General features: G+C 46.0%; 2 protein-coding genes across 2 annotated transcripts; one reads left to right on the top strand and one right to left on the bottom strand.

The window, feature by feature from the left end:
- The first annotated feature begins 37,323 nt into the window (after nt 1-37,323).
- RIMS4 (regulating synaptic membrane exocytosis 4) lies at nt 37,324-54,663 on the top strand. The gene is made up of 5 exons (XM_010569709.1): nt 37,324-37,460; nt 50,359-50,471; nt 51,132-51,233; nt 51,490-51,629; nt 53,557-54,663. Exons 1-5 carry the CDS (start codon nt 37,384-37,386, stop codon nt 53,773-53,775), a joined length of 651 nt encoding a protein of 216 aa, XP_010568011.1. The 5' UTR covers nt 37,324-37,383; the 3' UTR covers nt 53,776-54,663.
- An 11,308-nt stretch (nt 54,664-65,971) lies between these two features.
- KCNK15 (potassium channel, subfamily K, member 15) lies at nt 65,972-70,526 on the bottom strand. The gene is made up of 2 exons (XM_010569708.1): nt 70,244-70,526; nt 65,972-66,885 (listed from the first exon to the last, which is right to left on the bottom strand). The coding sequence occupies exons 1-2, from the start codon at nt 70,524-70,526 to the stop codon at nt 65,972-65,974; spliced, it is 1,197 nt and encodes a 398-aa protein (XP_010568010.1).
- Between the last annotated feature and the right edge of the window lie 47 nt (nt 70,527-70,573).

The following is a 70,573-nucleotide window of genomic DNA, read 5'->3' as shown; positions in this document are numbered from 1 at the left end:
GCGCTAGCCCTGACCCCGCCGTGGGTTTGGGGTGTAAGGGGTCCCCCCGCGGGTTTTCTGTGTGGGGTTTGTGTGCAGCAGGGTGGCCGGGGCTGGGGTGCTGAAGGGTTTGTGCAGGGAAGCGTGTGCCTGCGGAGATTAAAAGAGAGAATTTATGACGGTGAAACGCGTTCCCTCGTCTAATCGATAGCAAAACTGGGGCATTTGCAAATGGAGTGGCGTACGCTCCAGTCCTCCTCCTGCGCCGAGCGGTGTAAGGTGGTGAAGGGCAGCGCTTGGGGAGAAGGCATCCGTTCTGCTGGGCGTTGTGTCCGGTCTGCCGCTGATTTATACACGATGAACTCTCAGGCTAATTATTCTGAGGAGTCGTTAGCACAATACACCATGCTGCTTTTGGAGAGGGGAGTAAAAGGGATTCTGTTTAAATGAGGGCGAATTAGATCACAAAACATGGACAAAACCTCTTCAGAATGGATGAGGTGATTTTTGCCCGTTTCATAAAGACCTTTCTGGCCTCAAAGAGTTGGCAGTGGTCATAAAATAAGACCAAGCTTCAAAAAGAGGCCCACTGGTAAGGAAAAGTAGGAAAGAAATTGGGTTGAATGGGAAAGGAAGGACACTGGGTGCTGGAGAAGGTGCTGGGAGTAGAGGGCAGCACAGCAGCTGCATGGGTAGGGAGAACGTAGGAGGGAGTGGATGGAGAGCAGTGTATAAGCGCTTTGTCCGTTCCCGGCGGCTCACTTACAAATGAGGGGTGTTTTTCACAGTACACGCTGTACCAGAGACTGAACTTAAAAGTGAACTGTCTGACTGGTAAATAATGAAAGTTGGTAACTAAGGTGTATTTTAACACTGACTGTCATGGTTGCATCCCTCAAAATGCCGGCATGCTCCTTTGTCTAGCAGCTCATCCCAAGATGTGCAGATGCCAGCAGGAATACATGGGCAAATCAGCCTGCTAGCTGCTACACCTGTAACATTGTTGTTTTTAAAGGAGCTGACGTAAGAATAAATTCATCATCTGTGTGATTAACCTAGGATTGTCATCGGCATCGTGAAGGTGTGTCAGGCAGGAGATTGTATCCTCCAACAGATGTACTTTTTAAAACCTTGTTCTCAAAATTTTGCTGATTTATTGGCACTTCATATTTGGTTCAAATGCTGGGGAGTGTACATGGCAATAACAGGAGCTTTGGGAAGTCTCAGCACTGTTCCTTCAGAAATGATTGATAGTGAGACATGCTTGAGTACAAGAACCCAACACAATGCCTTGAACAGTGTTTCATTCCCTAGTGTCCGACCCTTCTTGCTCTGAGCAGGGCGACAGTTTAAGTGAATGCTTTCTCTTCCAGCGCTTAGAAAAATGTTTTTGCACTGAATTGTATTTATTCACACTTACTGAATGTTCATGCATGAATGTTAATAGGCTGCTCTTAATACAGCACCAGTACTTGTCTCTGAATTAAATAAATCTACAATTAAGACCTCATTCCCCAGCAGCTTATTAGTGGATCTCACCTGGCTGAGTTAGTCTCGTTAGTAAAGCTGCTTGGGGTAACATTCAGTACAGTGAGGACATTGCAGTATTGCTCCTGTATTTTGTGCCTATGAGTGTGTATTCAGACACATATGAGCAAACAGCAAGAAAGAACGTGTGCTGCTTTGTATTTTTTGCATTAAAAATACAGGCATATAATTTTCCTCAAGAAAATAAAAGTCATGAAAGAGAAATGATAAAAGAAATGCTGAAATTGTGCCAGACAAGATTCTGTATTATTCATACCCATGCGTGCTCCTGAAATTGAGAGAGATTCTGACCAGTTTTGGTTGCAGCATCATTTGTGTCAAAAAAATAGATCTTGATAGCTCATTCAGGGAGATGAATACTGCACTTGGCAGGATATTCTTCATAGGAGATGGCAGGGGAAAAAAAAAAAATTGATCCCACGAGCATTGACAAAGTAAACAATCCTATTTCAAACAGACACATCATCCATTTTGTCTGAAGCAGAGAACCACATCTTTAAGAGAATAGTCATCCTATGGAAAAAGGAGAGGAGCTGATAAATGGCCAAGCTTAAAAGAAACGTGATGTTTTCCTCTGAAAAGGGAAAACAGCCTAATGAGAGCTTAAATCTGCAAACAAGAAAAATTCTTGAGGTGTTTCATTTAAGTTACTATGGGTGAGTTATATGAAGGGAGTGTAAAAGGAAATTTGCAGGAGTACCTACACTGACAGCCATGGTGATGTGGAAACACAGCCACATTCGGCCAATGCTAGTGATACCTGTGGGTTCTGGTATTTCCCACTTTTGGTCTTGAACAATGGCTTATTTCTTACTTGTAGAATATTTCCTTTTTGAAAGGAAAATATTGGCCTTGGCCTATTTGTTCTTTTTTTACTGTTCACCTTCTGGATGTTAGGTGAGAAGACTCTTCTCATCTTCCACAGCTCTTCTGCCTGCCATACCACCAGGCATGTCTGGACTGAGTTCTCGGCAAAGAAGTGGATGCAGATTGTGCCCGCTTAACATCTCAGTGTGCAGAAGCAGGAGGCCAGCGTAGGTAGGATAGCGACAGGACTTGGAGCAAGAAACTGGATCTCTTTTGAATGCTTCCAGAGCACAAGGGTGATTGAGTTTCAGATGCGTCCTGTGGCAAATAAGGCCACGTGCCTGTCTCCAAAGAGGCAGATGTGGACTTGCGCTCCTATGTTGTAATGCCCTTTTCATTCCTCAGCTGCATATACAAAGAGGATACTCTGAGCAAACACTGGACTCTGTTCACCAGTCAGCTGCAGTGGGGCTTTGAAATAACAGAAATTACTGTCTGTGCTCAATAGTGTAAGGACTTTAGGTTAATAACTCTTTTGAACTTGACATGGTAATGTTGCTGTCCTTCCTGCTAGCTGAGTGCTGCTATCTTCGCTCCATTGAGGTCCCCAGCAATGTCAGTGAAGTTAAGGATTTTGAAACTGCAGTTATTATCATCATAATTGTTGGTTTAACTTATGTAAATGTCTATCCTGAGCTCTTTTTTTCAGTTATGGAGTAGTAGGCTAAAAAGAGATAAAATAATTCATGCGCTCTTTGTGTGTGCATTTCTAGAAATGTAAGCCTTAAATCGGTGCCTATTTCTAACAGTTTGAACACAAGTCTTAGCTGTCCTGAGGATATGCCATACGCTTGGTTTTGGTCTTGGCTGGAATCAGCCATTCAGTGTGGTGGTATTAGTGTGACAACATGTCGGAAGGGACCAAACTGCCAAGTGGTAAGTGCATGGGGGTTAAAAATAGGGTGTTGAGGATTCATGATGACTGTGGGGACCTGCTTTGTAGGCAGCTTGTGAGTCCTGGGTGCAGTTCGCAATTAAAACTGCAGGACTGTGCAGTGAGGGTGTATGAAATCCATCTTTGACAGCGGCCTTAGCACAGCCATGCCCAGACCAGGATGAGGTATGTCCTTAAGGTTAAAGGGGGGGTGTTTGCTTGCATGGAGGAGAACCAGCTTGCTCCAGGTGTGGAGGACAGAGTTTGGAGAACTGGCTAAAGCAGAACAGAAAGAGAGGTTTTGGTAGAGAGCAACAGCAACTGACTTGGAGCTGCACATGCAAAGCCCAGAGAGCTTTGGGCAGGAGAGAGGAGGTGGTTTCAGGAGCAGGGACAGTCAGTGTAATGGTGGTGGACCTGCTGGGAGTCGGGAGGCCAGAAGCAGTCTTCTGAAGAGGTAAGAGCTTCCAGACGAGGACCCTGTGTACTACAGAGGACAAGGACTACACCTAAAGAAACAAAGGTAGGGAAGTGCCAAAAATTGCTGAAGGGGATAGGGTTTCCTTAAGCCCCTGTGCCTAAACTTCTCAGGCCTGAGTGTGTGCTCCAGCTGTGCTGTGACTTAAGTGAGTGAGATGTAGTAATGCACCAGCTCCTTTCTGTTTCATCCTACATCCTGGTTTCCTTGGGAAGGACACCCACTTGCACTGGCAGAAGGTGCCTGAGGCGTGTCTGGACAGGGATGCAGATTTGGATGTTTGGGAGACTATAGCCATGGGTCATACTGCAAATGCAGCTACCCTGAAGCTTGACTTGAGCATCTGCACAAGGGGAAACACATGTGTTCCTTAGAGGGATCTTATAACCATGCAAGTCTGAAGAGCAGGGTTGCTTTGATCAGGAAGTGGGAGAAGGTACAGGATAGCTGCAAGGGACGTGTAAGGGTCCTGCGGCTCAGGACCCCAGCACAGGGACTCTCCAGCTTGGCAGACCTCTGCCCTGGCTACGAGACAGCAGAATCAAATCGTATCTCAGCCAGCTGGAACAAAGTGTCTGGCAGAGAGAAAATGGTTTCCAAAGTCAAAATGTCTCCTAGATAGTGACGATAAGCCTTCCTTGTGTCAGCTGCTCGTTCAGAAAAGAGTTGAGCTAGAGATAAAATTCAGCCTAGGCTGCTGCTTTCACATGCTGTCAAGTACTGGCAGATGCGTTGTGTTATGATCAATTGCTTTGAAGAGAAGTTATGTGAAATATTAATTTAATGGATTGATAAAACATTTAAAACATTGGCATGGAAGAACGTGCTGTAGACGTGTAGTTTAGAATACCCTTTTGTCTGGGTTTTATCTGTTGAACTTCTCTATATTTTTAAACATTAAAGTGTCACAAAGTTATTAAATGGGGAGAGCCCCTATGTGTGTTTTCATGTTGGCATGGATATTTCTCAATTGCAACACTATATTGTCTTGGGGTACCTATGATTTTTAAAGAAAACAATGATTCAGGTCTTAACTAGTCCATTTGTATATTTTTTAAATGTATATGTATCAAGCATGTTATGTCTTTTTGGTGTTTAGTCTGTTTTTGCTTCATCCAAAGTTACCTTTGAAGTGTTGTAAGCCTCGAACCAGTTTTGTTAGTTGTTTGTTAGGTAGGTAACCATGTTCACATGGCGAACATATAGGGGACCAGGGAAATTACTTGCGCAGCTGGAATGTTAATTATTTTTCTTGTTAATCTTTTACAAATGAAATCATAGTTCATCCCTGTAACCCTGCAAAGACACAGATTCTAGGGCTCATCTGGCAGTGCATTACCCCAGCGATGCTGCAGGACAAATCTGAATCAGTCTTGGAATATACAAGTATGTAGAGAGTTTGCCTGTGGCCTAATCCCTGCTGTGCACCTAGCCAGCATTCTTGGCCGGTGCAGGAGGCAGCAAAAGCCATGGCTTTTCCTCTTTCTTGTACAGTAAGGGGTGTATCCTTGGCCATAGGTTATCCTAGTGATTGTAAGAAATGCGTCTCTCCCTGTTGGGCACATTCTAGCTCTAGATAAGCAGATGTTTGTTTCATAAATGGATTGAAATAAAAAATGCAAACAATTTTATGAAGGGCTGCTGTCAAATAAGTCTTTCATCAGAGGAAAGTGTATGAAACGGACCAATGGCCTAAAAGAAGATGCTGCGGATAATACCTGCAGAGGTTGGTGATCTTGCACCTGGTCATAAGTTAATCTAGATCATAAATGCAATGACTGACTCTTAAACAGTGGATGCGCCTAGTCAGGGCAGAGCTGAACAAGCTGTGCTGTTCCTTACATCCCATGTGCACTAAAGGCAGCTGTCTGCTCTATGGATCTGTTGCCTGCGTATGTGATCGGTAGACTGCAATTATGGAGGATGGGTTTTGTCTTCTCCTGTGGCTGTGTGAGACCAGATCAGAGCAGGAACTCTGTGAATGAGTCAGCACTAGGAACAAGCGATTTGAAACCTCAACCTCGTTTGTGTTTCTCCTGGTGTTGCGGCCGCATGCGAGAGCCGTAGTCCTCGGCCAAGTTCACACTGTGCCTGTAGAAATGCAAAGTAAAATGGCAGTCTCTGTCCCAAAGAGCTTACAGTCTGTGGCAAAACCCAACAGATGGGTATGGTTAGACAGATGGGAGAGCGCAGGGGAAGGGTGACGTGGTATTGGTCAGCGCTCAGTGTGGCGGGGAGCCTTCCTGGGTCACCAGCTGCCACCCACTCCCGTCTCCCATGGGGTGCCTTGGCAGAGTTGTCCAGCACGCCCCAACCTGGAGCATCCACCTGTGCCTCATGCTGGTGCTGGCTGTAGGCCGAGGAATTGTTTTAAACAATGATGTAGGATGGGGGAGAAGAGAGGTAGCGACTAGCCCTGGGATCTCAAGTACTGTGCCACGGTGTGCTGCGTAGACATTTCCTTGGTGGCCATCTGGGTATGGATTTACAGGGGCGAGGGGACGTGGATGAGGTCATGGGCCTCCTGATGGTGGCACTGTGCTGTCCTCTTAGCACTGCTTCTTGCAGCACACACAGTCATGGGAAAGCATAATACTGTCTCCTTCCCTCGAAGGTGACTGTGTCTGGCCTGATGTACACTATAGGTGTTCGGAGGATGATGTTACGTTCCAGCTGTTGTGTGCAGGAGTTCTAGAGGACTGGTACTATGTGACCCCTGCCAGCGACACCCAGGGAAGGACATCTCTTTCTCTTACTTTGCTGTCAATTGACTTCCAAATAGAAGAGTCTGTCCCTGGAAAGCTTTCTATCTAGGAGAGACTGTTTCCGTACCGCTATTTCATGTGAAGTTAATTCTAATGCAGTATTTATTAATTCAAAAGCACTCTGTTCTCCAGGCTAAAAAATTATCTTTACTCTGTCAGATTCCTACTTCAGGACAAGTTGTGAAATGCTGTAACTACTTTGCTTCAACATTACTGTTTGACAGAATGTATGTATCTGCTTTGTGTAGGGAAGAATTAAGTTTGATTGGAGTAGTTGTTTTGAGGAATAATTTATCTGTACAATTATTTTCTGAAGCACTATCTGCTCATATTTGAGTGCCTTCAATTAGATTAGAAATGTGAACATTTTAATTTAGGAAACGGTCTGCAAGTTGCTAATGTGTTTTAGTGGGGCAGTGAGACCTGGCTTACACAGCCTTCTCAGCCCTGCCATCTTCTCCTCTTCCCCACAGACATCTGTTGTTTAGCACCGTTAGCATATTTGAATAAGGATTTCTGGTCTCTGCAGAACTGTTCAATGCAATTTGAATATCTGTCTATCCAAATGATGTTCCTTTGGGGGTTGGTTTTATTTTCTGGGAGAGGGTGTGAAAACCATGCTATACTGTATGGGAACATGTGTCATGATAAGGATCCTGCAACACAAATGATGCCTCAGTAGATGCCGTTGCATAAATCATCTGCTGATGACATGCAAAAATTAGGCACACTGCTTTTGCTGTCAAACTATGCTTGCCTTGGGATCTGCATTTAAGTTATATCTGTGGCTTTGCTTTTGCAAAACAGCATGCATGTAAAAGCTGGGAAGCCCTGGTACAGCCTAACTTCATGTAGGTATACAGCAAAGTTCAGCAGTCCTATTTTTTAACCAAATCTAGCCACAGTTAAATCACTGTGGCAGGTAATGTTTCAGCTTCATGCCATTAGAGTGTTATATCACCTTTGTCCAATACACAAAGAGCTCGTACAGCCTTGCAGAAGCCAGTCTAAAATGTTTGAGTGCGCAGCGATTTGGAGAGTACAGCATGTACACAGGTAAGTGTCGCATTTTTCTCAAAACTGTTTTATGACTAAGAGGAACTCGTGCTAATGTCTGTGTGTCCTTATTGTTACGAATCTAGAGGTAGAAGGGGTCCTGAGGAGTTGCTTGTGTCTGCTCCTTAAGTAACTAACCTATTCCTAATTAGAAGGACAGTTTACCCTAAAATTTAGCTTAAATCTCCATGGAAATTAAGAGGATTACTATTGTCCTGCTCCCAGCATGTATTGGTTTTATGTGGCAAGGTTTTGGTAGCGGGAGGGGGGGGGTTACAGGGGTGGCTCCTCTAAGAAGCTGCTGGAAGCTTCTCCTGTGTTCGAGAGAGCCCATACCAGCCGGCTCTAAGACGGACCCACCGCCGGCCAAGGCCGAGCCAATCAGTGATAGTGGTAACGCCTCTGTGATAACATTTTTAAGAAGGAAAAAAGTTGGGACAGTGAGAAAACAGCTGCCGGAGAGAGGAGTGAGAACATGTAAGAGAAACAAGCCTGCGGACACCAAGGTCAGTGCAGAAGGAGGGGGAGGAGATGCTCCAGGCGCCGGAGCGAAGATTCCCCTGCAGCCCGTGGGGAAGACCATGGTGAGGCAGGCTGTCCCCCTGCAGTCCAGGGAGGTCCACGGTGGGGCAGATATCCACCTGCAGCCCGTGGAGGACCCCACGCCGGAGCAGGTGGGTTCCCAAAGGAGGCTGTGACCCCGTGGGAACCCTGCGCTGGAGCAGGTTCCTGGCAGGACCTGCGGATCTGTGGAGAGAGGAGCCCACGGAGCAGGTTTTCTGGCAGGACTTGGGACCCCGTGGGGGACCCGTGCTGGAGCAGTGTGCTCCTGAAGGACTGCACGCTGTGGAAAGGACCCATGCTGGAGCAGTTCGTGAAGAACTGCAGCCCGTGGGAATGGCCCACGTTGGAGAAAGTTCGTGGAGGACTGTCTCCCGTGAGTGGGACCCCACGCTGGAGCAGGGGAAGAGTGTGATGAGCCCTCGCCCTGAGGAGGTGAAGCGGCAGGAAATAACGTGTGATGACCGTAAACCCCATCCCTGTCCCCCTTGTGCCGCTGGGGGGGCTTGGTGGAGAAATCCAGGAGTGAAGTTGTGCCCGGGAAGAAGGGAGGGGTGGAGGGAAGGTGTTCTGAGATTTCGTTTTATTTCGCATTCCCCTTACTCTGGCTGATTTGTAATAAATTGAGCTAATTTTCCCTAAGCTGAGTCTGTTTTGCCCGTGACGGTAATTGGTGAGTGATCTCTCCTGTCCTTATCTCGACCCGCAAGCTTTTTGTTATATTTTTCTCTCCCCTGTCCAGCTGAGGATGGGGGAGTGATAGAACGGCTTTGGCGGGCACCTGGCGTCCAGCCAGGGTCAACCCATCACACAGCAACATGGGAAACAATTGACCGCTGCTATCTTCAGAGCAACTCTTCACATCGCAAAACTGTTCTTCCCTGTACAGATAATTCCAAGCCAGGAAATGGCCGTAATCACAGCCATTGCTGCCTGGCATCCCTCTTCTCCCTTTTGCTTTTTGGACCAAAGAAGCCTGATTGAGTTTTTTGCATAGAGCAGTTTTCCAAGCATCATGTTGGCCTTGTTGCTGGACTCGGGATCTTGCAGGAGGAGCAGTGTGGACAGTGCTTTGGCTGCTGCCTGTCTCCTTGCAGGGAGGAATAACTGTCTCGCACACTTATGTGCGATATTCCTATAAATACATGCAGTGTTCTGCAAGAGTGTCCCCACTCCTGACTTGCATTTGAGGTGTGATCCATGCCACTTTCCAGATCATTCTCTGCATGACTGCTGCCTGGCTACTCATTTGCTTTCTGGCATTTGTGCATTTAATTTTTTCAGTGTTCTGAAGTTACTACTTTTTACGTGTGCCTTTATTGAATTTCGTTGTATTGACTTGGAGGGGTGAATTATTTTATCCCATCAGTATCACTCTGAATTCTGTATCTGTTGTTTATCAAGACCTGTGCTGCTGGGATGTTTGTGGGATTGGGAGGTGGGGTAAATGGCTGTGATAAGATGCTTTGTCCTCCACGCTCCAGGAATACTGCACCATTTTGTGGATGATTTTGGCAACTGGAGGAGATCCTCTGTAACTGAGGAACCATGGGTGAAGTGCAGCATCCGTGAAAACCTTTGCTTTCAGTGCATCTGGAGTGGCCTGTTTTTTCAGGCACTTTCTCATTGCCTCATTTCGCAGTGCTTGGTTCAAGGGACTGTTGAGATGTCATTCACTGTTAGTAGCTAGAATAAGGATAATTGTGGTTAATGGTACTTCGCATTGATGGATCTGATTTAAGAGGTTATAGTCTCCCTCCCCAAGGAACATGTGGTTGTGTCCCTCTCTGGAGCTGACCATCTTAGGTGCAGCAGCTCAGCTGTTGATGGGGTCAGACCTGCAGAGTGACCCACCTTGGTAAGGAAATGGCAGTGTCACCAATAGACAGGAGCGTGTGGGCACAGCCTGCCCCTCACTCGGCTCCATGGGCAGTATGGATGAGGCTGACGTTTTCCCAGTGGTGACGTTTTCCCAGTGGTGTGGGACTTTTGCCAGCTGCCCACCAGCAGTATGCGTATTTACAGTTATCAGGGAATGTATCCTGCCACGTGGATGGAAAACATGTTAATTGTGTTGCAGCCAAAATGTCTAACAAGATTAAGATATTTTTTTGTTGGAAATCCAGCTCCTTGTTTAGCACTTCTCAGCATCCTGGAAGGATTGTGTGGGTGGGTGTTTTTTTTCTTTTATTTTTATTATTTACCTTTCCTTTCTTTTATTTGATGCATGACATCACAGCACTAGTGAAGAGTTAGGAAAACTTGATTCATGATTTTAAGGTTGCTGCTTTATATCCATATTTGGGTTTTAATCAAATTGTCAGGAAAATAAATGAGAAGGCTTTTCCTCTTTCTAATGCCTGTTAGACTTCCAGCTGTTGTAGTCAGTTTGTTTCCAGATGACGGTATCATGACAAATCAGACCCAGTAGCTTTCTTTTGTCTCTTACGTTCAGTTCATGCTGCCATCCCGCTGGCTGAAGCCCTGCTACCTGCCATGAAATCTCACCAGTGGCCCTTGGGATTAGAGCAATTGCTCTGCAGCAGTTCTGCAGAGCCCTTTCACCTTTTTAGTAGTTTTAAATTTATGATAAAGGTAGATAGTGGTCCAGACTAACTTCTGAGGCTTGTCAGTATTCTGCTTTCCCCCAGTTCCCCCAAAACCAGAAGGAATTGCAGGAATTGCTGTCACAACCCAGTGTTACATTTTGATGGTGATTTTGGTATGTTTGTCAAACGCATATTTTGTGTGGGTTGATCCCCATACATCTGCCTTTGTGAATCACATAGTCCAGAGTTGCATCCCCTCCAGATTTGGGATTTTTGTTTCAATATAAGTAAGCAGGAAAAGGTTAGGTAGTATTACCTGATGTGCCTTGAGATAAAAACAAGCTTTCTGCAATGAACATAGTTTTGACGAGTCTGTGCTTGTTTTAAATATTAAATATGCAAAGTTAGGCATTTTCAAAAATGCATGTGAGTTTTGGTTTCTAGTATTTGTTGAAAGTGAATGGGATTTGGGGCTGTACCTGAACTTCAGCAGTTCAGAAAATCACCCTGTAAGCGTGGGGCTGAGACTGCCACTCTGGTCATGCAAAGCCAGCTCGAGCAGAGAGGCAGACTGTCCCTTCCTTGGATTCTGCAATTCAAATGAGTTGATGAAGGAACACTGAAAACGCTGGTCTGGAAAGCAGGGCAAGCAATGCCGAAAGCAGGCGTGCAGGCCAGTGCTCAGCCTGGCAGACAGTGCATATTAAATCAGGGTGATTTATGGAACTGTTTCTGTTAAAAGCTTCCTCGTGCACTTTAGAAAGCGGAGCTGCCAGATTGGTCAAAATCCAATACCCAGACAGTTTGAATTGGCTGCCGGCTGCAGTAATAACCGTGGCGAAACTCTAACAGCCGTTTCATGCAGGCTTTGCAGGCTGCCACATCGTTGCTGCTTCTTAGAAAACAGACAGTGTCAAAATGTTACGCGGTATGAGGACATTTCCATGGTAACGTTAGCATCCCATGACACCCGTTCTTGTACTGTGGTGTCAGCGCATGCTGTCATCATTGTACTTTCTTCCTCCATCTGGGGCCTTTAGGAATGTCGTGGTACTGATCATATGGATTTCTTCAGTGACTGCTCATAGTTATGGGGCTGAGGGTGGAAGAGGTGCTCTCTCTGGGCTTTCAGGTGTCTTAAATAAGGCAAGTATTCCTTCTTTTAGTCATAGCAACTCTCACATAATTCAGCTTAAAAGCACCTGGTTTTGCTTTCTGCTGAACCAAAAAAGCAGCTTTCCCTCTGTGATCAGACAGCTCGCTGCAAAAGCTGTTTCGTACCTGGCATCAGAGGCACCCGTGCTCCTGTCGTGCAGCTCTTTGTCAGGTGGCTCCGAGATCGCTCAATTCTTGAAGACGCTCCAGTCTTGTTTTGGGTCTGATCCTTTCAGCCTGGAGAAAGCTTATTGCTGATGTCCATCTGTAGCCCGACAGCGGTTTGCTTCCTTCCCCCCTTCCTTTGCAGGAGCCATCGGCTGCTGTGCACACTGCTGACCATGGGGCTGATTTTGGACAGCAGCCTGAGGTCTTTGGGTGGAGTTTCATCCATGGCTAGCTCCTGGTTTCATTTCTGTATCGATGAATGGGTTTGGCCTGCTTATAAATATTTCAATTCATGCTGGTCAGCAGTAACAATGTCCTGCTAGGATTTTCAGTATTCCCCCTGTGGGTTTTTTCCCTTTTCTTTCTGTATTTCTGTATTTCCACCAGGTTATGTATTCCAAAATTAGCATCATGGTTTGTTTTTTTTTTTTCACTGTGCAGGCAACACATGTTTATTGGCTCTTTTCCCTTGACACAGAGAAAGCTGTTCTCAATATTTTATTGATAAGCTAGAGCTTTGGCAAGAAAGAATAAAGGTAAAGATGTCTTCTGTATAGCAACCCACAGACCTTCCACTAGTGTACATTTTTCACTGCTGCTTGGTACTTTGTAGGAGCAATAGAGAGATCTTGGTTTAGTTATTGTGTATGTGTAGGTTCTGAAAATTGCATGGGTAACAAGACAGTCATTTAACTAAGGATTTGCCTACCCAGTATGCACAAGCTCTGGATGTGCGGTCTAGGTATGTGGGTGCACAGCAAGGCTATTTCTCACACAACGGTGCTGTAGTGTAAAGGGATCATGTATGATAAAACCCAGTGCTTGTGATTTTAACATCTGGTTTAAAGTATTTCACTTGAAGGGACTGAGAGGATAAATATGAGACTTGAGGAAGTACAAGTGGAGACTAGAGAAAGGAGCAGAACTTGACTTTTGATCATATCTGTTCCTCAGGACCCACTTCTGGACTGTTTCACAACAGTAATTCTCAGCTCTCCCGTTTTGCCCAGGGCTCTGCTTTGAGTCATGCCAGAGTCCCAAGTTATCTTCCTATAAACTTGTTTTTCATCTGTTTCCACTGAATTCCTAGCTTCTGCCTAGTAACAGGAATAGGTCTGTTCCTGTGACCTGTCTGCTCTGTCTCTGCAGAAACACTCTTACTGCTTCTGGACAGGAGGCAGCTGCTACATCCTAAACTCAGTTTTTCCAAAGACCCAACCCAAGCCAAGTGCCTCTAAACCTGGCATCATGTCGGCCCCATTTCAATATTTTTCTATTTTTGTCTCCGTACTGCTTGGCTTACCTACTAGAAAGCTCTATGAAATATTGCATGGTCGGTTGAGGCAAAATCTGGCTTGCTGCTCTAGGAGTAATACCAGGCAAATTATCCACAGTCCATTTTAGTTAGTGAATGTGACTCTCTGTTTTCAGTCTGTTCACTGCAGCCATCTGCTGCAGAGAGACAGCAAGCTTGTAGGACAGATTGACTGTGAAAATCAGGAAGTCTTATTTCAGGCCATAATTTTGTTTAATTTCCTGAAATCTAGAAAACTGTTTATTTCCTAAAACACTTTTCCCTAGAGCCATAAGACTGTGTTTCCGAAGATCACCTGTACAAGATACTAGCTGCATAAAATGGTGCAAGGTCCTGCACGTGGGTCAGGGCAATCCCAAGCACAGGTACAGGCTGGGTGATGAGTGGATTGAGAGCAGCCTTCAGGAGAAGGACTTGGGGGCAATTAGTGGATGAAAAACTGAATATGAGCCAGCAATGTGTGCTCCCAGCCCAGAAAGCCAACCATATCCTGGACCGCATCAAAAGAAGCATGACCAGCAGGTCGAGGGAGGTGATTGTCCCCCTCTACTCTGCTCTCGTGAGACCCCACCTGCAGTGCTGTGTCCAGCTCTGGGACCCCCAACATAGGAAGGACATGGACCTGTTGGAGTGAGTCCAGAGGAGGGCCACCAAGATGATCAAAGGGCTGGAGCACCTCTCCTATGAAGACAGGCTGAGAGAGTTGGGATTGTTTTGCCTGGAGAAGAGAAGGCTCTGGGGAGACCTCATAGCAGCCTGCCAGTACCTAAAGTGGGCCTACCAGAAAGGCGGAGAGAGACTTTTTACAAGGGCATGTAGCAATAGGACAAGGGGTAATGGCTTTACACTGAAAGAGGGTGGATTTAGATTAGATGTAAGGAAGAAGTTCTTCACTGTGAGGGTGGTGAGGCACTGGAGCAGGTTGCCCGGTGAGGCTGTGGATGCCCCATCCCTGGCAGTGTTCGAGGCCAGGTTGGATGGGGCTTGGAGCAGCCTGGTCTAGTGGAAGGTGTCCCTGCCCATGGCAGGGGGGTTGGAACTGGATGATCTTTAAGGTCCCTTCCAACCCAAACCATTCTATGATTCTACGAAAAAATGTTGGGGGGGTGGGGAGAGAGTGAATCCTGAAGTGGTGACAACATTATGACCTGAAAATGTTTCACTGATCAAAATACTCATTAATAAATTCCCAGGCTTCTGTCAGTTTTGTTAAGAATGTGCTTTTATGTGTGAGTGGACCAATACAGAAGTGTTCTGTAAGTGTCAATAATGCAGATTAAAGAAGCATTTGGCCTCTGATATTCAGTAAATAGTTTGGAAACTGGATTTTGCCTGCTCTAATGCTAAACTACTGTGTCAGGAAAGATTCTCAGCCTTTTATTTCAGTTTGTAAAGGGGGAAAGAAACCTTAACATTTTGATGTGAGTACGTCTTATACGTTTAGACGTTGTAAAAGATTTAGTGACCTGCTCTCTTAAGCTCTTGGAGTCATCAGATTTGGGAGGAAACTGCAGTCAAAAGTGAACATTTTAAAACTTGCTGATCTAAGTGGTCTAATAGTTGACCGTTTTTTCCCCTTGATATTCCTGTGCTTATCTCTTCAGACCTGCAGGTGTTCAGTCCACTAAGGCTGCAGTGCAGAAAGGGGAAAAGAGCTGCAAAACTAGGACAGACTTGGATTATATTTAACAATGTTCTATTTCGACTTGACAACCAGCTATCGAACACCTACAAGTTTGCAACTGATTCACTCAGAAGCTGACATAACTGATGTCACGTTGTATTAATAGCTACAGAATTGTAACTGCTTTTAGCAATGAGATTCATTAACAGCCTCTACAAACACACTGACAATCGGTTGAAAACCTGAAAATATTAGGTGTATATAAAAATGGATTATGCCATAAAGGAACCTCCCTGTGCTGCCAAATGTGTTTACAGCAACTTCTTGCGGGTGTTATGCATGATGATTCCTCTTCATCACTTTCAGTAGGTCTTACTGATAGCAAAAGGTGTTTGAAGACTGATCCACACTGTAAATTAATTAGGAGCTGCTGATCTAATGGGGTTACATGACATGAGTGTATTTGGGAGTTACTGTGTCCACAGCATTTTTCTTGGCAAGTGGAAGCTGTCCAACAAATTCCTGCATAGTGCTGATGTTGTTTTGGGAGGTGTTTGGTCCCTCACGTTTTGGCTTCAACGGGAAGTGGTGTTGTGACAAACTGTGACTAGACAGTGCTCTTGAAGCTGTACTAAGTGCATTGAGTTCAGCTCCACTTTGAGCTTAGCACACTTTCCTTGGTGTGGGCTGCTGGCTGCCTCTGAGGAGACTGGCGCGGAGGAAGTGGAAGCGTTCATTGCTTCCTGCCATCTTCTTTGAAGATACTGAATTAGTACCTAATGATGGTGGCATATACTGGTCCTCACCAGCCTCTGTTAACTGTCCTCTGGGGTGAATGAGTCAGTTACTCTTCCAGGCTCTTAGTAGAGTAATCTCCACATTACGTATGTGCGGTTTTAAGGTTTGCGTCACCAGCTTGATAGGTCAAGATGATGTAAAAGCGAAATGAAAACTGAGATTCAAGAGAGGAAGTGTTCAGGATGGTGTTGGCTTGATATCGAGTTGTGTAGCCAGACTTGTTGCTAGGAGTAAATCTGTGGACGTGTACATTTGGGCTGAGATTTCTAATGCTCTGCGTACTGCTGAGAGCTAGTCCGTTGCTCCTTACAGCAGTCAGTCATCTACTTCCCTTGCTTCCTTCTTTCCCTTCTTTCTCTTCTATACATCACAGTGCCACTTCTCTTCCTTTTGGCCATGAATAATTCAATCATGTTTAAGTTTTCAGGTGATGTCTGCTCTGTCCCGTTCATCTATCACCCATTTTTGGCATCTGTCATTTGGATGTGACTTTGCTTTTACTGACCTGCGACTCTTAGGCTGGCCACGTGTGTTGACTTCTGGAGACAGAGAGTCTCCTGAGACTGGCTGGAATGGGTGGCTTAGGATGCAGCAAAATTGCAAATAACAGTCCTTTGAAAACAGTACTGTCTGTCAAGGGAGCAAAATTCCTTACTTTGAGAACATGGAAATCCTAGGCATTTTTTCCTCTTTCTCATTGTTCTTTTTTACAAGGTTAGAAACCTTGTTTTGCAAGTACACCACCAAATGGTCATTCACCCTTCCTCCCCTAGAGTTATAAGTAGCTGTCCAGATAATTAAGTACAGTTGAATCATCTTCCAGTAACACTGTTTGTATTTTAAATGTCGCAATAGCAAACGATTCATTGGGCATATAACACAGCAAGTGATCAAACCACCTCTGGCTCAGTGTGTCTGTGTTGAAACAGCCTATGACAGTGAAGGAGTGTAATTAGCAAGACACATAGAATGGGACTGAAAAAAAGATGTGAAAATAAGCAGAAGGATTTGAAAAGGATTAGGAGAGTAAATGACAAACCGGTAGTTAAATGGTGCATGATTAATGACTGTAGAAGTAAAAGGTTGACTAAATATTGTGACTCTGTAATGGCTGCCCCAAAGTAATAGAAAATAGTTTGTTCGGAAGACTCCAGAAGTGGATTTATATGGACACATATGCTGACTTCGGGTTTAGACCTGTTTCTTAGACTTGGCTTAGGTCAAGGTGAGTGTCCCCTTGAGATGCTTTCCTGCTTGACTTGATGACCTGAGATTCATCTTCCATTTTTAATATTAATGATCAGCATCAAAATATCAGTCACCCCACTGAAATGCTGTGAGAGAATTTATTCCTCTTCTGTACCTTTGTACAGGTGGGAGTAACAAAACTGTCTGGAGTCACATAGGCAATTGGTGGCTCTTTGTCTGGTATTAAAGGAAATTAATCTGTACTGCAACTATTTTTCTTAGTGCTACAAAACTGGTTTGTATATGCAAAAAGAATCTGAGGAAGGTGCGACTTCCACAGTGCCTAAAGGAGTAAGTAGGAGTTGTTCTCGGTACCATAGAGTTGCTGGGTGTCACTCTTCATCTTAATACCAACATTGTCATGTCTTTTGTATAACGCCTGATCTGGGACTGGATTTTATCTCTGGTTTCTTATCACTGCATCTTAAATTCTAATTTTCAAGGAGGTACTGAACTCCTCCACATGTTTAGTAAATACACCGTTGAGGACTTTGAGCAAACTCTGAATTTTTTCTTTTCTGTAGTACCTGTGTCTCTCCACTGTTTTAGGAATAGTGTTTGTATTGTTCCTAGCCTTCAGTCTGGGCCTACAGTCATTCTCATATCTGCTCTCTTGTGTCTTAGAGGAAACAAAGTTAAATATTAATGTGTTTTGAAGTTCAAGATTTGTGTCAAACGGATAAAAGCCAACAGAAGTGAAAGTGCCACCCTAGAATACTGAGATGCTTTGACCAAAGATTTGTGGTTGACATAATTTTTCTATGGGGAGCATTGAAGCAGAACTGCAGGATAGGGAAATTTTGAATGCGGCTGAGTGCATGGTTTTGGCTCTTGTGAAGAACATTTGCTGTTAATATTGCAGTATGGAGGCCCAGTGAAATTATTCTGTAACCTTTGATTTGCGGTTTGTGTGCTTCCCAAAGGGTAGGGAGCTATGGAGGGCATCTGCTGTCTGTTCCTTGCTGCAAAGGATGCAGCCAACATTGGAGGCTGTTTCTCTGGTTTTTGGCTGTGGTTTTTTTTTTGTCATTGTTTTGGTTTTTTTAAACAAAATCTCATTACTGTCAAAAGTAACATTTTTTTCATGTTACTGCTTTTTTTTGACAACAGAGTTGGACATAAGTAATGGTATGTAATTGTTACAAGTTTCTTATTTCTTTAGCAGGAGCATGCTTCGCTTCTGTTTCCCTGCAGAAAATCTGCAGGTGAGAAATTCCCCCCAGTTCCTTTGGGGCTTTCGTGCTGTGTTGGGAGAAAAGAGAAAAACTTTTTCAAAGAGGTGAATCTGATTGTAAAATCACAGAGACTGGAATAATGTGTGAGTGGGAAGGGAACAGATTTAGGACTTTAAACTGGTTTTGACTCATTTTTGGAAGCCTGCATTTCAAATGGTGCTCCTCCCTGCCTTTTAAGGACTGTTGCAGGCATAGCTGAACTAATTACACCTCTCCTTCCCAGACATCATCCACGGCCTATTTGGATGTGCAGGCTGCAATTTGGGCATAGCCGGTGCATCTGTCCTCACCAGTCACTTGGCTCTTGCTTCTTGTGGCAGATGAGAGGCTGAACTGTAACAGGCATTTCCTTTGATGGGGACGTTAATTTGAATCTTCTGTCCGTGGGTGCTAGTTTTCATGAATCTTTGGGAATATGCTACCTCTGAAATCTGCCCTCTCTGTCCTGTAAAGTTCAAAGGTTCAGAATTTATGGAGGATGGAAAAAGAGGAGAAACAAGTCTTGTTTCCAGAGGTAGCTCTGTTGAAAAGGTTATCTCTCTCTGCAGAGAGGGAAACTTCTGCTCCTAGGTTGTGCGCTTAGAGCGAGAGTTGGATTTGCAAAGGTATTTAGGCACCTAAAGAGCCCCCAGAGCTTTAAAGAGTACTTCATGAGCCAATTCCCACCAATCCAGTATCTGTTGTCAAAAGGCTAAACATCTTTAAGAATTTGGCCTTTAACTGCAAGTAATGAGAGACGGGGGTGTAATTTTGTCTGCAGGCAGCCAGTGCACACCTTCCTGCAGGGCTTGAGGGACTGTAGGCAGACTGAGCCCTTCTCGCTCACCATGGTGGGAATCCTGCAGTGACTCCTGGAAGCTGTGGACCTCAGAGAGGTCCAGACTTTTCACAGAGTCAGAGGCCTCGTGCGTGAAGTGCAAATACTCTGAAGCTGCGGTAAATAATTAGCTCTGAATAAAATGTCTGCAGTGACTTTCATCTTGTCAGTGAAGTTGTTATTAGAGGTGTGTATTAGGAATCTGTTAATCTTCAAAGATAAAAGCATCTATATAAAATATATCAGTATGAGACATATTCTGTCACTGTGGGACAAATGACTGTATGGGAAATGGATTTATATTATACACTGCTTTATAATTGGGATCTTTGAATATAGTTCTGTGTTTGTTGGGCACTAATGTGGAAGAAAAAAGAATTTATTTAATGCAACTGCTGTTTTATTTATAATGCTTTCAGTAGGAAAATCTTTCCATTGTAGTATAACAGTCTGTGCAGGGTGCTTTTGATTTTAGCAGGTAGGATTTAGAAGAGTTCAGTTCTCTCCTGGATACAGATGCCTGTGCTGCATTGCAGTAGGAGTTAATGGGAATAGCCAGGTGTGAAAGGAGAAGAATAGATCCCAAGGACTAGATCATATATAAGACATTTCAGCAGGGCTAGTCATATAAACTGAGTTTGGATGCAGAAAAGATCAGTAAATGGGTTACTGTCATCTGTCCATCATCTGCTGGACATTAGGGATTAATGAGCAGGTGATGTCCAGACCACCAATTAGAGTCCTCCAGTGAGACTTGTGAATTATAACTAGTTATATCTTCCTGTATCCTGGCTTACCTACAGAGGAGGTCACACGGTGTTAGAGGTGGGCTTTTGCTCCCCATTTTGAGAATGTTTACTGCTGATCTGGGATGTTCTAGGAAGTGGACAGGATAAAGTAAAAACAAACTGATAGGACCACGGATCTACCATATCAGAAGGAGGAGCTCCAACCTCCTGAGCTGAAACCAGGTGTTAAGGCTACACTTGGAAAGTAGAGAAAGGCCACAAATGCCCTAATGTGGCTGGGTGCCAGGGCAGTGACACCACTGCCTTTGCAAGAACAGGGTGATGCAGCTCCATAGCCACTGCCTGCTAGCCCAGCAGGGCCCATTGCTTAGTGTTTCAGGGATGGATCCACCTCTTGGCTCCAGTGGAGTGAAGATGGGGAAATGGTTGTATAAAAGTATCCAGAGTCATTGCAAAGGGATAGTACTTCATTGAGAAGTTTGCCGTGTTTTAATGAAGAGATGAGATGGTGTTTCCTCTCTGAGGTTTCCACTGGACTAGCAGTCTACAGTATGTCAGTAAAACTGTTCTGAGGGAAATCAGGCTCCATGTTCAGTAGCTCCCAGCTTATAGAGTTTAATTTTGTGTCTGAGCGCTAAATTGCTTTGAGTTCAATAATTCATCTCCCTCCAACTGCTTTTTGTCATTTGATTTATTAATGAGTTGGCTTGGACAGCTGTCCTAATGCTTTATCACAGCAAAGTGAAACCAAGGGTTGCGCTAAGCACAGATTGCAAACACTTGCACGTATTGCGTGAACAATATACTATTTCCCTGTGGCTGGCCCTGGAGGGACAGTATGGTTAGTAGATTGGGTGTGCAAGAACTGGAGCTCCTAAACTCTAACCTTGTTTTATCCATCAGAATCCCTTCCCAACACTCACCCTCTCTCTGTCTCTCTCTTGCTGTAGAAGAACTTCAGATCATGCTTTCTTTTTTTCAGAAGTAGATTGTGATGCTTAATTAGATAATGTTTGTAGAGCGGCATACAAAACCTGCCAAGGGTTACTGTCCTCACTGGTATTATTAGAGCTGGAGGAAGACTGCCAGAAGGTATTGATTACTTGGTAAAAATAAACCCTTCAAACTTCTTTGGTCTTTATTCATTACTGCTTTTTATCTCTGCATCCTGCAAACATTTCAGAGGGTGGATTTGTTTGCTGAAAGATCAAAACAAAATGTTGACAACTACTTGTGCCAATTTGTAGGCTCCCATGTGGGCGGCATCAGAGGAATTTGTGCAGTGCTCTGGAAAGTCTTTCTAGGCTTTAAATCCACTTGGATCCTGGAACTGTTGTTTGAGCAAAGCATCCAAGTGGCCAGATAGGTATAGCATATCGAGTATCAAAAATAGGGAGAGAATCTCTTTGGGGCTTGTGAAACTGTGTTGTGTATAGAAGCTTATATATACTTCCTGCAGTTGACATCTGGATTTGTTTAGTGAAGTTTGTTGATTAGTTGTGTACAAGCTGAGTCTTGCAATGTATAGTGGGTACTCTTGAGAGAACTGTGGCTGACTGGTGGGAAGGGCTTGCTGCCTTCTGTGTTTTCTAGTTAATCTCTCAGTGATGGTTTACCGCTTCTCTTATATCTCACTGTGGAAAATAAAATGTCACACTTTGAATTCATTAAGCAGCTGTGCAAAGGAGGGGGGGACTGTTGAAAAGGAAAGCTGTTTTATGCAACAGTAAAATACAGGGGGAAAAGTCATATATCTGTAGCAGAAAATACGTGAAAAAGACAAATACTGTGTAACATTCAGAAGAGCCAAGTCATGCTTGGTAAAGTGAATTTTCTAAGGAGAAGGGATACAACAGAAGGACACTTTGAGAAGGAGTACAGCTTACAGGATACTAGAAAGAAGTACTAGTCCTTCATGGATCCAGAGGACTAAAATTTAGTAGTGACTTCAAAATCAAGTGTGGTCTTATGGTTTACTCTGATTGAAATGTACAGTCAGAGCAAAAGCAAAATATAATGTCTTTCTCCAAATTAGGCCAAGGACAAAGCACAGACCTCCAAACATCTGCACGTGTTATGCCCTAGAAACTGCTTCAGCAGGGAGACTAAAGCCAGGCTTCGGTGGAGACTGCAAAGTGCTTTCTGTGCATGTGTCAGGCTCGCAAATGGATTCACTTTGGTTATCACAAGTCACCTTTATGTTCATTTCCAACCATTAAGCTTCTTTGAATGAATATTTGGGTAAATGGGAGGTTTTTTTAAGCAAATACTGATGACTGCACTTAGTGAGAGTCATCTGGCAGTGTAAGAACTGACCTGTCATGGAGTGAAGGGCACATCTTGTCAAAGCTGTGTATTAGTGCTTGAAGGTCCTGTGCTGGCCTGGAATGCCAACCTGCTTGCTCAGGAACAGGGCACCTTCTGGGTGTGCTGACCGATGTTACTCTTTGGTAATCTTGAACAAGTACCAGCTGCTTTTCTTTTAAAATTTCAGACAATTCATGAGCAAAGGAAGGGCAAGAACCATCAGCAGATGCTATAAACTCATTTCCCAGTGCTAGTTGCTTAGATTTCTTCTAGAAGTAACTTAAGATGTGAGCAAGTCTTCTAGCTGCCTGCTGCATAAAGTATGGGTGAAACAAGTTAAAAAAACCAAAAGGCAAATGATGGAATTAATGTGCAGCTGCATAGGTATGTTACTGGTGAAAGGGAGGAGGGGTGCCAGTGCTGACAAGTGGCAAAGAGGTTTCTTTTATTATTGAAATGTGTCATAACCCATGAGTAACTTAGAGATGGAAGAAGAGCTGTGGGGCATGGGACAGTAAAGACCTGACAATTTTAATGTTCTTCCAATGGAGCTGTTTTTAAGTAGCTGCTTGTTTGAGGAAACTGCTGAATATAGGTTTTAATGCTGATGCTGCTAGGTGAGTTCTCATGTGGGCATTGCAGCATCATCCCTGATGGTCCAGGCATGTGTGGAGTTAGACATGAGAATGTTCAGTGAGAGGGGAGGAGCGGATGCTCTTTGGGTGGGAAAGGGCCTGCCCTGGTGGACTGGGCACAAGACCGAGCAGGGAGACCACACGGGACATCCATTAAACTTATTGCACAAGCTACAGAGCAGGGAAACTTGGAAGCGGCTTAGGAAGTGAATGAGAGGCTACTGCAGTCTGAGGACTGTGGTCTGCCTTCTCTGTGTCATGGCAAAATGGAAGGAGTAAGAGGTTTTTTGTGTCTGCAAAGGCGTCTAGAGAAGGTCAGGGAGATGGTAAGAGTCTGACACTGTGGAGGAAACCTGGGAGGGACTTGAGTGCTGGGACAAGGCATCAGCCTGACCTGAGCGCCAGCAGTATGGGTTTACCACCATTCCTGTGTAATGCACAGCTAGATGGGAGATGGTGAAACCTGAAAGCAGAAGCATGGCCTCTTCCCAGAAAGCCCCACTTCTGCTGGCTGTGAGTTTGGCCTCTTTTCTGAGCGCCTACCTTGTAACCCAGAGAGTAGCAGCTGCCCAGATTTATTGGGATGCTTCTTCAGGATGCTGACCCAGCCTCCACTGACTTGTGGCTTAGGAACTTCCTCTGCTCCTGACTTTTCCTCATTAATTTTGTCCAGTTGCTTTCTGAACCCTTGTTAATGTTCAGCAGCACCACAGAGTCTTGCAGTGATGTGATATCCACTCCTTGGCAGGGAGCAGTGTCTGTTGCCCCTCTCATCTCATTAGGATGTCTTCTGAATTGTTGGCATGATGAGTTCTTGGCTGTGGGTTGCCAGAGAGCTGTGGTAGGGCAGACCCTAATTTTAGCACATTATGCTAGTTTAATGACAGTAATAGAAAGTCATTTTATAGGCAAGAACAAATTGCCTTTTTATATGGGGAGGAGGATACTTCCTCCCATGTATTACATTATTAAATTTGTAATCTTCATTTCTAATGCTTTTCAAAAGTGAATATTAACAGAATCTAAAATACAGATCTTAAATTTATGAGCTGCATTTTTTTCCCCAAACTCCTCAAGTTCTATAATTTGTCTTTAAAGGTGAACTTCAGCAAGGTTTGTGGTTTTTTTTTTAAGTTAATAAATTAAAATCCCATACTTGCTACCTGTCTCTGAACAAGCTTAAAGGCTCCAAAGATACTTACATTTTAAATAGCAATAATGGATATCTATTTCAATTTTTGCTGAGTGGTGAGTTCTGAGTTCAGGCTTATTCCCCAGGGATAAAGACACTGGAGAGAAAAAAAAGACACATTTTCATATGCCATTTGCTAGCGAGGAGGCTGTTGTGATGCTCTTTTCTGTTGCCAAGGAAACAGAGGCCTGAACTCCGCAGGCAGGAGGAAGAGGAGGAAAGGACTTTATTTCACTCCTGAGCTTGCTTTGTAATTTCGACTCATGATCGGTGACTGTGAATGGGTTGGGACTGAGTTCCAAAGTTCACTTTCAAAATTGTGTGTCTTACCTCCTTACGTTTGTTTCCATGTTGAAATAAATGTGAAGGCTGGAGCCTGATGGCACAGCTCCACCCTCGTACTGATAACGTTGGGTAGGTGGCTGTATGCACGCAGGTCACTAGCACAGTTGTTGTACGTAGCGGAGTGAAACAGAGTGCTCGGAGTGCAGTTGGTGATGGAAGGGGATTGTACTTCTCTGACCTTGCCAGTATCATCTCGAGAAAGCCCAAGGCCTCCTCATGTCAGCCCAGTCTTTAAGCATGAGAACAGAAATGTAAAAGTTAACTGCAGGTGTAAGAAGGAAGTAAGTTACGCAGACACAGGTGCTTCATAAGCAAGATTAATGCAGAGTATCCTCTTCTGACCTTGTTTCATTACTGTTGGTCAGTCATTGCCTGCACATCTTATAAAGAGGTTCCCATCAAACTTTTTTTTTTTTGTTAGTTATGTTAAAACTACTTTTTCACTCCTAAATAAAGATACATACTGCTCTGTAATGCATGCTTGATCTTCCTGAACTGGCAGTGTTGTCTGCAAGACTGATACTGGCTGTATTGCAAGTCTGTACTTCTCTTTTATTTCTTCTTCATCTGTTCTCTTTTTGGCTCTCATAGTAGAGAGAGAGAAATCAGCATGGCACTCTAAAGTGTTTTGTTTATCCTTGCTCCTTCTACAAAATGTATTTTGAAATATTTGGCACAAATCATGGGATTTTGGTGAACTTGCTGCCATGTACGTGTCATGGGGTAGTCATGCTACAAACAGCCATCCACTTCTTATGAAGCTGGGCTGGTGTGCGGCTGTTTTACACTAGGAGTGATTAACACAAATTCCATTTAATACAATATTGAACACTGTAGTGTGTCCCTTATTGACAAAGGACTGATTCTTCCTGCATGTAATGGTTGGTAATTGAGAAAACTAGATCTTGGTATTGTTCCTAAAATGTATTAATCTGCTGCATTGATAGATTTTTTTTTTTTTCTCTAATCCTCAGTAATCTTCAGACAAGCATGATATTTTGGTTGGTTTCCCATGTTCTCCAGTATCTTTCAGCAGAGATGAAGACATTATGTCTATTTTCCAGCTCTGGCCAAAGGGCTTTTTTTCCTCTGTTGGAAGCTCAATACTCTGCTTAGATAAACGGTGAACTGAATTTCCCAACAGACTTCAAATAATTTGGGGTGTTTTTATATCTGAGCATTGCTTTGTGCATGCGGAAAACAGACGTGGGAGGCAGTTATGCGTCTGCCATGTTCGTCTGTGGGAGAGTTTATTGCTCGGATGAGAGTCTGCACGCATCTCTTCAGGGTTTGGGCTGTGAAAATTTTGCTTGAATGTTTTTTTTTCTTAGGAGGCTGCTAGTTAAATTTCAGCACCTCTGTTTTTGCTATTGGATGGTGTTTTCCATGTTTAATGGCTTGACTTGTCATCAGTTGAAGATATTTATGATTGGCAGGGCTGTTTGCTGTGAGATGAAACCCATTGTTTTGACCACTTTGATTTCTTAGTCATGTTAATCACTTTACATTGTAAGGTACTGCTGCTCCTGTCCTGCTTCTGAGCACTGAAGCCCGACCCTCTCTTTCAGCCGCCCAGAGATGCCTGCAGCTAAATTACCATGCTCATGAAGGGCAGGGTGCTCTACTTTCTTTCCACCCAAGCAGAATCAGGCACTTGGGCTGTATTAAAGTGATCCTGGATCCTGAAAAGGAATCTGTGTGAGAGAACTGGTATGAGTGCAGTGGATCCATTTGCAAGAGCAGAGCTCTCGTTTGTGGATTGGAAGAGCTGGTGAGCAAGTTGGGCTGCTGCTGTGCTAGATCCTCTCTCTGCCTGCTGGAAAGCACTGGGCTCTTCCCCAGGCTTTCAGGAAACAGTCACCCTCCATGCTTTGCCACATCAGCATCACAGGCATGCTGCAAGCAGAGGTCTTCGTACTGTTCTTTGTACCACTTAGGAAAAACATGGTTTGCTTTAGTGCGTCTATGGTGGGATGCGGTAGTTGCCCGGCACAACGGGCACTGCACGACTGTGGACCTGTCAGAGGATGTCTCTGCGTGGGCCAAAGCAATGTGTAGAATTTGAGGGGAAAAATGTTCTGTCTTGCTTCCTTTAGCATTTACTACAGGTATTAAGTGAAAGCACCTTTGGTGAAGCCTGACACAGATAGTTGTATCATCTGGTGAAATTGCCTGGAATTAGAAGCTGAATGCTTGAAATTGTTTGACTTCTCTGGGAACCAGACCATCATCTCCCCCTCTCTGTTTCCACAGTGGATCAAATAATTGCTTCCAAATGGACGCAAGTTATTAAGCAGTGTGTATAATTAAAGTCAACTCCTTGTGAATTTGATCATTCATTTCCTTAAGGAAAATATGATGAAGTAATTACAACCCAAGCTAAACACAAATCAAATGCTATTCTAAGCACTATTCTGCACCATGATTCTAGTTTATGAATGACTCCAGGATTCTGTGGCTTCATGCCTGTTAAAGAAATGTGGCTGTGTTTTTAATTGTGTTTATAACAAATGAACAAAAGGTTGCATGACTCATTCACTGTGCCAAGACCGTTGCTCGCTCTTTGTGTTCACACACACGTGGTCTTGACAAAGCTGCTTGCTCTTAAAAAAGCATCAATGGGACAGAAGAAAAGGAAGAAATCTTGTTAAATAAATGTGGCCTTGTCAGCTCTTTCCCCCTGAATTTTGTCTGTACCAAAACTGAACTTTACCTGCCTTAGCTGTGAATTTGAGGGAGGCAATTATTTCTTCAATACTTAAGCCAGAGCCCTGTCCTCACCCTGTCGCCTCTCTCCATAATTCCTATGTAGCACATACTTTCCAGTTTCAGCCAAATTTGGTAGAGAAGTGGAAGATATGCAGACTGTACAAATGCTGTGAAAACTTGGCTCTGGGTAGAGAGAAAGACCCAAACTAGTGCCCCCAGAAGAAAAGGTCTGATATATAATCTCGGCTTAAAAGTAACATTCTGAGCAAAAGCAAAACCCTGGAGCTGAGCATTATAAATCCCCTGGATGGAAAGGTGTGTCAGCTGCTCTGAGAAGTTTCAGTGGCTTCAGGAGGTTCATGACCCGAGTCCTCTTCTGCAATGGGAAAACACAGCTTGCAAACAGGCTGCTTAAGTTATTTTGCCTGCTGCTTTCTTCCCAAGAGTTACTGAGTGAAGAGCAGGATGCTGGTCCCTTCCAGGAGGTACAGTTAGCAAGCAGGCAGGTTCAGCGGGCTCAGGAAGGGCAGAACAACCTCGTGCAAATCTTCCTGGCTTAGTGAAGCATAGGCAGGGCAGCTCTTTCATCTCATGCCATCCTTCTCTTACAGTGACGCTTTCTAGCTGCTTTATTTTTATGAAGTCGCCTCATTTTTGTGATCCTCTTCTAAATTGAGAGGTTTTCTGCAGCTCAGGCTCATTCATATTTCAGGTCCTGGACTTAAGCAACATCCTCAGAGTTATTAATAGTGCGAGATGGACGACAGAATTAGGACAGAGTGCTCTGGTTCAACTCACTTGTAATTAAGTGGAGATCCTGACCTCATAACTTATGTTGGTCAGCTGGAGGACTTCCAGCCACAGGGACACACATAGGCTCCACCTCTGGTCCTCCTTGTGAAATAATAAGGCGGCCCTGGAATGAACCTGGCAGACAAACTAGCCACCCACCTTTCAGCTTTTCATGTTTTTGTGATGCACAGATCTTCATAGTTAGCAAAGTTTGAAGAGTTTTGAACTGAGAACATTTTGTCTTAGAGCACTGCTGGCTGTTGGTACCATGTCTGACATTTCCCCGAGCTTTCTAGGGAATAAATATTACAATGTAGTAGTTTAAATAAAATCAGTTATTTATTGTTATTAATCACCTTTGGCTGTGCCAAGTGTACATGTTCTCTGAGCCCATCAGCTAAACTTTCCTTGACTTGGCATATACTCAGCAGACCCCTGATAGTAGACCCTCGGGGCTTCCCACATGGGCAAATGTCAAAGAGGGGGAGTTAAACTCTTAGTGAGGCTTAAACCGCAAAATCCACAAAGTAGAAAGATCGGATCCCCTTATTGCTGTGCAGTCAGGATGTGTGTGTGTGTATGTGTGGTTTATTGCATTATAAATATCATAGTGAGATTTTTTTTTTTTTTAAGTCATCAGCCTTTGCCGAAGCACAAAAGAAGCAGAAGATGGAGAAAGGCCTGGGACGTGGCTGTCCCAGACATGCAGCCCTTCCAGGGACGATTGGTGCAGCATCAGCAGTCCAGTGCTTGTCTGACCCTAGAGACCTGGGCCTGCAGATGGGGCAGGGTTCAGGTTTCATTGCTAGGCTGCTGAAGAAGTGTTACAAGTGAATTTTCTGTATGCATATGGACATTTCATTTAATCAGAATCTCCTGCAAAGCATGGCAGATTGGGGGAAGAGAAGGGGGCAGCATGTTCCATTTTCTTATAAAAATGCAGAAGCAGCCGTCAGTGAAGCTGTTTGGATCCTGCTGCTGCAAACAAAATAGAGACATGGAAAGAATTCTGAAGAGTTGGATCTAGCTGCAAAGTAGTTCCCATGAAATACTCTGGAGGAAACTAGTAGTTTTGTTAGTACTATGGTACTGTACCTTTTTTATGGTGAAAAGCTGAATGTTTTTTTATGGTAGTCAAAAAACAGGTTTAAAAGTCATTGACAGTGGAATACATATGTTTACCTTTTGGTTTGTTAGCCTTCTTTTGTCAGTGAAGGAAAAAATCTCAAAGTAATTTTCCTGGCTACATGTTAGTGGCAGAACTTTTTCTTTAGTCATTTTTAAGTGAAAATTTTGGCCATTTAAATTTTTTTATATATAAATCAATGATCAAAAAGGTCAAAATTAAAAATAGTATCATGGGAACTATTTGTTTTTAACCTCAAAAGGAGCAGAGAAAATATATCACACTTTCCTAGTTTAAAATATGAAAATGGATCTCACGAAGATAGGAAGCAAAATCAATGCTTTACCAGTGCTCCACCCAACCTACAAGAGGTGATAACATCTTACTGGTGGTGGAGACCTGCTTAAATACAGACGTAGCTGGATTTAAAACAAACTGCAACTCGGACCAGCTTGGAGGAGAAAATGCTTGCTGCTTTGAAGTAGCTGAGGAGTTTGGGGCCTGGGCTGGGTTGTGGGGTTGTTAGGAACTACAGGCAAGCCTAAAAACTGATGCGTGGGTTTTGGTACTTCCCCTGCCCACACTGGTAGAGTGGGAGAGGTATAAAGGGTGAAATGCTTTTCTCCCAGGGTTGTCTCCTTGGGGTGGCGGGAGGCAAGGACAGACTATGCAGGGGAACATCAGATCCGTGTTCTGTTTTTAGCATTTATAGGAAGGAAGAGGAAGAAGGTTAGCTTTGTCCTGGCTAAATTAAGCCACTATTAGGCTTGAAAAATAGGGCTGATGCTTTATGAAGACTCACAGACCTCCCGTGCCATGCGCAGCTGTGTAGTGAGTCGCCGTTCTGCAGGCCAGAGGAAGTTTTCTGTTGTGCATCTCAAGCTCAGTGGGTAAAGAATGGGAGACAGATTCTGAGACTGCTGCCAGGTGCCTAATTAAGAACGCTGTGAATGATTTTTGGTCCTCTTTTAATGGTGAAGAGGAAGGAAAAAAAAATATAAATCATGGGTTCAGGGGGAAGTTGTTTTGATGTGCATGCATCTGGGCATGGGTTTGACTGCTGCCTGTTGGTGTGGGTGAGGAAAGGCAGGGTTGAATGCTAGGATGAGAGAAAGCTTTTTTGTGCTAAAATGCCATAGTGGCCCAGGAGCAGTGGGATGTGTTGGTGACTATGCTACGGGTGGGAGTTCGGGGGAGGTGTCTTGCTGACATCTTCATAGGCTGCCTGTGCAGGTAGGGTGTCCTGGCCGCACTCTGCATTTATCTGGGGTCTGTAGCTGTCACAGCAATACAAATAGTTGCTAATTTTACTGTTTTCTGGCTCTCACAAGAAGATTTGACTGACCTTTCCCAACACTGTGGATGTACTTAATCTGCACAGATTAAGAATTAACATGTTGAAATATTTTTTTTCTATCCCATAGAAGATTTTCTGCTTAATTTGGGAAGAAAGGGTGTGATTTTTATTAGTGTCTGAAACTAGGACAAGGGGAACAGAGCAAACAGCCTGATTACTGCCCCTGCCTATCCCCAGCCATTTTTTGTCATTTCTGGTGGATTATTCAGGCTGTGATGATAGTCTGGCATGTTCTGGAGCACGGTACAAACTGCCTTTCTTTAGGTGTTCATAATTCACACTCCATTAGGATGTCGATGTAGAGAATACTTGGCAGGATGTCAGAGCTTGCCAGGCATGATGAGATTGAGTTCATCTTGTTAAACTGCGTTCTGAAGTGACAATCCAGTATTTATATATATATATTTTTTTTTTCCCCTCAGCAGTAGCATCCCTGTAGGAGAGCGGCATGGCTTGCTCCGAACACAGCTACTGATGTAAAAGGGCCTGTGCTGCCCACCCCAACAGCCGCCCTGCTCAGCATGTGCCAGGCTGTTGCAGGTGTTGGATATTCATGTGAGGCTGTGAGAAGACTTCTTTTTTCCCTTTGAAGCCGAACAACGGAATTCTTTTATTCATCTCAGAATTGATTCATGGCACATGAATCTTAGCACATGTCTGTAGGGATTCAGCATCTGACTAAACAGAAAACAATCTTTTATTTTTAAACCCATTAGAAACAACAATGTGGTGACAAAGTTTGAAGCAGAGAAGCTAACACATTTGCTCTTTTCTCAGAGTATTTGAAAATAAGAAGTAGGTAAAACGGTCAGCACTTCAGCAGTCCCACAGGGTGCTGAGTGGAGACTCCCACTGCTGCTTTTTGCCCACAGAAACGCTGAATACCAGTTGTCAGACCTGGGGACCTTCTCCCTAATCTCAGCAGGTGATAATATCCAGATGGGTGCTTAGTGTTTTCCCTTCTTCACTTTCAGCTCCAAACTGACATGCAGCATCTTTTCTCTGGAGCAGATCTTCATGGAGAAGAAAGCAAGAATCAACTCTTTGTTTTTGACCTTAAGGTGAAGTTTGTGGCTGTGGGAAATGAAAGGGCTTGCGATACCACGTTTGAGCCAAGGATAGAGCGGGCAGATTTGGCGTAAACTGATGCATAGCTCAGGGCATATCTCCTTTGCAGGCAATTGGGTCCTGTCGCACCCGGCCATGTGCCCCTGGTACCCCTGGATGCTGACTGCAGACGCACTCTGCTGTCACAGACATTCATCCTTCTCATCTTGGTTCATCTCTGCTTCTACATGATCTGCAACATGCTCTGAAGAGTGCATTGACTCTGTCAGATGGCTTTTTCTTTGTTTCCCCGCTGGGGTTGTCAATTTTCCATGCTTCATAAGTGCTGGTTTGTACTAGGGCCTCATTTTGGAGCAAAGCAGCTAATTCACTTGCTGAGGAACCCAGGTGTGAAGCCAGAGAGTAGAGCGTGCGCAGGTCAATGCCCTGCAGCATGTATGGATGCAAATCAATGCATGCTGCTTGGCTTGGGTAAGAAAAGCAATAGAAATGCAGTCTCTTTGCTCAGGCTTGGACTAGTCTTTCCTGGAAAACACGAAAATACAAAATGTTATTTTGTCCAGAGCTTTGCAGTAGGAACAAGTGCAACCTGAAAGCAAGCATCCAGCTGATTCGCTTCCTTTCCACCTTGCATCCCAAGGTGAAGTTTGGGAAGAAAAAAAGCTAACCAGGCTGTATTGCTGGACCCTTGGTGTGTATTGGGTAGCCTGTGTTGGTGATGTCTGGCCATGTGCTTTGGGTACCAACATGTTGTGTGCTTGGAAGCAGTTGGTTAATTTAGGAGCAAAGCTGATCGAGCTGAAAATCAGTCAATTCCTAATCTCAGGATTAAATCAATATCAATTAATTCCAACGTATGGGAGGGCCCATAGCACATGCAACATGCTGGTTTTCTTTTTGTGTTGGGTAGCATCCAGCAAACTGAGCGAATGTGGAGGAGAAAACTGAAAAAGAAAAGGAAAAGAGAAGGAAGGTACCAAGTACCTGGGTGGGGGAAAGGAAGCGACAACAGAGGAGGCTAACAGTGAAAGGGGCACACTGTGTCCCTCGGAAACATCTACTCAATAAACATCTATTGTAGAGTAGTTCTGTGTAGGAGTAATAATTATATAATTGTGATCTTGTGATGAGCTATTGCAGAACTGGCATAGATTTTTTTCAAGACTTGATGGCCTCTGAGCACAGAGACACTTGTCAGTAGCAGAGAGGAAGGGCTTTGAAGAGTAGTGCATTAGACTGACATAGAAGAGGATGTAAGAAATGGTGATTCTTCCCTTGGGGGAGAGAAGGGGATGATGCTGTTCTTATTTTTCCCAGCCCTGCGGTTTAAGGCAAATACAATTCTTGGTGGCAGTCAGTTCTGCCACAGGAGTGGCATCATCCTTGAGGAGAGCTGCCTCTTGATGTGGTTGACAGCTGCAAATATTTAAGGAAGGGAACTCTCCAAAGGATGCTCTGTGCTAGGCAGGGCACCTGCATGGTCACCTTACTCCTCTTTGTCCATTACTGGGTTGTCTGGGGGGAACTTTTGGTTAGTTGGTCTGGTATCATTCACAGACAGACTTAGGGGAAACATGATGATGGGATCCAATTAATAAAGAACAAAATGATGGAATATAATTAATACCAGTCAAGAATGATTTAGGGAAAATGGGTCTTGTCTGACTTTTTTTTTTTCTCCGAGTTTTAGCAGAAGCAGTATCTGGGTAAATGTGATAAGTATGTAAGAGTTTTGTCCTAGAACAACATGACCCTAAAAAATGTGATAGTGATAAATAGATTAAAAACTTACTTCATATTTCAAAAAGCAGTTGTCAAGGAAAAGCCTCAAAGGCAGGAGGCTCTTTTGAAGGCCTGGTGCTATTCAGCATTTTCATTTGATTTGGAGCAAGCATAAGTTTAAACCTCACTAAATTCACAGGCAACATGCACATGAGAAGGATAGAAGTAAATAGTACTGAGGGTGGGAGAGTTGTATAGAACTGTCTGGACTTTTTGCTCGCTCTCTTCAAATAAAATGTGTTTTCTTACGTATTTCTTAATGTTCTACAAGGTTGTACCGGCAGGACAGATAGGGACTGCACAGCATCCAGGTGAGGTGTGATGCTATACCAACAGCTTACTGTGGCCTTGGGAAATGCAAGTAGAAGCAGTGAAGATGAGAGTACAAGATGAGTTTTACCTCTGTACTTGTTTTTGCACTAAAATGTAGTCTCCAGTTCTGCCATGCTTGTTCTCAAAAGGGCATTTAAAATCTGGGGAGGTCATTAAAAAGATTCAAGGGCAGGAAAAAAAATGCCAAAGAAAGAGAAACATAAGGAGCTCAGTCTGTTTAACTTGTCAAGAAAGATTGAGAGATGACTTGATTACGCTGCAGAAAAGTCTTTATAGCAAGAACACAAAGTAGCCCTCGCAGTGGAGAAGGGCATTAAAAAAAATGATGGGTGAAAGCTGAAACCAGACAAACTTAAGTCACATCTCTAAATGTCAGGTAGTAAAATAAACTGCACAGGCAAATGGCAGATTCTTCATCTCTCGATATCTTCAAATCCAGAGTGGATAGCTTTTTAGAAGATACTCTTTAGCCAAACGTAAATTGTTTGGCTGAACAGAGCAAAATCTAAGTGCCTGTCAACACAGAACTTGGCAAAGTGTCTGCTAGTCCCTTCTGATTCTTGGCGTCTGTGCAGTGCTGTGTATCTTCATCCTGGATATTTGAGCAAAAAATTTCTTCTTCCCAAGGTCATTCTGAAGCAGAGTCCACTCTTCAGCTGCATGTTGCACTGCAGGCTTGACTGTCTGCTTAACCTTTGTCATTTACTGCTTAATTGGAAAAGGTGCAGGGAATAAATCTGGTGATGCTGTAGAAAATGTCGATACTACTCTTACTTGTTCCAGATACTGCTAACAATTAAATTAAGACAAATGGTTTTGCCAGGCAACACCCACATAGATGCATATCATTACCTTCTTGATTTGCAAAGATGTTGAAGCACAAGATTTCAGGTAAGGGAGGAGGCACAGCCCCTATGCGATGCTCCACACTAACCAGAGAAGGTTGCTAGTAGATGACTATTGCTTGTGAAATGTTTTCAGTCCGCAGACAAGCAGTGCAGCTCTTGTCCATATTTATTTCCTTTTTGTGCTGACTCTTTCCAGGTGTGCTACTCCTGATCTGCCCTTGTCTCCCAGCTGAGGGGGTTAGAAAACTGGTTTTTTGTTACATGCTGACTACAGGTAAAGTTTGACTAAGAGGTCTATGTGGGTAGTTTAGAAACCATTTGTGATGGCATCTCAGGTGCTTATGCTCATCTCTTATCCTGTTTCAGTCTTGACTGACTGCAGTGGTTTGGGAGCTTGCCTTTTTGGCAAAACAGGTTACTCCCTTTCTGTTCAAGGGAAACTTCTGGAAAAAAGAGGCTGGGGGGGGAAAAGGCTGGAGAAATCATTCTCTAGAATGATGGGAGATGGTTTGTGAGATGCAGGAGTCACTGTGCATTTCTGTCTGGAAGAGGAGAGAGGAATGAAGGATTCTTAATAATCTGTTCCTGTCTTCTTGTTTTCCAGAGTTTCTCCATTATATATATATATATATATTTTTGTAAATAAGAATATCCATGTGTCATAGCCATAAAAGCAACCAGGATACTAGAAAACCACCCACTCGTAGCCAGCAGTGCAAAGCTGAGCGTGTGGTGCTACAGCTGAACTTGCCCCGTGCCAGCTGAATTGTCTCTGGTACAGGGCTCTGGTACTGCCCGTCTTCCATGGTGCTGCCCTTCCCTGTCTTTGGGCCCTTCTGCTTTATGTCATTAGCTTTGAATTAGGAGATGCCTGATAGAAAGCAGGAACCACTTTGGGTTGCTCTAAAGCCTTGCTCTGTCCCAAGCCTCTCGTTTGTTGCCAGATGTGGATGCATAGTCTTATGAACGTCTCCAGGCATGTCTCATTAGACTGGGGAAATAAGAGATTTTTATTTTTTTTTAAATAGATGTTGCATAGTTGGGCAGCATTTTTGTTTTCTACATTTTATGTCATTTGCAGCCTTGACTGTGGTTGCCTACCAAGGTTCTTGTAAGGACTAACCTAAAAGGCGCAGAAGGATGAGTGTTCTGAGAGTGCACGTGTGAAGGAGGGATGGGCATTGATGGATGTAGATGACTAAAAGACTGTTTGTGGAGGTGAATGCGAGACAAATTAAATGGACCATCAAGTCTGCCCACAAGGCTGTGGAATGCTCTCTGAAAGGAACCTACAAACCCCATCAAAGGATCCAGCAAGCCGTGCAAGGCTTGTAGAAGGTGCATCAAAGGGAACTGTTCTGCAGTGGTTGGGGAAGTAAGTGAGGCCGTTTCACAAGTATTTGCTTTTATTGATGCCTATATTGTTATTCTTGCCTGAAGGTTTGGATTTTGAAAGCACATTAAAAATATGTTTTACGTTTGTGTAACTGTGGTTTATACAATGTGCTTCATACATTGCTGTAGGCACACAAACAATACAAACAGTAGTTAATGTTAACCCAGAACATGCATATTATATCCTCTTAGCCCATACGGATGTGCATACACATACTGCACCATATGTGGGGACAGCAGCTGGTACAGAGCCCTGGGGCCAACATGTTTGCCCAGCTGGAAACCTCATGATACCAGAGGAAAAGAGACTTTATAGCTGTGTTTATGGGAGAATTTTTGTCTTTACATTTCAGTGTACATGTAATTTGAGAAGTAGGATAGGAAGCATTTCTGATGTCTTTTTTTTTTTTTTTTTTAAAGTGCCTGTTCACACCAAGATCTAAAGAAAAGTATTTTAGGTCAAGCAGCTTGCTATGCAAATAACAACATCGTGCGTATTTTAGACAGGTTCTTACAGATATCCTCATATTTCCAAAGTAGTTGGGAAAGACTTGTTTAATATTTGGGGATCCTGAGTTCTCTAGACTCACTTGCTTGGGTCATTTCTTCTCCAGGGGTGGTACTCAAAAAGCTGGTGGGTTTCTGAAAGCACTGTGGGTCAGAGGTTTGTTACCTGAATCCAGATTAATGGGTAGGCATCTTTAAAGGATTTAGATAATTCTGCTTTGTTCAGAAAACTTGTAGCAGATGTGTTTCAGGATGAGTGCTGTATGTGGGATGAAAACTGGAGCTTCCTAACACCAGCTAAAGCAATTAATAGTATTGGTATTCATTACATATTCATTACATAACATGGTTTGTTCTGAGAAACAGACTGCTAGAGATGGAGGATGAAAATAGCAGCTGTTAATTTCAGAGGGCTGAGCCTCTGAAGACTGCACCCAGGAGGAACCAGAACCTACTTAATTCCCTTTGTGCTCTGGCCGAGGGAGCGTACAAAGGGGAATAGTCCTCTCTGGGGTTTTCCACTGCTGGTGCCATTCCAGGTGCCACCAGGGAACGTTTTGGCCATACCCAACTATTCCCCTATGGCGTGTCTGGGAGGGCTTCTGCCTTTGCAGCACCTCTGGTGCTGCCTGGCCTTTTCTTCCCCTCTACTCACTTGGTGTTTATCAAGAGCTGTGGCTCTTTGCTGCTCTGCACAATCTGAGGCAGCAACATGGGATTTAGGAAATGTTTTGAGGCATGGTCAGGCTGTACACCTCAGCTCTGCCCATGGTTACTGCTGCTGTGTTCCCAAACTGCGTAGCTCCATGTATAGCCAGCTTGTGTGTCTGTGTGCACCTGTGCTTGATGCATAATTAATTGGTACAAATGGTAGAGTAGTAGGTAGGGTGGTATGTATGTTTTGAGTATCTGCTGGGCCCTGGCTTGCTGGAGCACTGAGTTTGTTCCAAAGGTGACCGGGAGCTGCTGGTGAAGCAGGGCTGAGTAACAAAATGCTGTGTGAGAGCAAAGTACTGCCTGGCTGCCAGGTGTCAGGCTGATCTTCTGAAAGACCTTCTCTGCTTCTCCTTGAGTCTGTCATTGCGAAAGGCTCTGGGAACAATAGCTGACTGCCTTTTCTCCCTTTTTGTTTGTAGATGGAGATGGTCGGAGACTCAAAGGAGCCATCCAAAGGAGCACAGAAACTGGGCTGGCTGTCGAAATGCCCAGCCGGACTGTCCGCCAAGCCAGCCATGAGTCCATTGAGGACAGCATGAATAGCTATGGATCAGAGGGAAAGTAAGTCATTGAATGGGAGCTGGGTAATCACTTGTGGGATGCTTTGTTCTTCTTATACCTATTAATTTTCTTCCAGCATGATAGATGATGAGTTTGTTTGACTTGCCTATGCTGCGAGTGTACTGCCCATTCAGTTGGAGTACAGAGGATGTCTCTGCCTGCATAGCTGGAACATGCTTCAGCTGTTTATACACTTTTTTTAGTGTCCTCATTATTCTGAGCTGGAGCAGATACCCATTATTTTTAACCACTTTGCCTTTAGAATAATAATTCAGGGTGACTAGCGGAGGCTCATTACTGGTAATAAATTATAAGCCAATAGTATTGAATGTTGCACAACAGTTGTCCATCTCCCCTGTTTCAAAATCACCTTTTGGTTTCAGGGCGGCGGGGTGGGGGGAGTGCCAAGGTGATGAAAAGGATGCAAGTAGCAAAATAATCATTCTGATATCAAAATACATATTTAGAAGCCTGTGTATACTTTTGGTAACAAACATTCTTTTGTTTCATCTGAGTTACAGTGTCCTAAAAGAATGTATTTTAGGAACTGTTTTTGACACTGAGAAAAGTTATAACACACTTTGTTGCATTTAGGCTTTATACTAGAACGCAAAGCAGGGGATCCTTAGGCCAGAACTCTGGGGGCTGACTTGTCTCCAATTCTGTCTTTTTTTGTATTTCCATTATTTGAAGCCATGTATGGAGATTATAATAATTTCATTAAAGTGACTGTTCATGGGAATCTTTGGAGGCAAAAAAACCCCCAGTATTTAAAAAAAGGAGGCAATATATACCATCAGATTCTGTGCTTCTAGGTATGAGGCCAAAATGTTTGTATACCTAAAACGTGCTCTGTTTAAGACAAGTACCACACTTGGCATCTCTCTGTACACTCTCTCTAGTCCTATGTGATATTCCAAGTATGCTGTACTGCTAAAATGCTGGGATAGTCCAAAGATGCTCTCAATTAATGTGATTCTGGTGTTAAATAAGTAACAGACTGCAAATTAAGAGAGACTTTCTTTAGCTTTAGAAGTAGGCTAATCCTGGAAAGGCATCATAGATCTGTGCTGAAGGTTGGAAATAGTAATGAGGCACAGGCTGTGATAGCAATCTTGTCACTCCAAAGCTGTGATGTACCTTACCTCTTCTGTGAGCTGCTGTCTCCAGGGAAATATTCCTGCTACACCAGCACAGTCCTGTGGCTTGTAGTTCTGCCTCTGCTACAAGATGCAGAGGATTAGTGATTAAGTTCAGTCCCTTGGCAATGCAGGGCAAGAATCTGCTTTCAAGCAGAGTAGAATTCTTCCCTTTTTCTATTTACATCGCTTACCCTCCTGGGAAGGGGTATAATTCTCTGAAATGTCTGTGTCCTATCATTGCATGTGCTGGCTGCTTTGATTGGGCTGTCCTGGAGAGAGAATATTTCTGCCAACAAAATATTGCACCCGTACAAGTGTGGTTTTACCCAGAAGGCAGGCGGCATGTAGCTATCAGCTCAACAAAGAAAGAAAAATCCTGTCTTGCAATCCAAATGTCTTTATTAGAACAAGTCTAACATTTGGTATTCCGGCCTCAAATACTGCCAGAACATCCTTGCCAGCCCCTCTGCTGGGGATGGGATGGTTTCTCCTCTTACTTGTCTGAAAAGTATGATGAAGTGGTTCCTGGATGCTTTGTTCCTAGGTGGGATAATTGATCTCTTTTGGAAAGCCAGTGGGAATTGCAGCTCTCTGTCTGAGCTACAAGTGATAAGCAAACAGGGCTGAGAGTACAAAGAGCTAAGAGGGCTCTATTCTCTTGAAACATGGTGGGAGGGGAGTTTCTCTGCTTTCTTTTCCTGCAGCAAAGAAAGGAATTGTTTGGGGAGTAGCTTTGAGGGACAGAAAATGTATTCTCCTAAATCAGATTTCTCTTGACCTCTCTCATTCGCTGTAGCTGTGTTCCCAGGGAGGCAAAATGAAGATTCATATGACTGTGTTAGCTGTGGCAAGTTTATTTTCTTTTTAATGCTGGGTTTCTGATTGATGCAGATACTCCTAGGTCAGAGAGAGCTTTCACCAGCGACTGTCAAAACCCCAGTTTTCAGCAAGATGAGGTTGCCCTAGTTCTTCCACCCATACATCTCTTCGGTGTGTTTGCACAGGGAAGAAAATGGATTCAAAACCTCATCATCCAAGAGGGCTTGTTTCTCAACTCCTGTATGTTTTTATAATCTTTTTCAATTTAAGGCCTAAAAGGACAACTTCCAAAGGTGGAACACTGAAATGATCAAAGATTTGGTGAAACTTTGCTGCAGAAGGCCTAAATACCTGCTCTCAGTCATACAAACATGCTTTTAAAAAGTGATGCTTATTGACTGCTTTCATGTTTGTTGCGGCAAGCTGGATGCAGCTAGCTACAGCTGCTCTGTGCCAATGCGAAATATTGCAGTTGAAAAATGTTCTGTAGTGTGCGATTTTGAGCAGTGCTGCTTTTCTTGTGAATACCAGAGTGCATGAAATCCATTTGTTTTTTTTATGGAGAGGCTTGTTATGTAGGGATATACTTCTCCTCAGATATCCTAGGCCCTCCTTCAACAAAATATTCCCTTTAGGGTTTTACCTGAAGGTCAAGTATACTGAAGATTAGCTGGTCTAAAAGATGCATCTCCTGGAATTTAAGCTCATACAGCATGCCAGTAAGTGCTGACAATGCCAACACACTGCTTCATTTAATTTTTTGCTGTACAAAAAGTCCTCCAACCATGTTACCCAGCTTTTATACTGCACAGTGGTTGTGCACTAGTGTAGGAAATTAATATAATAAAACTCAATGTGAGAGTTTATAGGAGGGAAAGGTGATATTTATTCTAAACAAAGGTGTTGTCAGTCATTCACGCTTCTAGGTTTCACTCACTCACGCTCTCACCGCCCTGTGAAGGTGCCAAGCCTCGTGCTGTAGCCAGGCTTGGTTGTGTGCTGCAGGGAGGACCAGGGACACCATCTGTCAAGCCCTCGCTATGTCTTCGGAGTTGTTCTTCATGACAGACTGGCTCTTGAACTGTTTGGTTTTTTTTTTTTAAACTTTCTAGGACTTACCTGTTATTACGGAGTGATCTTTCACCTTGGGGTCTTGCTCTTTTTGGTCTTAAGTAGTGCTGCTACCTTTTTGTTTCCTTGTTTGAGGGATCTTTGTGGCTACAGTCTGCCTTCAGAAAGGCTATGGAAGTGATGTGCTCTCTGACCTTGTTGTCTTCCTCCTGTCATCACAAGACAGGTCTGCTGCTTACAAGTTGGTTGTGCTTTTGCACACACAGATGTTTCCATTCATAATTCATCCAGACCAATCTTAGCACTGGTTACAAATCCCTACAGCAGTGAGTATTTTTTTCTATGTATGTACTTAAAAATGTGCATGAGAGGACAGTTACCCACTGTAGCAAGTGCCTACTGGGACACCAGAATTCCTGCAAGGATAAAATTCTGAATATAGGAATAACTCTTAAATAAATAAACCCCTGAGATTCAACACAGATCTCCAGCTTCATCCTGGCTCTTGCACGACCTACATCTTGTTTTGGCTGGGTTTTGCTGCAGCTGCACGAGACCATGTACAACATTCAGAAAGCAATAGATTCTGGACTTGTGCGTAACTTATTCCTGCCAGCCATTTTTCTTTCTGAAAATGGAGCAGAAAGACAAAAATGGACCTGGAACAAAAGACTGCTGGCTGCCATAGTCCCTAGTAAGTGGTACTTGTCAGCTTTTTTGTTCTTGCTGGCTACTGCTGAGATGATTAAGTTACAGAGAGCTAAGGTGATTTTTACGTTAGAAAAGCACAGCAGGTGATGACTAGCAAAGACTTAGAGGATTGTTCTTGTATTATCTGAGTCTGCCTGTCCAGCAAGGAAGCATCTTGTTGTTAACTATATCATCTCTCTTTTCCCATCGTGAGGGCAGCACCAGCCTGAGCCCTGCCTGAAGCCCCTGTTGTCACGAAGGCTGGAGGCAGAACACAGCCCAGCACGTGTGCTGCCGGCATGGGCACCTCACACCTCTTGGCTTTGTTCTGTCTCACGTTGTTTCTACAGGCTACGGCTTGTACCAGTTCTCCCGTCTGTGTGTACGGGGCTGATGTGAACCAGTGCTGGGACTTAGGCTAGGAGAACTACCTGCCCTTTTCTGCTTCAGTATGGAGCAATAACTAAAAGGCAGCTAGAGAAAATACTGGCCTGGCTTGTGACCACATGGCCATGTGAAAATTCACTTTCCTTCACCAAAAATTATCCATCATTATTTGAGAATTACCAAAAGATTTGATTCCTTAACACACCATTCAGGAGATTTGTGTCATAGCTATTCACTGAATGTCCCTTTTTTGGTATCCAAAGCCAGGGGACTTCTAGACTCTTTTATAGCGAAGTGTCTTTAGGGCTCTCCTTTTATCCAAGTTCTTTTAAAAAAATGTAATGAAATGTGTTGTTAATACAGTTCGGACTATAAGAAATCAAGGCCCTTTGAGATGGAAACCAGGAAAGGCTTGGAGATTGTTTCTGTAATATGCCAAGAAATTAGTCAGGCTGTTCAGCAACATCCTTTTGTGTTGTTAAGCTTGACCAGCATGGCTTGGAAAGGATGTGACCTTGAGAGTTGTAGTTACAGCAGTAAATAGAGTGAATCCTGCCTTCAGCAACCTCTTGGGAACACGCAAAATTGCTTTCTGAAGGCAGGTAGCTATCTTTTATTCAATGCATCTGAGATGACTGGTGATTGCTAAAAATGTCGCTGGCCTGGTAAGGTGGGGAAGGGAATGGGGGAGGTCTTTGTACATAATCCATTGCATAGTTTTTATAGCACCATTTAGGTGGCAGAATTTATACAGCAGAAGGAACTGGATACACGAGCGGAGTACAGTGTGTTACAGCACATAAGACAGCACGTCACGGTGCTAAAAATGTTACAGGAAGTGGAGTGGCCAGGAGAGAAGCAGAGCTCGTTGAGAGGCAGAGACAGGGATATTGCCTGGCAGAGGAGATCCGTGACGTTGGTGGGGTTAGGTCAGGTTTGGGTCCTGCAGGGATAGATGCTCATAGAAAACCTTTGCAGCCAGGCTCCTGCAGCAGTCACATTGACTTTGACAGGGTAAGGGGCTGTGTGCCCAGTGCTTTGACAATGTAGTCAGATGCGTATTGCATTAATAATTCCTCGTGTGCACCATAAATATTTTAAAGATGGGGGCAGTGGATGTTAACTTAACCAGTTCTGCCTTCCTCCTTAGCTGATAGAAACCCATTTGGCTTCTGTGTGTAAGATGCTATTTAAAAGACCTTAACATGCAATATGGATGAGTGTGATTGTTATACAGTACAGTCCTGCTCCCTGAAATTGGAGTTCTGATGGGCTTTTTTAATGCTCAAATGAAATAACTGTCAAATATGTTATCAGTCTCAGAGAAGACTTCCTCCCTTCTCCTTTTTTCTGGATGAAGAGAGTATGCGTTGCTGTCCTTGGTTTTTAAAGACAGAGCTGGAGAACTTAGCTATGTGTTAGATGTAGATGTATAGCAAATCTGTTAGTTCAGCTGTGCAAGTCAAACCATTCAGTTGCATAGTTGTGTTTTAGGCAACCTGCTTATTAATTGCAACTTTGTGCCCTAAGAGGACAAAAAAGAGTCTTTTAGAAAATACTTATGGGAACAGAACAATGATTTCTGAACCTGGGCCCAAACACATCCCATATACATGCTAGACACCGTGGAACGCCTCTTTTAAGAGTGTGTCACTTCTAGAGGCTTGAGTTGATGGCAGATAGGCGGTTGTGTGGATAGTGTGACTAAATCCATGAAAAGCACAAGACAAAAGTGTTATCTTCTGAAAATAGCTGTTCTCTGGGTGTGCCAGGGGGTGGCTGTGTTGAAGCTGTCTGGCTTCACCACTACCCCACCTGGTTGAACCCACAGCAGTTGGACCAGTGCAGCTCAGCTCTGCAGAAGTCAAGATGTGCAAGTGTAGTAGCGAGGCAGTAATGGGGATTTGGTCCAAGGGGAAGGACACAAAGTCTTCTCAGAATACCCCTCCTCTTGCCAGAGCTCCTCGACAAAAAGGTGTCAAGCCCAGCCTGTGAAGGGAGCAGGAGATAAATACCTTGCTCTGCATTTCTTCTGCACAGGCATAGCAGCCAGTGTGTGGCCATTACAAGTTGGTACAATTGAGACCAGTCCCAGAGTCTTCAAAGATAGAAGTAAAAAGTACTGTATCGGGGCAAAAGAAAGGAAATAGGCGGGGCTGTGCTTCGAACTGATAACTCAGAAATGATGTTGAGGACTGATGTGCAAAGAGGAAGGACTGGAAGATTTGGAAGGAAAAAGTAAAGCAAAGCACAGGAATAAATTCTCTAGGGAGGGATTTTAAGAACTGGTTAGATGAGCAGCTGTCACGAATGATGTAAATAAAGCTGCTCTGGCCTTGGGACCTGGGTGTGGACTGGGTGACCTGTGGAGATGCCCTCTTACCATATTTCCTGTGAGTTTTGCAAGGTTTTGACAAGCTGATTCTGCAGATGCTTGCAGCAGCCTAATGGTATACCTGGCATAGAGAGTCCCAGAAGCAATTTAAAAATAGATTTAGAAAGGAGGTCAGACAAACTCCGCATGGACAGGAAAAGAAATTAATGATATATTTCCCTAAATGTGTCTGTGCTGTTACATGCCTTGCATGCTAATGTGCAGCAAACAACGGGTGGGGGTGCAGAAGAGGCTGAGCAGAGCCACATATGTGGTATGAGAGGGATCAGTACAGGTTCTCTGAATTTTTTTTTATACCATTTTGTATTGAAGTCAGCATTGTCTATCTAGGCATTCAAATCCTCATCAGTTTACAAGAAAACTTTGAAAAGCTAGTTCTCCATCTGAATATATATGAAAAGCAGCAGCCTTGCTTTAAAGGAACCAACTGCATGATGCTTTGCATGTGGAGAGGAAGGGCATAGATCTTTGCAATGGGTAGGTCAGGAAATGCTGCTACCTTGAAAGAGCAGAGAAGTGAGCAGCTGGCAAAGAGCCTTTAAGCCACTCTTAAATTACACTACACAGGACAGATTTCATATGCCCTGACCTACAGTGTGTAATGCAGGAGCACAGTCTTCAGAGACTGCTGCACAGATTTCCTAAATAATCAGGATTATGAATGTTGTGTTTAGAAGAAGAACATCGAGGCAATCTCAGCCCCAGTTTGAGCACATGGTTCCTAAGATGGAGTGAACACACAGTTTTATTCTGCATATAAATGTGTCGCAAAAAGAAATAAATTGTTTATGCAGTCACCTTTTTCATAAAGTCGGGAATGGTAATTAGGTACATGTTCTGCATGGGGATTGCGTATGGGCATTGCTTGCAGCTGCCTGGAGCTGCCAGGCTGGGCTCAGGGCTCTGCCTGCCAGCTGTAGCCTCGCAGGCCGGTGTCTGCGTGGTCTTGTCTCCCTCTCGCGGGTGTCCAGACGACTGCAACAAGAGCAGTTGTCCCCTGCTGTCCCGAGGTGTGTCCATGCTGCGATGCCTTCCTTCAGCACGGCATGGAGGCATCTATGCTAGCTGGCTGCTGTGCCAGGGACAGCTTGGGCTTAGAAATGGCTATTTTATCCGTTGTTTGAAATGGGTTTTGCAGCCTGTGCTGAGCCTTGGGGTGGAGCTGGTACCTGTGCAAACAATATTAATGTTCTTGTAGGTTTCTGCTGATGTTACTTCTTGTTGCTGGGCTCAGAGACCCCAGGATCACTAGTCTCCAGAGTGTTGTCCTGCTGCTGCCCCTGGTGTGCCTCCTTACCTACAGCTGAGGGCCATGTTCTGTGGGTCCTCCAGCAAAATGTCCTTCATTTGTCATTGACACTCCAGAGGCATTACCTCTGTATGCTCTCTCTGTGCCTTCAGGTCAATAACAGAGCCATGTTCAACTTCAAACCAATTCCACAGCAAAACCCACAATCTTTAACTTCATTAAAATCATTCTCATTCAGCTGTGGCAAAGCAGAGCCCATGAATCATGATTAGTGAAAGCAGAGGGCCAGAGAAGAGATAATTAATTTCTCTTTCTTGTTCAAACGGTGGTGCTGCCCTCCCTCAGTGGAGGATATGTGCCCTTTAGACAAAAGGCTGACAAGTGTCACCTGTTAATCTTCTCTGTGTGGCTGTTTGTCAGCACAAGATGGTCTTGCCGCAGCCCCGGTCCCCAGGGCCCTGCTGGTTATGACAGTTGCTATTTGCAAGTCAGCTGCGAAATGCTCCCTCTTTATTCCTCCTGCTATTTTTAGCACTTCTTTTTAGATTGCAATAAAAAAAAAGACATCTTGTGTTGGTGATAACCAGGTTGTAGCGATTTCTCCCCTTAAGGGAGAGGCATGCTTGGTGATGGGAGGGGAAGGGCTTTCCAGGGTTGCTCCAGTGCACGTGAAACCCATCTGCTGGCTCTCACCCAAGGTGGAGCTGCCGCTGTAACCTGTGGTGGATCCCTTTGGGAGCGTGTCTCCCTGCCAGCACATCCAGCATGTGGTGGTTCAGCTGGAGAGCTGGTTGCTGAACCAAGGGCAGGTGAGAAATGGCTCTGTTTCTTCGGAGGTCAGGCAGGAGAAGTCTGCTGAGCATGCAGCAGGCAGCACAGTGGCAGAGGAGAGCTCTTGGGAGCACTAGGGCTGTGTTTAGGAACCTGAAAGAAGTCACGGTGGTCCCTGGAGCTCTTTTCCTCCCTGCTTCAGCTGCAGGAAAAGCAAGTGAGTGAATGGGGAGGGTCTGTCCCACCAGTCTCAGAACCACACTGTACATGGCCCCCTCACCTCAGCATCCCAGCTTCTCTCTGAGCACTTGGCAGACAGAGCTCACTGAGCTGGATTTGGGCATCCTAAATTTAGCCGATGCAGCTAAATGGTTCCTGCTGTTTTTAATTCACATTCATACTAAATTTCTGCAGTTTTATTTTCCCCTTCCCTCTTCTCTCAAGGGAGAAGCAATTGCTTTCTTGGAGGTAGCTTATGATTTTTCCAGACAGAAATTGTTTCCATTCCAGGGTTATTGGCAATACCCAAATATATGTCCAGGAATTGGTCAAAGCCAAGGAGCCTGATTTAGAGCTGCTGCTTCTAATGTCTAATAAAGCAGCGCTGCAAAAGGTCAGCCTCTGTGCAATGTAGCAGCCAGTCCTACCAGCTAATGGCATAATCTATTAAAGAATTAATTCTCTACATCTTCACTTCCCGGTCAGATATAACACAACAGGGAACATTAACTGTCTAACCTAATACTGAGTTTCATGTAGTGCTAGTAAACCTATTAACTGAGGCTGTTATCCAAACTGCCGAAGTCTTGACTTTGGCCCGTGTTTTTAAGCAGGCTTTTGCTGTTCCTCTCGAGATCAGCCCCAGTGCTACAAAGCAGCAGCATCTTCATTCAGGTAGCGGCTCGACTGCTTTCCTTGCTACGGTCCATGCTTGCGGCACAGCCCTGGTGTCCCTGCAGCAATGTCCTGCCCTCTTGCTGTAATTTGCACTGAGAAGCGTTCATCATTTTGAGGTCATCCCAAGCCCTCTGACTTCTGAACCTGTGTGGCGATAACAGCAATGTTTGCTTTGCTGTAAACACTTCCAGTTACTATTGGTTCACCTTTAGCCCAACAGCTCTTGTTCTTGTGCTTTTCAACACTGTTCTTCATGCTTTCCTGCTATTTTGCTTCACATTGGAATATCATTGATGTAGGCTGCAGCATCAGCTACTCTGTTAGCAGGTGCTTTTATTTGCTCCTTAGCTGCCCCAGCTTTGGGCAGAGCCTTTGGGAGCAGTGTTGCCCAAAGGAGGGGTGAGCTGGTGTGCAAGAGCATGGGTGGTTTCTCTCCACACACACATCAAGAGCAGACAAATATTTGACATCAGCCTTCAGTGATGTTCTTTCCCCAGCAGGTAAGGGGAAATGGTCTTCTGTGGCAGGTTTTGTGAATCATTTTGAGTATTCAGGAGCCAGAAGGGTCTCTCTTTGCTGTTTTGCAGAGAGTGGAGTTTCTGTGAGTGATCTTTTCCCAGCTTTGTGTCTCCACTGCAGTAACACGACCGGACTTCACCTCGGAAAGGGGTCGCTCTGAGACCTGGTTCTGGATGTGTTGTGGGCTCTCAGAGCACTAGGCTTCGCTCAGTCCTGGGCTTCCCCTCCACTGTCCTGGTCCTTAGCATCTTGTTAATGAGCCAAAGCATCTGTTTTGAGCATGGTAGAGAACATTTCCCTGAATGGGTGTGAGTTGTCTTGCCAGCTTGTTATTTATGTGCTCGTTCAGGTCACATACTCCCCAGGGTAGGACTAAGACCCAAGCTTGGTCCATCTATCTTCCATGAGTTCAGGAGAATAAAGAAAACATTTACCTTTTGGTTGATGGTCCATTCATCTCCTGCTCAATCTTATGTCTTTCTCTGTCAGGTCTCCTTTTACTTGAACTATTTTGGGTTCTCCAAGCACTAGTTTTCATCCTTTTTTGACACTCTGTGGGCAGCTCAAAATCCCTGAGCCAGCAGGCTCAAGGAGTCTCGCTGGTCCTTGTGTACACCAGGACTCACTTCTTCCTTCCTTGTATGGGCAAATCATGAGCCTGATAAAGCATGCCTGGCTCCGGGCTCCCCCTTCCCCTGCTTTCCCTATCACATGTCCCTGTCCCTGCAGATTTACCAGCCCTGGGGATGTCTCTGTCTGTGCACAGTCTGTCTTCAGGAGCCTGGCTACAAATCCAGCATCTCTGCCCTGGTCCTGTGCTCGGGGCACTGCTCCCTGCAGAGGGCTGCCCCATCGGGGCTGGCAGACACCAGCTGGGTGATGGGGCAGGAGTTGCGTACCCACAGGGAGCAGAGTGCAGCCCTGCACTGCCTTTGCCCCCAGGATGGACGGTGGCACTGGGGATGTGCCTTGCACCTCTGAGGAGTCGGTGATACTGAAAACCCAGAAAAGTCTTAAGCCTTCTCCGCAATTAATGCCAATTATAAATCACGCTGTTTCTGTTGCATCTCAAAATATCACCCAGAGTGTTTGTGCAAACAGTGGATGCAGGATGAAAAAACACCAAACTGGGGAAAATCCACCCTGTGCAGAGCCCCTCCCAAACCTGTCTCCCAGGATGCCGAGACACCCTCATCCCTTTTCACAAAGGTGACATTTTTAAAGAGCTCAAGGGCAGGTATTTCCATGCCAATGGCTCAGCAGCTCCCTGTATAGCAGCGATAACCAGGTTTCTCAAAGAGCAAGGTCAGCGTAGAGGGGAGGTGCAGTGCTCTGTGGAAAAGTCTGGCTATTTAATTCGGTGCCCCTGTCACAGTGAGCTGAGCCACCCCATGAACCTGTCATGAGGACATGTGCTAGTGACACATCCTCTTCAGACCCATGCATGGTGAGATGCTGAGGTGTGTGTGCTGGCTTCCTCATTCCTCATCTGAATAAATAAATACTCCCATGGGGCTGAGACCAGGTCTGCAAATAGCTAATGAGAGCTGAAATCCCAACCTGAAATTAACACTCTTCTGGGTGAATGGGGCTTAAAAAAAATTTTTTTTCCTAATGTCTTTTAAATGTGACTGACTTGCGGGGGGGGAATCAATGAATCCTTGTGGCTGACTCGGTCTGCATGAGAGCCTGCGGTCCCCAGCCTGCTCCACAGGCAGGGTTCCTCTCTGGCTTCACTTGTACCAAACATGCGGCCTCCTCACAGCATCCTTTCTAAGAAACAAATTTGGGGCAGCAGGGAGCTGTATCATTACATGGGTGATTGTCCCTCTCCAATGACATTTGGAAATGTGCAGGAGGTTCATAATTGTGGCTGACTTCGGCATGCAGCAGCTTCCCTGCGAGGCAGAGTGCAAAACCCGGTGCAGTAGCATGGGTACCCCAGTACAGAGCTCCTGGTCTGTGTTTCAGCAGCTGTTTTGTGGTTTGGCAGATGCCTGCAGGACAAAGGTAGGTGTCAAATGGTGCCCTCAAGCTTCCTCCTTACCACTTGCAGCAAGTTTTCCCACAGCCTCTGAAACAGCTGTGTAAATCAGGGTACAACTGGGTAAATCTTGGTTTGTATCGGTGCACCACAGGGTTTGACCCTTTTGCATTGCTTCACCCATGTGCAGTGCAGTGACCAGCACCTGCAGCCATGCAGTAGACCAGCCTCAGGTGCCTGGTGAATAGATCTGGGGGCTCTGTCCCCCTGACAGCTTTTGGTTTGCTGCAGTGACTGCGGCAGAGGCGTTGCTGGTGTTTGAGGGTGTTATCCCTTTAGCCTTGCACCAATGTCCAGGTTGTCTTCGTAACTGCTTCAGGATGGTTGTGGAAGCAGGTATGGAAACCACGCAGTAGATGTGATGGGCGTTTCTGGTGTTGAGTGGTAGGAAATGGGGCCCTTTAGTCAGGAAGGAGATGCATTGCTCTGTGTGTGTGTGATAAATAGGGAATTGAGTCCCAAGGGGATTGATGCTAGCACCCCTCATCTCACTTTCATCTGCTGCTCTAGATGCATTATTTCCTCAGAAATGAGGACTGGGAAGGGACAGCTACCAAGAGAGATCCTATAAGCTATGCTAGGAAGCTGCTTAGATTATAATGCTACCTGGAAGAGTGACAGGCTGCATATGAGCCTGATACAGCAGAGAGTTTCCTTACAGGCAATTAGTTACAGTTAAACAAGTATTAACTAACTGGTGACTGCAACCATTACTGTTGGGTTTTTTTGTACAAGGAAAGGGATTTTAAATGGATTCCATGTAACTAAACTGGCCGGAAATCAGCGAGTTTTGTGAGACAAGAAGGCTTCTGTAGATGTCATTCATTTCAAAGATACATTAAATCTGGTTCTTTAGTCGCTGGGTTGCTTTAAAATGCAAATTAATCATTTGCCAAAATCAATTTCTTTTGCAGCTTGAATTTCAGTGGAGTCCATCTGGCATCTGCTGGGCAGTTTAGTGACTTCCTGGGGAGCATGGGCCCTGCACAATTTGTTGGACGTCAGACCTTGGCCACCACTTCAATGGGTAAGGAACACAAAAATGTTAGGTGGCTTTCATTTAGTCTTGAACAGACCATTCCTACAAGCCACCTAATGTGTCCAGTATCTGCTGATCTACTGCTCTCCAGCTTAGTTTCTCTGTTAAATCAAGTAAGCTTGGCTGAAAGGTTTTGCTGATTGCTGCAAATGTGGCATTAGTAGGAGAGCACCAGCTTTATGCTTTCCTCTGTTGGATCTGAAAGGCACAGACTAAGTGAAACACAGCTAAAATCCTGAATACGCATGCTGTGCATCTTCATGTTTTTCTTGCTCTCTAAGACCCACCAGGCTCTGTAAAGATTTTCTTATGGTCCACCATAATTGCATTTTCCAAAGCAGCCTGCGATTCTAGGTGCTTCAGTTTGGGAGAGATGAGAGGCTAGCTGCCGCTGAAGAGTATGAGACTGAGTCACCAAAGCCATGTTAGAGGGCTGATAGTTGAGATTGCTTTTGAAAATACGGGCTGGAATCACTGTAGAGCTGCTTACTCCAGAGTAATGCAGGAGGAGATCAGGCACTCGGGGCCTACAGTTTGTTAGAGCTTGTATCAGGTGTGACACAAAGATTGTTTTCTTTTTTAACATTTTAGTAGCCCGTAGATGTATTGTTTTGGAAGTCTTCTGTCTATTTTGACATTTTGGTTTAGGGGATGTGGAAATTGGCTTGCAAGAGCGAAATGGGCAGCTAGAAGTGGATATCATTCAGGCTCGAGGACTGACACCAAAACCCGGCTCCAAAACACTGCCAGGTAGTATGCTTTGACCTCCTAAAGTAATTCACTGAGCCCCAGCCTCCTGTGATGCTTGTGAATACGAAAAAAATTAATTCTGCTTGGCTTCTGCAGGAATAAGCAGTCTGTATGCAGTATTGAAAATCAGGCTGGTTGAGCAAATCTTTTCACTGCTGTAAATGCCTTCTTTAGAAATAACTGAGACATGGCACTCTGTCTTTTCTAAAGTGAGCAGGAAGATTTTTTCATATTTGACAACATTTATTTTTTCCAGCTGCTTACATCAAAGCTTACCTGCTAGAGAATGGCGTGTGCATTGCGAAAAAGAAGACAAAAGTGGCTCGCAAATCATTAGACCCTTTGTACAATCAGGTGTTACTGTTTGCTGAGAGCCCCCAGGGCAAAGTATTACAGGTAAGATGAGCAAGTCTCAGGTCTGCCCATCTCTCTCTTCCACATCTGTTGGAAGATATTAAGTCTGGCAAGCAATGTGAATAATTAACATAGATGAGAAAAAGCCAATGTTTTCAGCTGAACCAAATGCACTTGATCTGAACGTGACAAATGGAAAGGAAAACCTTTTTTTCATACTCAAACTGATTATTATTTGATACCCTGCCAGGTAACATGAGTGCCTACCAGGAAAAGGTTGATTTTTATTTTTTTAATTTTTTTTTTCCTGCCCAGTTAGGAGATAGGTAGTACCTATAGATGCTAAACAATCTTGCAGCATGGGTTGTCTTCTGTGTTTATACATATTCAGAGCACTCTGCTTTGGCCATCACCCAATCACATATCCTACCTTTTTCTACCTCTTTTCTTTTACTGCTATACATTTTCTGCCATACTCATATTTTTATTTCCACACCTATATTTCCAGAGCAGAATGATTTGTACTGTTAATTCATACCTAAATCATTTCCATCTAATAAAGCCTAGCTAAAATCCACTGGTAATACTGATGTAATTAATCTGTAAGTTTCTATTGCTTACCTCCACTGGCATATGAATTGCCAGCTAACCTGCTAGATCCTTCTCACTAGTGAACTCTTCCTCATTTACCTTGATTAGAAGCATTTTCCACTGTTGTAATGAGACTGCACATTTTTGACTGAAATGGGGTGGGACCTGGCTTGGTCTGCTCTTGCCTTGCATGGGTTTCCTTACCTGCTGCCTTGCTGCCAGGAAAGACACTTATTCCAAGAGAATAAAATGAGGAGCTTGGCTCTCTACCAGTGGCTATGCCACCAAACCACCTTTCTGCAGTGGCTTGCTCCATCTTGTGCTGACCTGGAGTGTTATTTTTTGTCTTTTAATTGGCATCCATTGTCTCGCCTACCTCATTTTACAGGAAGTTGTAATGTTCTGGTTATTTGGAGCCTAGGGAAAGAAGCTGTCAGGATTAGCCAGAGATCACTAGTCACCATCATAACCCATCGTACTCATCCTCTCCTCTTCAGAACATGGACTCACTCTGGAGTCAGTCGTCACCTTTGTCTTGAGCCACATAGGGCCACTTGGCCACATGCAGACCTCCAGCATGCTTAAGCCCATGACCCTCACTACATCTGTTGTTCCACCCACTGGTCTCCATCGTGTCGTAAGTGCAATTCAGCTTTCCCTGCTTGTCTGCCAGCTCCCTTTCATTAGACCTTCCTCTGTGCCTACAAGCCTTTCTCAGCAGTCTGTTCTGCTTCCCCTGCATGCCCCTCCATGTGTGCCCCTTGCATCACCAGTCCTGCTTGCCAGCGCTCGGCTCCTGCCCTTTCTCCAGGTGAGTAGCTGTGCCTCATCTCCATCTGCCCTGTGTCACGAACTCCAAGTGCAGAAGTTACGACATGCTCTTCTCCTCAAACTGTTGGCTTTTGCCCCAAGCTATTGCCCACCTATTTTTTTGTTGGTTTGTTTTTCCAGATCAGGAGCCCTTCCTGCCCTTTTCCCCTGGGCCACTTTTTGTTGTGTCCAAGGCCCGTTACTGTGCCAGGACCAGGTTTTACCTGCAGGTGTGGGAGCTGCAGCTCCAGGGATACTTTGTGTATGTGCTGTTCCTGCCCAGCAGGTAGAGCAGCAGGATGGTGTCTCATCCACGTGCACATTCACCTGTTTTCCATGGGGGGGGGAAGTCTGATAGCATTAAGATTTATAAAACTGTGCTTAAAAAAACTGTAAAATCATCAGCCAGAGCTTCACGTCACCTGTTGGTAGTGTAAACTTTTCTGCTCAGACTGTAGTAAAGCCCCAGGAAGTTGGATGAGTAGAAAGAAGGATTGATAAGACTTGTGCTTCACAAGCAAGTGTGCAAGTTGGAGGATTAACTGTGCTCCCCCCTCTTGTTCCTAAGGTGATAGTCTGGGGAAACTATGGACGCATGGAGCGCAAGCACTTCATGGGAGTCGCCAGGGTCCTCCTGGAAGAACTGGATTTGTCGACTTTAGCAATCGGCTGGTACAAGCTCTTCCCAACCTCCTCAATGGTAGATCCCACTACAGGCCCACTCCTGCGTCAGTCCTCCCAGCTTTCCCTGGAGAGCACAGTGGGACCCTGCTGTGACAGGTCTTAGAGAGTAAGGAAGGGGGAACTGCTTTTGTTTTTTAAACATGCTGTCAAGGTTTTGTTTGCTGGAACTCTGACCTCAAGCGCAATGCATGTTCAATCAGTTCTTGTGGAGCTGGAAGAGGAGGATAAACCAGTGACCTTAGACAGAAGACGAGGGGGAGGGCGCTGTGCCCTCTCCGTCCGAGGAGGAGGTGCCGTGGGGCATGAGTCCTAGTTGTCAAATTAGACATACACCTCTTGTTTCACTTCTCTCGCTGTCATTCTTGGACCCTTGTTTCAGATCAGTATTAACCCTGGAAAGTTGCAGCATTTGAAAGAATTTGGGGGGAGTAAGGAAGGTATTTTTCTTAACTGTGATTTCTAATACGGATTCTTTCACAAGAAAGTACCTGAAAAATTCAGAAGCCAATATCTGACCTAAAAAGAGTAGAAGCAGAAAGTTTAAGAGGAAGCATTAGGGTTTTTTTATAAGGTCTTTTCTTCTTGAAAGGAAGAAAAAGAAAGAAACCTGCAACTCTTTCTTTAGAATCAGTTCCCTATCACTGAGTCATGTTAACTGTAACACTGTCGTTGCTGTGTTTTCAAACTGTGCCAAATTACCAGCAAGTGTCTTTACTGCATTACTTGTCTAACACTGCTGATGAAGCATACTTGGTGGGAGAATAAGTAGCACCTACTTAGACCAGACAGTTTGAACAGAGTTCAAGTTTAGCAGGCTAATTAACTGCAATTTTGCTCAGAAAAAAAAACCAGTAGAAGAGGGAGCTGAACATCAGACTTGCAGCTTGAGATATGTTTTGTATTGTCAGATACAATGTTCTGCAATTTACTGACTCCCTTAATTGTTGCTGTGCATCCTTCAGTCATGGTGTCTTCTATCTCCTGCTTTTCTTCCATCTCCTTTGTACTGGTACATATCTGCTGGAGATGCTGCCCTTCCTGTTGTGCTATGGACTGACCTGAAACAGGACTGTTTTATTCTGCCACAGGAGAGGAGACTGAGGTTTCTGGGGTTGCAGAAGAAAGAAACCTCAGTTTGTCACCAGACAAGAAGGTGCTGGAGAGCATGTAACCTTCCTTGTGGAGAGGAAGGTGCTTTAGGCAGTCTCAGTAGTACACAAACATTGTCAAGTGTCCTGCAAGAGAAGGTGCAGTCCCCAAAGTACGGAGAGGTAGTGGGTGAGGAATCTGAAGACGCAGTGGTCGCAGCATGTATATTTTGTTAATTGAAGTGCAACACTAACTGTAACCGAGTCTTGTAGATTAAGCCAGTAAAGCACATTCTCTGACCTACTGAGCTACGGCAGCTGTTATCAGCAGAGTCATGTGCTGGAGTAAGTGCGCTAGATGCTTCAGACAATTAAAAACTTACTGTTGAAAATCACAGAGAATCTCCAGAGATTTTCTGTTGATAAACCTGTTTTGGCTAGGTTTTGTCTTAGTTCCTAATGAGGATTTGATGACTGCTGTCTCAGAATAAGCTTTTGGAGATGTTTCACTTTGTGATTTGAAAGCGAAGGTCCCATGTCACGTTTAGGAAGGAGCAGATTCTTGACCTGTCATAGAGGCATACTGAACATTTATTTCTGCATGTGGACCTCAGCTTTGTTAGAATAAAAGCATGAGTGTTGAGTGGGTGGTAAAGGCGGTTGCTTTTGGTCCTAGCTTGTCTATGGCATTTTAAATTATTTTGAGATAAATTACAGGATAGATGCAAAAATAATAGGCCTTACAATAATCTCTGTAAAAAATTATATAATATAAAGGAGAGGGAAGGAGGATAAGGGACATAGAATGAATAGTTTTTTGAGTCTTCAGTGGCAAAAGCCTCAACATTTCAGATAAATCTCTTAATTTCCTTGATCAAATACGTCTCTGGCCTCTCACTAATTATTTTTTCTAATTGTATTAGGCAATTTCTATATATTAGCTGAAGAAAGTTTGTTGCATGCTGGTCAAACTATGTTGTGGCGCGCTCTCTTAATTTTATTTTTTAAAAAAAGCACATTTACTGTAATTCAAGTCAGCATCTTTTCCTCTTGGTATGTAGTGAGTACTAGGCAATATTGTACAATATGTGTATGAACTAGAATAGATTAGGTAGATTTAGTGGTTTGTAGCACTGGATCTTTTAATAACTATGTCTTTAAAAAGGACCGTGGGGAGCTCCAGGTACATGCCAGACCTGGCAGCTGAGTAACAGGGCTTCTGTCTTAAGTTATGCTGAAAACTTTATATTGGTACTTAGTTTGGACATTATCTACCAGTAATAGCTAGTTAATCATGTTTTCCTGTGTCCAGTAAGATGAATGCAACATTTTTGCAGTCTTTAATGGGGAGTAGGAGACTATATATGCCAAAAGTTCTCCCCCCGGAAAACTTTGTTTAATGACTGTCTGTTGAAAAGCTCAGTTCCTGTATGCCTGACAAATGTGACGTGTCTCTATCCTATCCCTCCAAAAGCTCTGCAAGCTCAATGATGATCAGTTCAGTTACAACAGGACTACTTAACACTGAGGACTATCTTCCGTATGTTTTTAATCATGCTAAACGGTCACTGTCAGGGTAAAAAAAAAAAAGTTACAGTTTTACTTGTGTTATTTTTGTTAATGTCTCAGATTCTGAAATTTGGAGGCAGTTTTAATAGTCTGCTCCATCCTGTTTTCTTCTGCATTTTTTACGTGGTTGGTTGTAGTCCAGTGGTTCTCGCTTTTGTTTCTACTCACTTTCAAGTCCCATTTCTCCCCAGTATGCAAACATTGCAACACCCCTGCCTGGCTGCCATGCACAGCAAAGTCACGCAAACTGGCAAGTGCAGATGATCTTCCTTTGTAAAGCAGACTCACAGGAGCCCTTTTGAGAGCGCCCACGGGGTGCTGAGTGAGGCCAGGAGAGTTGCACAGTACCCTACAGGCTAAATTGTTGCTTCACTCATGCCTGTGATTCCTGCACTGACCATGGTGTATTATAGTTAAAAAAGAAGTCTTCTAGTTATCCATCAATTTAAAGACTCCCAGTATAGCATCCAAGGCAAGTCTCAGGCTTGGAATAGCTTATTTTTCTAAAGCCTAACCCTTTTTTTCCCCCAAATTTGACTTGCCAGTTTCTGTCTAAGGTGATGTGATATGACAGTTGGGATTACCAGTGTGGTTGTGTAAAAAGTAGCAGTTTGCTAGAGTGGCAAGCAGCTGAAAACTAAACTTTGGTCCTGTTTGCAAGTCCTGACTGAGTTTTTCCTGTGTCTGAGTCTAGCTGTTAGTTGTAGTCAGGGAGGGGGAGAGAGAGGAAGAGCAGGAGACTTAAAAAAAAAAAGGCACATATTATTTGAGACTGAGGAGAGATAAATACCTGCCCAGCTCAGGGGTGATTCCCTGTTCCTTGTGCATGAAATACTACATTTTAATAGTAATGGAAGGATTGCTTGCCAAAAAAAAGAAAGGAGAGCCAGTCCCTAAATATTACCTGCATTACTATTACCATGGAAAACAAAGAAATCCTGATGCTGAGAGTATCCCTGAGAGCAGAATGATCTCTCCCCAGTGGGAATGCCCTGCACACAGGGAGAGCAGCCTCGCATGCGGCTTTGTCCTCTTTGTGGTCTGAGCAAAAAGCAGCCGTGACCATGGTTAGTCCTGGTTTGTTCAGGCAAAAAAATGTGGTATTTTCCCAGTCTCCTGGTGTTGCTTTCCCTTTGTCCCAACACAGCTGGGACGCCACAGAGCCAACGCAAGGTCCTCACTCTACAATTCAGTCCATGGGTCCTCATCCTGCAGCTGAAGCTGTGTAGGCGGGCTGGAGCATCCCTTTTGCACTTCACGCAGGCGTTTGTGTCCACAGGCAGGGTAAGGGCCAAATGACTTTATTGTTTAGCCAAGTACATCCCCACTTTCTTGGCCATGGACAAGGACATTGCAGAATTACTTGCTTTGAATGAAAATATATATTTATTGTTTCTAGCTACCGGATCCTTTATCAATGTACTGTGCTAAATTTGCAGGTCTTCTGGAGTATGAATATCACAGGTTCCTATAAAGGAGCTATTTTTAAGATGTTGAGGCAGTTAACAGAATCTCAACCTAAGCATGTTTAGTAATGTTTAGACAGCAAGACAACTTTTTTATGAAACTCATTTTAAGTTAGTTTATTACATGCTGTTGGTAATATTTTAAAACAGGAAAAATATTTTTCTTTAAAGACAAAATGATGTATGTTTTTTAACAGAGAACATAATTTAGTGTTTTCAAAAATGTTTAATGTTCTTGGTACAAAGTTTACTCATTCTTTTGATTTCTATGTTGCTTGTTATATTTTATCAACATTTTTCCAAAAGAAAAGAGGCATATGTAAATAAACACCAGAAAAGAGTCCTATAAGAAATTCTGTTCAAACTGGCCATAAAATTATTAGTAAATATTTGTTATCATTCATTAACTCTCAGCTGCTATTCAAGCCTTTGTTGAAAGAATTGATGTTGTATTTTCAAGATGAGAACTACTTAGCTAGTTTTGTCATAATCCTGTACTCTGTATAAAAATCTTTTTATAAAGAAAGTCTAATAGGCTAACAAGCAATAATATATTCCATTTGGTGTGCACAGATTGTGACTTGCAGGCTGTAGTACATATTGTTGATACAATTTATAATTGTCTTCAATCTCAATGACATCACTTTTGAAAAAGATCCATATTAACTTTGATTGTAAAAAAGACTGGGCTGTTGCCTTGTGAGATATATTCATCCTATAGACTTCTCTGTGAGTATATGTGCCCATCAACATGAAATCTCCTAGGTGAATAATGAAACAGCTGTAGGTGACTTCATACTACAGAGGTAAAAAATAGTTTCAATATAAACTTCATGACTGTTTCAATCTCCCTGTTTTTCTTAGGCTATCTAGTATTTGTAACTCAATGAGAATGGTTCCCACTGCCACTGTAGCCCTGATAAAGCAAAAAAGCCTTTGCGCTCTGGGGCCACATGAGTTCTGCCTGACAGCTGCCTATTTTCCTTGAGATACCAGGGGCAAGCTAAAGGGAGGGTTTTTTTCAGAGCAGCAGATTGAGCTGTTCTTCTTTAAAGGCTTTATGGGTTATTTTGTCCATTTCATAGGTAGTATTTGTGAATTTTGTTAGAAAATTCCACCCAAGGCAGAGAGATTGCACCTTTGCAGAGGATCACGGGGGACTAACACATAAAACAGGAACAGGCTGTTTTGTGCCATTCTTCAGAAGTTGGCTAATGCTGGGCTCATCTAAAGATTTTTCCAAAGTGGCAGGATCAGGATATTGGATTTTAAGTCAGCTCTATCATTGATGCAGTGCGTAAAATAAAATAGCTTCAAAACAGCATCCCAGTTCATTGCCTGTGGATTTCTCACAGCATTTCCTATAGAAAAAATCTTCATGTTGTTCTCAAGATTGCCAGTCTGCTGGCCGTGCAGGCAGCAGGTCACTGGCCCAGTGATACTGGGAGCCCTGAAGAATGATGAAATAATTCATGTTTCTTTTGTGAAATGCTTTGAGAAGGAAAAGAGTAAATGCAAAGTGCCGTCACTAGAGAAGTCCAGGGCATACTGAGACCTGGAGCGAGCATCTAAAATGAAATTGCAGCTACCAAATTTGAGCCAAACATTTAGAAAAGAGGATGATCAGTGAAAGCCTTTTCGTGTTTACCCCAGTGCACACCTGCCAAGGTGTGTATGTTTATGGATGTCCATATGTGTGCATCTGTATGAATGTATACAGGCACACAGCGCACAGTAGCGCTTTGGAAAATGGCAGGTTCCCTTAGGGAGGCGAAATCCTCCAAAGAGGCTGGCTGGTTGTGCAAACAATGTCTCATTCTCTTGTATGAGCCCTTTGCCCACGCAAGAACCAGCAGTCAAGTCTGTGGGACACTCGTGAGAACTGGCATGGCAGAGCCCCAGAGCTTTGCTCCTGCTGCGCCCTGCATGTATCTGACAGTCTGCCTGGCTTTGCAGCGTGCATCTGTGAACGTGGTAGTTCCCCAGGGAGTTTGCAAGTGCTTAGGTATTCTCAAAATGTGGCTAACGAGTCTTAAACTCACACTGCCAGATTCCGCTCTGCTCAGTGACCAGCGTCCCAGTGATCAAGCAGCCGCGCATCCATCCCTAGCCCCAGCTGCTCACCCACGACAGCAGCATCAGACTCGTTCCTGGGGAACCTCAATCTCTTCTCGTGGTGTAGACACCCTTCTGCCCTCCCTTCCCTGTGGTAGCTGCTCTCATCCTGGTGGAGGAGAGGAACCGGGGAGAGTTTCTTGTAGCATTTGGTTCTTTGCACTTTAGCAGCTGAAACTGAGAAGGAGCCAGCACCAGCCCTTTACAGAGCACCAGCAAACAGAGGCTACGACCTAACGATTTCCCTTCATGACTTTCCAGTAGCTAAAATGGCAACCAAAGCTATATTGTTAAACCCCGCTCTGCCACGTCAGTAGACAGCCTTTGCATTTACACTGCATGCTGGGCACCTTGTGGGCTTGAGCCCCCTATGCGTGGGAAGGAAAGGGCTTTGTCCTGCAGAGAGGCCATGTGGGCAAACGCAGCTCATGCGCAGCAGTGAGCTCTGCTCACTGAGTGGGCATTGAGGCAGAAGCAACCCGAGGAAAGAATTGAGGCACACCTGCTGAAGCCATGCCCACAAGCTTTCCAGGAGTTAGGATTTTGTAGTTGCTTGGGTGCCACGGATTGGGATAGCTGCCCACTGGCGCTCCAGATCCCCCTAAACACCAGCCTGGAACTTCAAATCCTGCAGCAGTTTTTTCTTTGGAGCTGTTGCTCCTTACCCAGTGTTGCTCACTGGTCTCTGCTTTTGGTGATTCCATCTCCTCGACCTGGAGCTGGTTTTGGCTTTGTTTGGAGCAAGGAAGAATGAGGTTTGGAGAGTGAATCCAAGGCACGTTCCCCCAGCCTCACTGTGCTGGGCTTGCCTTCCTCCTGCGAGCTGCAGGCTGCTCCCTGCGCCAGGTGGAAAGGGCATCCTGGGGATGCAGTGCCTCACCCGAGACCCCCTCACACAGCACTGCCATGGCCTGCCACCCACCTGGGATGCCAGTGTCCCACCCGCGTTCTGTGGCAGTCCTGAATTCAGACCACAGGGTCCTTCCTTTCCCGTCCTTGGTAGGAGCTGGGGGTCTTCTGCAGGGGCTCTGCAACACATGCAGGTGTGATGTGCCATACAGATGGCCAGAAGAAGGCAGGGACGGGGAAGGAGCTGCCTCTGTGCTGGCCAGGGAGAAGGGGAGCTCCCAGCAAGCTTTCCTCCAGGTTCCCTTTGCTTTCCCCTGCGCCCGTTGCTCCTTACATGGGTTCTCCCTTCCCTCTCAATACGAGGCCTTATTCCAACCCGAGGGGACTGAGGCTGCCCGCAGCATCTCTTTGCACTGAAGCACCCATCCCACGCTGCCTGCGGGGAGCCCCGGGGCGGTGCTGCAGAGCTGGCCTCTGCTCGGGGATGGAGCTACCACCCCCAGCACATCCACGCTCTCACCCCCCCCGCGCCAGCGTGCCGGCGCTCTGCCTTGTACCCTCACTGCCCAGGGGCCTGGCCACGGTAGGGAAATCTGCTTTCATGGGGTTAAACCTTTTTACTTCATTAATTACTCCACGAAAACCGATGGCTTTGCAGGGGCGCTACATGGTTGCTTCCTCTCCTCTTGCCTTTCCGTAGGAGTGGGGGCAGCTGATCTGCTCTTTTTTGCCTCTGTAACCCTCTCCAAAACTTTTTTGGAGGTTTTTAACATCATCCGGTGAGATGTAATCTCCGCGGAGCCAGAGGGAACACAGGCACTGGAGCCAGGCAGCCTGCTTGCCACTGTGGCGAGTTGCTTGCGAGGTGCATGGGCTGCCTTGGGTGGAAGGTGGGACGCTGTCCCGGCAGCGCCGGTGGGATGCCGGCTGCTCGTCTGTAGTCAGGAGAGGATTCTGCTATACTTTTTTCCTGTCTGTAGGTTTTATTCAGACAATATGTAATGATTGAGTGATTTACAATTCAGTGTTAAGCTAATGAAAATGTTGATAATGGTGATAATAAAACCTTTTTTTTTTCCTGTGGTGTGTTGGAGGTTTTTTGTGGAGTGTCTCTGCTGTCTCTGTTGCCACCATCATTATCTTCAACCTGAGATTTCAGCTGGTCCATCCCTTCTCCTTGTGCCTATAGGGAATGACAGCAGCTCAGGCTGGTGTATCCCAGCACTGTCCCAGGCTCCTTCCCAGTGCTCTCCCTGGAAGGGCCCTCTCTGAATCAACCCCAGCTTCAAACCTGCATTTCCCTGTGCCATTTCCAGATGTAATTTGGCCATGGGCATCTCCAGGCACAGAGCTAAGCTTTCTCCTAGCTTATACTCTGCTCACTACCCCAATCAAAAGCCTTCTGCTTCTGCTGTTTTCTTCCCAAGACTTTTCATGGTCAACACTGGCCATTCAAGGTTGATTTTGAAACCCTGGAGGTAAAGATGCTGCTGGCAGAAAAAAGTGCCCCGGCCCAGGCTGTTGGGAATACCAAGAGTCATTGTAGATGCAGGGTGAGCCTCGGGACTGTTGGGGAAAGAGACCCATGGGTGTTACTGGGTGTGCAGCTACTGCGGGGTCCTGGATGGCCTCAAGCTGCGAGCCCTCAGGTGGGGAGCGTTTGGGGGCTCTGGTGTGACCGCTGCTGCAGGGTTCTGCAGGAGGAGATGACAAGAACATGCAGCATTCCCCAGGGAGCTGCTGCAAGCCCTTTTCCCATGGGAATTACAAGGGATTGCGAAGTCCCAGTTCACTAAGAGTTTCTTAAAGGATTTTGTCATGCTTCCAAATCCCTCTGCAGGTCATCAGGGCAGGACCGAGGGGCAGGGCAGCTCCCCACCCAGCCACCCACATACCCCAGCTACAGCCCCTGGGGGAGCAGTGGTGGAGGAAGGAGGAGGAGGAGGATTTCTCCAGCAGTGCGAGTGTCTGGTAGGTTGGGGCAGCCCAGCCCAGCATGGCACCTGGGGGTGAACAGCACCTCCCACCCTCAGACCATCACCAGCTTCCAAAAGCAGGATGGGGCTCAGACAGTCACTAGGCAACTAAGCTCCCCAGCAGCGCTGCCTAGCAGCTTGGACTGCACAAAAGCAGCAGTAAACCCAAGCAGGTGCCCTGCTTTCTGTGCCGTCAGCTCATTACCAGCTCCATCCTCCGCCGGAGACAGGCTCTGCAGATGCCACGCCGCCAGTCCCAGTGCCTCTGCCGGGCTTTGCCTTTGCATTGTTGCATAGCAGGCTCTGCGGCACGAGCACGGAGCGACCAAGCGCTGGCAGCACTGCACTGAATCCAGAGGGAGAGCACAAGGCTGGCTCAGCCTCCGGATTGTGGTTGCTCTCCCACTTCCAGCTCCAGAAGAGGTGCATTTCACTGGGGTGATGCCATGCGGGCTCTGACATGTGCAGGAATTGAAGAGCTGCTTCCTTCCACGAGGGTGGATGGAGGGTGAGAGGGGCCAGCTTCATCCTGGTCACTTGGAGGGTGACCCAGGTTCAAGACGGAAAGGGCAAGAGATGTCCATCTGCTGCACAGCTCTGATGACAAGGACACCACAGCACACCCAAGCCTCAGGCTGACAGCCTTGGTGAGGGTGGTGGGAGGTGGGACACGGCAACAAAGGGGCTGAGATGGTGGGATCAGCATGAAATGACACCACTAAGGAGCTGAGAAACCAATGAAAGCGTCATTTTTAAGCCTGTTTTACACGCTTACAGCTTGCTTTCTCCCCCCCTCCCCCTTTCTATTTAAACCAAGGCTCACACAGCTGGTCCAGATTTGGGGCCACTGGTGCAAAGTGATGCAGCTGCTGAGCGCCAGGGACAGGGGGGAACAGCAGCCAGGGCATTTTGGTGGTGGGAAGCTCTCCATCCACCTGCCCTCCTGCCTGCTAGATGCCACACACCCTTGAAGGGCCCTGGGGAGTGTTCAGGCGAAGGTCTCGCAAACCAGACCCTCATGCCAGCCCACCAGCGCCTGCAACATCCTCTCTGCCTGCATGCCCCAAGCTGTGCAGCCCAGGGCTGTGCTCCTGGCTCCATCGCTGTCCCTTCCCTGCCTGCACATGGGATGAGGGGACAGACTGAGGCCAGGAAGGGACGAGCATCCTGCATGAGAGTCCTGCTGCCCAGGGGCAGGAAGGATGGACCTACTGTGGCCACGTTTCATGCCGAGAGTGGGTGTAAAGTTCTACCTCTGCCTCCAGTGGAGGCAGCTGTGCCAGAGAGCATCCCCCAAATAAAGGTACCAGGTGAGGAACCCCCCTCACCTACCCAAGCAGCACAGCAGCCCCACTGCAGACCTGCCCTGCCGGCCCTGGCAATTAGAGTGCCTGCTCATCCCTGTACTTGCCTGCTTGTGTCTTGAAGCCCAAATCCCTGCCATTTTAGAGACTGGAACAAGAAAGACCCAGTTGTAACAAGCCTCCAAAGATTTGGGGTGACATCAAAGCCCAAAGCTGCCTCCAGGAAAGCCCACGCACCAGGAAAAGGTTGGAAACGTGAAGGTCACTGGCCAGGGAGGGTGGAGGAGCCCAGGGCATCCCCATGCAGGGAGCAAAGACACCATCCCATGATGGGCAACGAGACCCAGATGCTTCCCAGCTCTGCCACAGCCACTCTTCCCTTCTCCTCCCTCTGATGCCCAAACATCCCAGCAAACATCCACAGGGATATCCCTGGGTATAATCATTACCCACACCCCCGTGGCAGGGGAGCCAGCCCTGGCATACCCCTGCAGCCGGGCAGGGCTGGGGTTCAGACACATCCCTCTTCTCCCCCTCGTGACAAATAACCAACCACCACCAGCTGGATTCACCTTTTATTAAACTGCCCAGAACAAAAAGGGGAGAGAGCAAAGCCTGCCCTGAGGCCTTCCCAACACTGGCACTCTACACGCCTTCCCCACCAGGAGAAGGGGATTTTCCTCCAGCAAAACCCCCTCAGAGGGTATTTTAGGTAGAACTAAGAGTGGAAATGTCCATTTATTGGGGGGAAAAAAGTGAAACAGAGCTGCTGCCACTGTCAGAGCCCAGTCCTGCTTTCTTGCAGACACGCAGGATGGATGCCAGCCGCATCAGGGGGCACCAGCTGGAAACAGCCTTCCAAGTGGGGCTGTGTGGGTACTGCATCCCGCATGGGGACACACACCGAGATGGGATCACCCTGTCTCTGATGACCCCATCAGCAAAGAGTGCAAACCATGGGCTCGTGGGGACTGGGAGGAGGCAAGGAACAGGCATTCTTGCTGGGCTGCCAGCTGGAGGAAAGGTGGTGAAGGAATTTTAGCTAATGATCTCATCAGGGCCAAACCCTTTGCAGGTGGCTCTATATGGTTCAGGGAGGCTTTCCCTGGGGCTGCGCCCTTAGCACAGTCCGGGCTTATCACAGAGGAGGGCTATGGCTGGGCTGGAGGAGTTCAGCTCACCCTGCAAATGGGACACAGCATCCCACCAGCCAGCTCAGTCTGGAGGACTTACCAGTAGCGAGGTAAGGTGTGCTGGTGGGTAAGGGGGTGAGTATATGGACCTCCAGCTTCCAAAAGTCAGCCACAAGCCTGAGCTTAGACCTGGAGGGCTGGTCATGGGAGATGCAGTACCATGAAGCTGTCCCCATGTGCTGAGTGGCAGGACTGCAGCCCGTCCCCTCCTGCCCACCTCTCCCTGCCCACCCACCAACTGCCAACCTGCTGCGTGGCACCGACTTACCTGCACCTGGGGTCAGGGGATGACTTAAAGTTCACCCACCCTGCAAGGCTCACTAACGTGGGCTTTGCTTTTGATATGATCTCAGCAAGTGCAATCCAGCCCATGTAGTGAGAGGCATGTGCTGGCAGCGGCCACAGCCAAGGTTAGGCAGCATGGGAGGGCAGCGATGCCTCCGTTTGGGGAGCAGGGAGGTGGGAAAGCAAACCTACAGCTTGCTGGACCCAAATGCTTGAACCTACTTGGGAGGAAAAAGCAAAGAAAAACTAACAATGTCATTCAGGGCCTGCAAAAAGGAATGATTATTTCTCAACAGGGCTTAAAGGCTCCTGCTGTATCCTGCGTGGAGCTGGCTGCCAGCTGAAAGGGGAGAGGAACAGAAGAAATGAGAGCAATAAGAAGGACCTGACATCTCTGTTCTTAATTTATCATTGTAGTAAGACTCGAGCACCGAGTACAGCTCGGCACGCGCTCCTAGATGGATTTCCTCCGCAGCCGGGGGTGTTGCCGGCAGCGAGGGCTGTTGGATGATAAAGTGCTCCCTGGGGAAGAGCCGGTCTGACCCCGCGTGCTCAGGGAGACCTCGTCGATTTTGTAGGAAATGGAGTTGTAATACACGGGGTTGGTGTGGCAGCTTAGGGTCTCGGGGTGGGAGGGCACTGGGCTGCCGCACAGCTGAGGTCTGTAGCACAAGCACGTGCAGAAGGAGGGGACTGCGGCTGCCGAGTTGGCCGACTGGCGCCGCTGCCTCTCCGCATCCTCCTGGATCAGCGGGATGAGGTTCATCTGGCTCGTCCTGTCCTCCACGGGGAGAAAAATGGCATTGCTGCTCCGGCTGTCCTCTTTCGGCTTGAGGTGGATGTTGTTCCGGGCTCTCCTCAGCGAGGCTCGCTCTTCAGCATCCCGCCGCTCGTCCTCAGAGTTCATCGTCAGGAACCGCAGCACCACCAGGTTGAGGAAGGCGCCGATGACGGTCAGGCCCACCAGGATGTACATGAAGCTGAAAGCCACATATGGGGGCTTCTTTTGCAAAGCCTCGTTCTTCTGCAGAGCAACAAAGTCTCCAAAGCCAATAGTGGTCAAAGTTATGAAGCAGTAGTAATAGGCATGAAAGAAAGTCCAGCCCTCGAAATAAGAGAAGGCTGCTGCGCCGATGCACAGGGTCCCCATGCAGGACAGAAAGCCGACTAGGACCATGTTCTCCATGGAGACATTGGTTGTCCTCATGCCCAGACACTTCTTGATTTTCTTGAGCAGTAGCCGCACAACGGTGTTCATGCGCTCCCCCAGGCTCTGGAACATGACCAGCGTCAGGGGGATGCCCAGGATGGCGTAGAACATGCAGAAAACTTTGCCAGCATCCGTGCCCGGGGCAGCGTGCCCGTAGCCTGCGAAGGAAAGAGGAAAAGCAGGTGTCAAGCCCTCACTGGGGTTTCCAGCAAGGCTGCCCTCGGACCAAGAGGAGCAGTAGGAGAATGGGGGGAAAATGGAAAATTAATTAGTAACAGATCTGCAGGCAATGCTAACAGGGCCGTGGGATACCACATCCTTTGGGATGATGGCACGTCGCAGTATCAAGTGGGCAGAACCTCCTTTGGCCTCTAGAGAGAGAAGGTACGTTCCTGATAGCCCCTGAGCTATGGTCATGGAGGCCAAGAGGAGCCCTAGAGCTGGACTGGGGTCTACAAGCCTTTTGCAGCTCACGAGCAATTTAGAGGCAATGATGCCATGCCAGCGCCGGGTCTGCAGGGTAACCTGAATCCCCACAGCGAGGGAGGACGGAGGCTCCGCAGGACGCTGAGACCAACAGCGCCAGGTCACCCCGTGGGAAGGTACGCACCCAGCCAGTCCCGTCCACAACTGCCCTCGCAGGGCCACCGTCACCTCCCGCTGGCACCCGCTCCTGCCCCTCCTGTCCCCTGAGCCCTCCAGCGTCACGTGCATCTTTGACTCTCGGCTATACGATCATTTGCTGCGTGGCCTGTCGGATAGGAGCTATAGGGTCCCCACGCTATAGGGTCAGTCCCTGCAGAGGCAGCTAAGCCTGGGAGGGCTTCTGCAGAGCAGCTTCAGGTTTACTCCAGTGTCACTAAGACTCAGACCTAAAGCACTGCTGGATCATTGGGGAGGAGGAGTTGTGCTGTTTTAAATGCAGGGAAGTATTTATGCCACTGCAGCCCTGTCAGCCCTTGTCCCAGGGACAAGGAGCTCAAGGAGGACAAGGTTCTCAAGGAGGACAAGGTTCTCCTTGAGCACCTTCTGAGATTTAATTTCCCCACCTTGCTCCAAGTTTCAGAGCTGTGACTCAAGGATGCACACAATTATATCATGAGTCGTAATGAGGTATTCACCGCAATCTTCCGGACTTCAGTGATTCTGCACCCATCTCAATTATATAAGCTTAACAGATATCGGTGGCCCCTGACCTCAGCGGATGAGTAACTAACTCAGTGCAAGGGAGTGACGCGGCATGGGGAGTAACAGCATCCAAAGGCATCCAAGCCTTTCTCTTGAGTTTCTATGAGAAACTGCCAGGACTGGAAACTTCCTTTCTGAAGGCACCTGCAGAACAGCCCCAGCGCCTTCCCGCACTGCTGTGTGGCCTTTTGCAAACAGCTATCTATATTTTCACTTTTTCCAGGTAACCACACGGCTTTTGCATGAAGATATGGGGGAACCCCCCCCCCCCTTTTTATTTCTCAGTCTTGTTCAAAGCTGTGACTTGGCTTCACCTCTGTCTGTGCTGCCAGTGGATTTCCAGGACGCTTAGGGAAGCTGTTAGCACACAGTGATGGGAAGACCAGAGGATGACAACCATGTTGTCCCAGGCTCCTGAGCACACCTCCCACTCCAGGAAACTCCTGCAATGGGACAGGGCTGGGAGGCTGAGGACAGCGTTATCCTTGACCGTGCCGTGCTCCAAACTGCAAGCAGGCAGGAAGGGACCAGCTTCTAATTGCTCTGTCTGTTCATAAACCCATGCAACCAAAAATGATAAACTTAATGCCTGCATGCCACATTTCACAGAATACAGAGCAGACATGAGACTGCAGTGGCAAAAAAAACCCCACTCAGATCCAAGCTTAATAACCGAGTGTAATTATCAGGTCCTAGGCTACAAGATAATGACAATGACAGCAACGAGGAGGTAAATATAATGATCCAGAAGAGCAGCAAGTGGAAAAACAGTTGTTGTACCCTGAGAGACTGCTGAAAGAGCATTTGACTGATGCTTTCAAAATGACAAAGGGAATTAGAAAGAGTAAACACAGCTACATTAACATTAAAACTGAGATTTGGAGCACAGCCCAATATAAAGAGATCTGACATGCCAGCGTTTTAGAAATATGGCACCTGGGCTGAAATTATTTATCGCACGGGGTGTGTGGTAAGTGTAGCAATTGTTTGTCACAGTCAACAGAAAAATAATGTAAATGAAGCTATAACCTGTCACGAGATGATGGAGATTTTCACTGAAGCCATTCATCCTGCCCTCCTGCTGGGGCCTGACACTAACCGTGCCCTGAACCCATCGCTGTTTGCTGGCCACGTGCGTTGCCAGCTGCACAAACCCCACACCACATCTCGAGGGGGCACACGGAGCCCCCCCGGGCAGGGCTGCCGGGTACCTGCCCCTCCGCCACCTCTTGTCCCCCGGTAACGCAGCGCGGTTGATCCCACGAGCCCTTGTCCTGTGGGATGATGCTTTCGGCTACCAGATGTATTTCACCCATCCCAAGCCCCTTGGTACAGCTGAGCCCCGTCCTACAGAGAAGGAAGCGGCTGCTGGATGTGGAAGGGCAGGATTTGGCCTTGGGGTTCCTGCCTCCAAAACACATCTGCTGAGTGAAATCCCAGCATGAGCACAGGATCCCATGCCTGTCTACCCCCCTGGGATGCTCAGGGTGCATGGATTAATAAAAGTGGATTAATTAAACAATGCTCAACTCCCATGTGGCTAATCTCACCTAGAATTAAGGCAATCCTCGTTCAGTTTAGCTTCATTCTCTTGCAAAATCGAAGTGGGCAAACCAAGCCATCGGGCTCTAGTAGGGGTAAGTGTGTCTACACGGGGGTTTAATGCGATTCAGTCACTCTCCTCAGAGCTAACTGACACCCATCTCTCTGCAGGTTCCCGTGCAGGCAGAGCGAGGTTCAGTGTCTGGCGGCTCTCTGGGCTCCCCGAAGCAGGTCTCGTACCGCCCAACATCCCGAGTTTTGAGCTGCAAAGGAGCCAACAGTTCTCGCCCAGCTCTTCAGCCTGGCTCGCTGGCCACGACGCTGCGCAGGGGACGGACGCGGCTCCCACCTCTGCCCCCCGACACCCCCGCCAGCTTCTGCAGCCGCCTGCCCCAAAGGCGCCTGCGGAAGCTCCGCGTGCTGCCGCCTCCCTGGGACGACGAGCCCCTCACGCTTCGTGGCCCCCAGCCACAGCGGCACCCCCGGCGTCCCCCAGAACCGGCTGGCCCCCCGCCCTGCCCGTGGCTTACCTCTCCCACCGTGGGGCGCCGGGGATCCCACAGCGTCAGCTCGGGGGGTGGCCCGAAGGGATGTCCCGGTCTCGCAGGGGTGAGACCTGCCTCCCCTATGCAGGCAACCCCCACCCCCCAGCCCGGGGCTGTCCTGGGGCACCCAGAGGTGGCGGAGGCGTGGGGGTGGAGGGATCCGGGGGTGCGGGGACGTGGAGAGGGGCCGGGAGAGGGGCCGGGAGAGGGGGCCGGAGGGGCGCGGGGGGCCGGCACTCACCGATGGTGGTGATGACCGTGATGGCGAAGTAGAAGGAACCGGCGAACTTCCACTGCCGCCCGGCGCGGTGCGGCTCGGCCTGCAGCACCAGCCGCTCCAGCTCCCGGTAGTCTTCGGCGGAGAAGCGGTACTTCCTCCGCAGCTCCCCCCGCTTCTGCTCCAGCAGCCGCTTGCGGCCGCTCTCCGCCTCCGACTCCAGCGCATCGAAGACGGCGGCGCCCACCAGCAGGTACGAGAAGATGCAGAGGATGAGCGCGGCCGTGCGCAGGTTCTGCCGCTTCATGGCGAGGGGCGGCCGCCGCGCCTCAGCCCGGGCTCCGCATGGCCCCG

The sequence above is a fragment of the Haliaeetus leucocephalus genome, unplaced genomic scaffold (genome assembly GCF_000737465.1).
Source record: "Haliaeetus leucocephalus isolate CR32 unplaced genomic scaffold, Haliaeetus_leucocephalus-4.0 Scaffold273, whole genome shotgun sequence".
Lineage (NCBI taxonomy): Eukaryota > Metazoa > Chordata > Aves > Accipitriformes > Accipitridae > Haliaeetus > Haliaeetus leucocephalus.
Note: the sequence above shows the minus strand (reverse complement) of the source record. Positions and strands in the feature narration are given on the sequence as shown.

Bases quoted from the DNA above. Each gene is read 5' to 3' on its own strand.
- RIMS4 (XM_010569709.1), top strand. From the start codon at position 37,384: ATGCCCAGCCGGACTGTCCGCCAAGCCAGCCATGAGTCCATTGAGGAC. The intron at 51,234-51,489 runs GTAGTATGCTTT...TATTTTTTCCAG, and splicing joins CGGCTCCAAAACACTGCCAG to CTGCTTACATCAAAGCTTAC. The intron at 51,630-53,556 runs GTAAGATGAGCA...CTTGTTCCTAAG, and splicing joins CCCAGGGCAAAGTATTACAG to GTGATAGTCTGGGGAAACTA.
- KCNK15 (XM_010569708.1), bottom strand. From the start codon at position 70,526: ATGAAGCGGCAGAACCTGCGCACGGCCGCGCTCATCCTCTGCATCTTC. The intron at 66,886-70,243 runs GTGAGTGCCGGC...TTTCCTTCGCAG, and splicing joins CACGGTCATCACCACCATCG to GCTACGGGCACGCTGCCCCG.